Source organism: Seriola dumerili, unplaced genomic scaffold (assembly GCF_002260705.1).
Source record: "Seriola dumerili isolate Sdu_G_001 unplaced genomic scaffold, Sdu_1.0 BDQW01001344.1, whole genome shotgun sequence".
Classification (NCBI taxonomy): Eukaryota; Metazoa; Chordata; class Actinopteri; order Carangiformes; family Carangidae; genus Seriola; species Seriola dumerili.
Window position 1 is genome coordinate 513,132 of NW_019175599.1, and position 72,089 is coordinate 585,220.

General features: G+C 40.5%; 1 protein-coding gene across 2 annotated transcripts; it reads right to left on the reverse strand.

Moving 5' to 3' along the window:
- Nucleotides 1-11,115: 11,115 nt before the first annotated feature.
- On the reverse strand, nt 11,116-21,181 carry LOC111238463 (acetylcholinesterase-like). 2 transcript variants are annotated; one of them, XM_022767990.1, is made up of 10 exons: nt 21,103-21,181; nt 19,571-19,879; nt 17,351-17,585; nt 16,903-17,035; nt 16,633-16,784; nt 15,830-16,016; nt 15,062-15,372; nt 12,755-12,964; nt 12,502-12,659; nt 11,116-11,970 (listed from the first exon to the last, which is right to left on the reverse strand). In XM_022767990.1, exons 2-10 carry the CDS (start codon nt 19,869-19,871, stop codon nt 11,873-11,875), a joined length of 1,785 nt encoding a protein of 594 aa, XP_022623711.1. In that variant the 5' UTR covers nt 19,872-19,879; nt 21,103-21,181; the 3' UTR covers nt 11,116-11,872. The 2 variants fall into 2 exon arrangements, with proteins under 2 accessions (XP_022623711.1, XP_022623712.1); XM_022767991.1 differs by having other exon boundaries at nt 21,108-21,164.
- Between the last annotated feature and the right edge of the window lie 50,908 nt (nt 21,182-72,089).

A 72,089-nucleotide genomic window follows, 5' to 3' on the forward strand; every position in this document is an offset into this window, starting at 1 on the left:
TTACACACTTCTTATTCAGTCACACTCAAAGCAATTCACACAGATAGAGAAGAGCAATGCTCCCTCAGTCGCACACACTTTCAAAAATTAGACACTCAACGCAATTCAGTTGCTTTGACTCTGTGTGTTCTATTATTCCTCACTTCTTTCCCACTTTTCCGCGGCACTCTTTGGGAACCTTTGCTCAGGGAAACTAAATCTGTAATCAGCTTAGTCGTGTTGATGCATCAGACATTTTTAATCAGCGGTATTGAAAAGAGAGCAGCTCAACGCTAAGGCGCTTGGCAAAAGCAATGCACAGAGAGGAGAGGAGAGGAGAGGAGAGGAGAGGAGAGGAGAGGGGATGGAGGGATGAAGAGAGTGGGGCAGTTTTTTTTATTTTTTTTATCTATACATCCCTCCATCTATTGAGAGGATCAAATGAAAAACATCCTTTAGGAGGTTGGAACACTGCATCACTGCTCTTTGTAATGATTTAAGTAGACTATTTCTTTGACTGAGACCAGAGCAAAAAAAGGGCACAAATTAGTTTTCTGACAATGGCACTGTAATCAGCCAAGTTTACCTTGAATTAAAGCTGTTAATGGATGAATCCGATAGAGAACTTCCAAGCATGAACCTCCAGCTTTTCTGTATAGAGGTGTAAACACAAAAGCATTGAGACCTGGTTATAAACTACTCTGTGCTTCTGTATTTTGATGGTAGAAGTGAGCATGTGCTGGGTTGAGAAAATGCTATGGTTGCATTTTCGTCATCTTTTGTTTGATTTAAAGATGCACTGGGAAAGTGAAAAAGAAATATTCATATAATAATCATTACCAAGTCCTTAGCACTGATTTCAAATTTTATCACATATCCAAAAAAGCTCTCCTTTGAAGCAAGGAGAGTCAACAGCAAGTCAAGTATACGGCGCGTTGCATTGTAAATGCAGAAAGAGGTTAGGACCACCACAGCAAAACAGCTTCTCTCCAGCTTCAAACAGCATCTTAGGGATCCAATTTTACTGTAAGAGAAAATTATTCAGCACTAAAGATATACCATAAACTTTTGTTGACATTTCATACTTTAAACTTTTTTCTTTAAGTACACAGTATCATCTCTTTCTTCCAGGCACAAGCATTTGATGAGCTTTTACTTGAAAGAGTTGAACTACTAATTGATGTTTGCTTTTTCGCAGGAAAATCCGGCATGATAAACTGTGCATGCAAAATAATTATGTTTCCAATACAGACTATTGCATATTTTACACATCATATTATATTGGAGTAACACACTGATTGAATGGTAAGGACTATCACTTTCACACTAATGGTACTAGGTTCAATCCTGGCTAGCTGGAGCCTTTCTATGTGAAATGCACAGTCCCCTGATCTGCATATGAGTCTTTTTTTTTTTTTTCTGTTTTATTTAAAGTTCCTCTCCAGACATGTTTTAATCTATGTGAAAATACTGTGTTTTAATGTTTACCATGGTTTTCCCAAATAAAAAGTAAAAAAAAAAATGGAGAACTGGGGCTAGAACACATCTACGCTTACTTCCTCATTGAGAAATCAGGCCTTGTGCCCCACCCAGGTTGAGGTGAAAGAGCAGTGCGTATTAAGATGGTTAGGGGAGGAAACAGCAGAGAGACTAGGCCACAAACTCAGGAGTGAGGAGTTTGCTGTGCACCAAAATCGGTGACTTAGAAGATGTATCAAAATGGTAAGCGTAGTTATTTGTTTATGTTGTTTGTCAGCTTGTAACGGCAAGCAAGTGGCTCTGCTAATGCAAACTCTTGTTCTCTGTACTGACAAAGTTTCGGTGACCGGAGAAAGAGCAGTGCGTATCAAGATGGTTAGTCTTACAGAGACTCGGCCACATGTTTGAGCCACAGTCAGACCGGACTGGGATGGGGAGTCTGTTGTGCACCAAAATCGGCAATTAGTTGTCATATCAGAATGGCTCGCTCTCTGTACTGACGAGGTTTCGGGCTTATTTTGCCCACCACACGTCCCCGCAAGTTGACAGAATTGGTTGCTTAGGTTTGTGACATATGAAACCGTCTGGTTCGCTGCAGTTCCAAGGTGGAAATATTCAGTCATGGTGTTGACTGTGTATTTCACTCATCATATGTCTTTTATTATATAAAAAAAACACCATGTTATCATGAGGGGTGTCTTTAATAGTCTACATTGTAGACTGAAGACTAAGAAAGAACAATTCAAAAGAAAACAATTCATTTTGTATGTTCCATCATCAGGTTGGTACAGGAATAGAAAGCTACAGGTACTTTACACAGCACACTATCACTTACAGGTATAAACATCTTGCTAACATTTAGAGTATGCGAGCTGAGGGAGGCAGGGGAGGTGTACTGTACTTTATATTTTATCTACTATACTGGGGATTAACAGATTAAATATGACAGCATGACACACACACACACACACACACACTCACACTCACACACAAATCTAACTGCAATCTATCAGATATTGAAAGGGCAGTAACATTAATCAGACCATGCATTAACTTATCATGGCTTAAACCCTAAGCTCAGCTGGCAGGCACTAGAGGCTTCAGTGTCGATTACATCACAGAATATGACCCAATCAGCAACTATGGTAAACTTCCTCTTTAATTTAATCTGGAAGCTGCCCTGCATATGGGTAGTCTTCCACTGCTCGCAAATGATGAGCTGCAGTGCTATTGTAACTAGCTATAATAAGAAATAGAGAACATTGCTCAGTACATTTCTCTACCCAGATGTTCCCGAGCAGGGGAAACATATCCAACTAACATGTCATGTAGCCACAATGTAGCTCACTGATTATAGGTTTTAAGGGTGCAGAGTTGACTTCAAGCATCCATCACACTGCTTCGTTGTATTCACCACTTCATTGTGTATACTACGATTATTTCCTCCCTCCCCTTCACTTGTCATTCAGTGACAATATACAAGGACAGTCCATCCCTTTATCAATTTATTCATCTCTCCATACCTCTCAGCGACACACACACACACACTCTCATCCGTTCCCATTACGCCAGAGCTGTAAAGAAGAGAAGAGGAAGTCTACTTTCCTTCAATGTAGGGAAATGGCTAATTTCCACAAATAGAAATTACACAAAGCAAACCAATTTCAGATCTATAATATGACACATGACTCCTATTCCAGATATGAGTCACCTCATCGTACCATCTTGCAGCCTCCTCCTCCACCGAAAAGCAGTTTGTCTTTTTTTATTTTTACAATAACACCTTGCCTTGCAGGACACTGGAAGACAAAAAATGTAGTTTACCCTTGGTTCAACTCCCGTTAAAACCCCTGCGTAGTGATTAAAAGCAATCTACTAACAGAGCAATTTCTGTGTTACACATTAGCACACAGTTCACATGTGGCTGATTTACTCAGGCATTTGCACAGCAGACTGCAAGACTCCAACATGGTGGAGTCTCGTGTCACAGCAGTGTCACATTGTCTGACGTCATCTGGTTTGGCCTAAGTCCTCCATGTCTGTGTTGCAGTGCATTGGACCCACAGGATCTTCATACAGGAGACAAGTGTGAATGTGTGTGACGATCTTCTGTGTCTTGGAGGGCTGTAGTCGAGCCAGTGAGTGTGTAGAGACAATCCTGGTGCGTTTCTGACGGTTCTGACAGACGCAACTCAGTTAAAGTACGTTCTAGCACCAATGCTACTTATTTCCCGGGTGAGGTTCCACTAATAGATTTATCTCTAAATAACTCTTTGAACAAGCGAAAGAAATTACAAATGGTAGAAAACAGAGCAGTGCATACTGAACTCTAATTTGCCTACAGAACAAATGCTTTTTAAATGCATAATCCTCTAGCTTGGTTACATGTTGAAAATAGATTACTTTATTCAGTACTTGTATTTATCAGAAACATCTCTGTTATTTCACATAAGAATCTATCCTTCAGTTTAGATAAACATGACTATTCTTCACAGGGAAATTTTACATCACCTAAAGCAAGGACAAACGCAATCAAGCGTACTGTCATATACGGAACTATGCATGAATGGAATTTACTCCCTAGAGATATCACACAACAAGATAGTAAAACTCAATTTAAATTGTTATTAAGACGGTATCTTTTGACCAAAGAAGTTGAATAGATGTATGAACTAGTTTGCCGAGGTTTTGAATAAAATCTAAATGTGAATTTGATTGTTTTGATATATCGTGGCTGTGGAGGGTCCGTCTAGGAGGTGGAACTGGAATATTGGAGTGAAAGGGACCATGTTTTAATTTGAGATGTTTTGGGAAGACTGGAGTGAAATTGACTTTCATATATTTGATTATATTATTGAGCACTGGAGTGAAAGGAATTAGTTTAATGTATTATTGGACTGAATACTGAGTGAAAAGGACTGCAGTATGATTCGTAATGTGTTGGTACACTAACACAAAACTATTTAACTCTAATATTTTATAGTTTGATTGTTGAATTGTTAGGAGCTTGTCTGTCTGTGCGTGAGTTCTAGCCCTTGTCCTGTTTGTTCATCTTGTAATGTTATGTGTTGTGTTGTAATGGTTGCACTGTCACTATGTAAAGTCTTGTTTTCTGGACCCCAGGAAGAATAGCTGTTGCTATGCTGTAGCTAATGGGATCTTAATAAACTGAAGTAAACTTCAACAAAACTTATGTCTGTAAAGAGAGGAGGAGAAATCAGATTGAACTAACTTACTGCATATGGTCAAGTTTTCGATGTGAGTTACATAAGTGACTCAGCCACCTCGGCCATCATGCAGACTGTAGAAGCATACTCCACAAAACAAGCTTGATGGAACTATTATACTGTGCCAGTATGAAACCCATCTAAACAAAATTATTGCACCGTAATATCGTTCTGTATTTTGATATTTTGAATGTCTGTCATTGAGAGTGAACGAGAGTAGGAAGACTTCACTTAATTGTTGCCACAGGAGGAATCGAGGTGATGGAAAAGTTGAAGCCAGGCAAATGAGATGCTTGACGTCTGCTCTCAGACAAGGTTGTGTTTATTTTTGCTTCTCCACGCCTAAAAGTGATCCCCGTGCCCCATGATAAACCACACAGTGTGCATAAAAATGACTTCAAAAAAACATTTGCGGGACCTTTTTCAATTTCCATGGAATGATGCTATTATATTTCTCCGCTTCCACTCATCAGTAGCCTGATGAAAGCCGGCTGCCTCTCCTTGTATCATTCAGTGTCACCAAATCCGTTCTCATTTTGAAAGTCTTCAGTCTTTCATTACCCTCTCTGTGTGTCCCTTTATCATAGTTTTTTCTCTCTTTCTCTCTGTTCCCAGACTTTTGTGTTTATTTTTCTTGGTCTGCAGGAAAACCATTCATCCTCCCTCTTTTTATCAATTGCATTTTTTTTCTTTATCCTCACCAAGTACTTCCTTCACTACCTGAGTGAAGCAACCCTTCTGCATCTGAAGCCTCCCAAAACAGCTGCTGTATTTCTCTTCCATCATTTCATTTTTCTGCTCTCTCACATCACTGCAGCCTATGTCCATCTTTCCTCGTACCTCCCTCTTTCTTTCTCTGTTTCTCTTTAGCTGTCTGGATTTGTCCTTCCCCTAATCGCCTGTCTCATTTGAATGATGGGTGTCTCCGTCTCAACTGACAGCCAGGGTCAGACTCATTCTCACTTTGCCACGGTGTTAAATAGCATTTTCTGGTTAACTACAGGGGATGTCTGAAATGCATCTTACTATGGGATTAACCAGTTGAGCATGGCTTTTCATGGGCATGTCAATCATGGGTGTGGCTAAAATCCAAAAGAAACTCTTGAAGGTGATTCAGCTTTTTGGTGAAAGGTACAGGAGATGAGTCTCAATTGCTACTGAAAGAAATAGTAGGTTTCTATCAGTCCTGCAGAAGCTCTCTAGAAATTGTTTGAGGGAAAAGTGTTTAAAGTAAAAAGCTGTTAATGCTAATGTTGCTTACGGAGCCATGGAGCCGTTGGCTAGCAAAACTTACGAATAGCTCCTTTTAGTATTTATGTCCATGAGATAAAATAACTTGTTTCGCACATTTTTTGTTTTACATTTGTTGTTGAAAAAAGTGGGAAATTACCAAGCCCTTGCATCCACTATGCTTTCATTCGCTTTGCATTTGAGTTTCACAGTAAAGGATAACATTGTGTCATTTTGAACACAGTCCAGTGCATTAGTAACTGATTCTCTTCCTGTATCTATATCCCTCCCTCTGGTTTCATTATTTGCTTTTGTTGGACCAGAAATCAACTTATCTTCAGAGCAAGCGCATGTATCAGTGCAAACACCTCAACCACCCTGTGTCCGTCCGTCTCTGCTATCACTGTACATGCAGAAGGGAAGGAAGACAACATTAGTATTACAAGCTAAGTTTTCAGGAACAGCCTTGGGCATGTGGAATCTGGTAGAAGTAAGTGTAGAAGACTAAAGAGTTGGTCTAAAAAACATGAGTGATTGTTGTAGATTCCACAATGAAGTACTTTATAAAGGTACAGTATGGTTTCGGCGTAGTTCAACATACATCATAGAGCAGACACATACTGGACTTAAAGAAGCAAAGAGACTTGCTAAAGAGGCAAAAATACGGAACAAATGCTAAAAGGACAATAATAACGTACTGAAAAGGTCGTCGAAAAAACAAAATAGATGATATTAACGAGTTTTTCCAGAAGCAATACTGATTTTGCTGGTCTCCAGCTAAGGGGCATGAATAACAAATGCTCAGTGATCATTCATATAGAGTGCTGCAGGAATGACATGTTTGTAGGCCAACCCGGAAGTTAGTGTCACCCTGGTTCCCTTGGCAAAAAGCCAATGGGATTTTTACAGTGGCTTTTGGATCATTGCAGAAAATAAGGTCTGTGACAAACAAAAGCTTTTGATACTTACATGTTTTGTTCAGCACGATAATCTTAACAAATGAACAGCACCTTTATGATTTTTCAAGCCTAAATACAATCGCTAGATGTTAAAAGCTAATGTTAGGTTATAAATGAACTCAGTCACATGGCTTCATTGTCACCACCACCAAACTTCCAACCCATAGTTTGATTTGGTACACTTACCTCTTCTACAGAAGGCCTCTTACAAAACACAACAAGGCTGTCGAGGTGGACTGTTGAGTAGATTGGTTTTTGTGTTCGGCCTGACATCCCCAACTTCATTTAGTCCCTTGTTAGCTACTGGCCCTTCTGAAGCAATGGAAAGCTTAAAAAAATCACGACTGGGGTATTTATTGATGTATTTTATGTTGTAGAATAAAAGATAATACTGTCTTGAGTTTGTGTTAAGCACAGACCTTATTTCAGGCATCTTACCAAAAACCCTCAAAAAAGAAATAGTCTTTGGGACAAAGGAACTGGAAGTGCTAAAATGCTAAAGCTAATTTCCAGCAATACTTTATTGAGGCATATTTTAGGAAACACCTAAAGGCCCTTAGTGTATGCAAACCACAATCAGGGCTACAAAGTTTAAAAAAACAAAAAAAAAAACCCAAAAACTTCTGAATTCATAAATAAAATGAAGAGACAATATATGTGGAAATTAGTTCAATCCCTTCCTCATCATTCTATCTACACATATAGATATATAAATATAAAATAGTTATAAAGTTTCTAATTGAAAAATGACCAAATTACCTAAACAGCCTATTATGAAAATGTTGGCTGATGTTTTCAGCTTCATCAGCATTTCACCACTGTTGCAATAGTACCAGTACCTCAGAGTCAAGCGATTTCAGAGATGATGAGCTTTTTGCAGTGGAAAAGGCACCTGGCAAGGATGCCAGGTAGGTGCGTGCTTTTGGATGGTGAACTAGGAAGAGCTAATGAGATATGGGGGCTCACTGGAAGCAGGACATCTCTCATTCGGTCAGGATATACGTCTGGAAGGGAACTCAAGGAAGTCTGTCAGGAAGAAGGGACGTGGACTCCACTACTTGAACTTATGACCTGATAAGCAACAGAGATCTTGGAGGATGTACATTAATCAGTCCAACTGAATTGAATCAACCAGTCACATTGAGTCCTATAGTCATGGAAGATTTTCTGTTTTCATTTTATTGCAGTGTCAGCTGTCGATGATCAAAATTGGAATTCAAAGGGCATAATATTTAACCCACTTTATTAAAGGTTTGAATACATTATATGAAGCAATAAGGTTAAGAGATATTGGGAAACAGAAATGCTGTCAGTGGCATTCCATTGAGAATTTAAATTTCATGCAACGCTTCAGATGTCATTTCGAATGGCTACCTTTTTTTCAGGATCGCAATGTTTTTTGAAAACTCCCCACACGTTGCTGCCTCGTGAAACAAATGTTGTTAGTCTTTCACATCAAGCATTGCCATTCTTTTGACAACGTGTTCGGCCTTGACTACGCCTGGGGGTTGGTAATAGTAATTTCACATGACACACAGTGGGAGGTGTTGTTCTCTTAATTAATGAAGCTGTCACTGTCATGCGCATTAATCACAGCTCACCCCCTGACATCTGTCTCAAAGTGTCATGTCTGAGAACTAAACTGTGGCACTGACATGAGTCAAAACAACTAACCTCCTGTGAAGCAGCTGTTCATCAGTCACTGTCATAAGCTTAGAAAATATCGAATCACAACCCTGAACTCCTCAAACAACAAAGGATATAAGAACGACTTGACTCAAGAGGTAGAATGAACATGCAAGACGGCTTCACTTATAAATGTTCTCACCTCTGTCAATATCCACATTGTAGATACAGTTTGGAATGTTGCCATCATGTACTAACTCTCAGAATAAGACCTTTTAGCACCTAAATAATGTCAGTTTACTGTTTGTTTTTGTTTTCTAGCCATGCTAGCATTGTGTCAGTCGCTGCACCACTTCGGTCCAGTCCAGTCCTATTTTCTTTTTGTTTTCTGACCAAATATAAGCAAAACTTAACAAACCCCCTTTAGCATCAGCTGTACGTTGTGTTTAGTACTAGTTGGAAAGTCTAAGCATGCCAAAAGCCAAACCTGTCCTTTGTGTTGTCATTTTCATGACCTTCACCAGCATTTGTTTTTAGTATATTTGCTCTGAGCCTACATTGCTGCGACTTAACTGGATCTAATTATGTCTCACAGCAACTGTAAAATGTAACAACACAAATATCGAATATCTGTTGGACTCATGATTCACATGTCAGTGAATCACCACTCAGGATGTGTTTATTGCACTAATGTAAATAAAGTGCATTTACAGCATGTAGTACTTTTTCTACCTGAGCAGGGAACGGCACTTCTTATTCACACACATACAGTGATGGCGCAGGCTTACCTGTACTGTTTATTCAGTTTTTGTGGTTTTGGAAAGGTCTCGAAGACAAAAATTCTGCTGTGGCTTTAGGCTAGCTGGTGACACTCCCCCTACTCTACCTGTCTCACTGTGGCACATGCTGAGCCACTAAAATACAGAACAGATGCAATAACCCGTCTCTCCAGCTGTATCATTGCCATTTAAGAAGAAAATTGAGGAAAGATTAAAGAGTTGTCTAGTTTTTTTTTTTGTCATGACCTCACCTCTCTTGATCATGAAAAGAGAGGTGCATCTCCTAAACATAGAGAAGATGTTAAGCCAAGTCTGAAATAACTCCTGTGCCTCCAAAGACTTCCTTATGTTCATTTAAAGATCGCCCTTTGTCTTCTACTTTCTCTTTGTAGTTATCTTTCTTATTGTCCCTTTCTCATCCTCTCTTTCTTAATCTCCCTCACCCTCCCTCTTGCGCCACCTCACTGTCTTTATCTATATCCATTATGTATGAGTCACATTGAAAACTTTGTTTTTCTCCCTGGAAAATACCAAATGTTTTACAAAACAAGGGTGTGGTGATATCACTCCTAACGTTGTCAAGTCTCAACTGATGTTCTTTGCTAAACATGCTCCTTTGGCAACTTTCCTGCTCTCATTATCTTACTTTCTGTCTTTTCCTTTAACTGCGTCAGACACAGGCACACACACACACACCCCCATCATTTAAACAATGGTCAGCAACAGTCACTTTAAAAGGTCACGAAGAGAACAGCATTCTCAACTTTAAGTTTGTATAGGAGAGTGTGTGTGTGTGTGTGTGTGTGTGTGTGTGTGTGTGTGTGTGTGTGTGTGTGTGTGTGTGTATCCGTGGTGGTGGGGAAGGATAAAGATTCAAACAGATTATGACAAAAATAAATTGCTTGGCATTTAACGAGTTCATCTTAGCAGGAAAAAAAAAAAAACACATCAGTTGCTACAAACACCCGTAGATACAAAATAACATGATGGAGTCATATCACAGTTGTTTCTAACTTCATACAAATACTTAAAATACCCCCCACTTCCGAACACACACACACACACACACACACACACACACACACTTTGTACCAGATCCTCAAACAATGTAATTACTTTCGCACCCAAGGATTTTAAATAGCATTCAAGGTCATTCAACCAAAGCAGTTCATTTCTCTCTAACATCTCATTAGCTTTTTGTATCAACAGTCTGACCTTTGCTTGGTGACACTGTTTATTATCACATTACTGTCTTCAATGACAGAGCGAGGAGCAATAACACAGTATACTAAACTGTGAAACACTTCTGATGACAAGAATAAATATCATTCAGCAATGGACAGCTACTAGATTGTTTGCCTTTGACACGAAAAATAATTCGTGTTGATTGTGATGTGATGCGTTTTGGTGCTTCCTGTGCGTATGACAGGACTGACTAGTGCTCGTGCAGATTTTCGAACTTGACGTCTTTCTTACTGCATGAACACACTGACCGCTGCGCAGCTCAGAAAATGTCTCTGTTAATAGAAAGTGAAATGATGAAGAAAATTCCCAATGAGCTGCTGATTATGCAACTTCAGTTAATGAACAATGTTTCTGCCAACACCTGATTTCTCTTGGATTTGTTGGTTATTGATTATTTAAAGAAATCTGATTTAAAATTTAAATAAACATTGAAATAGCCTTTTTTTTATCTTTTGTTCATACAAACTACACATAATGACTCATAATGACCCCATGTCCAACATAGAAGAGTAAAAAATTGTGAGTGTCTATCACAAACATTAAATCATCCATCATAATACATAAAAATTAGATAGATTAAAAAAAACTTTATTGATTTAAATAACACCACAGTGTTAATCAACCTTATATCCACATATTTAATGATCAATACAAAGCCTTTAATAATGACTGCAATAATCCCTGATTGTTTTTGTGATAGTATGATGTCGTCTACTAGACATGAAAAACTAAATTCTTCTAAAGTGGAGGGAAGTTCCAAAATTGGATTGTTTAAAAATATAAATTTACACCAATTATGTATATGCCCAGTTTGAACAGAGATGAACAAGTGGGAAAAAATGGCACCTGTAGCTGGGTTAGCCACTGTCTGGTTGTTGTGCATTGTGTAGTGCCAGTACCTGCCTTCGCCAGTGTTGTATTTGGTTGACTTTAAATTCTGTAAATAAAAACTTTAAATACATACTTTACACTACACTAAAAGGCAGAGTGTAAAGTAGTGTAAGGTAGTGTTAGTTGCTTCTCAGATTAAGTTTTAACATGGAAAACATGTGATTAGTTTTTAAAATATGATGCATTGTTACAGATTAATATACCCGACATTATTACAAAGCTGTTAGAATTATCTACCCAGACCAACTTCAACATTAAAGTACTGCTTACATGTTAGTAATAAAGGTTCAATAATATTGATAAACATATTCCGCCGCTGATTCAATACGGCAAAAATCAGTTCATTTGACAAGAAATGCAGTAATCAGATATAAAGTTTACAATAGTAGTAGTTTTGTTAATTCTTTCTGCCCACTACTTATTTATGTAAACTGTATGAACGGTAGGTCTCTTCGCTCTAATAAAGCAGTAAACAGGTAACCAGTAAAACAAGGAGGAATTTGTAATTACAGTTGAGTATAATCCCACCTGCTTTATTACAGGACTGGAGCTCATCTGTGGGGAGAGAGAGAGAGAGAGAGAGAGATTTTTATTTCATTACCTTGCATGAGGATAGAAACAACTGTAGTGGACGTAAAGTTGCATGGTGTAATTTGGATAAGAGAGCAGTAGACATTGCTTTGCGTGTTTCCAAATCCTCTACATGTGCAAATGTGCAGATGTGTGGTGTGAGTGACTAATGAGCTCAGTGGAGAGGTGTATGAGTATTGTTCACCCTGTGTGTGATCAGTGTTCAGTGAAGTGATGACTGACCCTCCTCTCCTCCCACTCAGACCTCCAGCCCTGTGGTGAAGCGGAGGGGGAGCAAGCCTGGATACGAATCTCCTCCACAGGCTAAACAAGGCAAAACGCCTCCCTGGCAGAGCCTGACGCAATGCCTCCTACCACAGAAAACTATAGAGTGTGCGTGTTGACTTTTGTGTGTGTGTGTGTGTTTGTGTGTGTGTGTGTGTGTGTGTCTGTGTGAGAGAGACGGACATAGATAGAGAGATAGAGTGGTGGAGAGATTGTTGGTGCGTGTCTAACCTGAGACTCTCTGTACATTTGGTAATAATTTGTTCCAGAGACGACACTCTTGAGCTCTCATCATCGTCTTGTGTTCCGGAGGGTTGTAGTTCAGAGTAACATAGTCCTGCTTCTCAGGGGTGAAAACGGGCCAGTTAGCTCCATCAATCCCTGGATTCCTGACAAAAACAAAAGCCAATCAAGACATTTCAGCCGTGTCATGAGAGGTCCTCAGACTGTTTGAGAGACTGATTGACTGTGTGATTATGCGTACCCTGTTCGGGCAAAGTTGGCCAGGTGTTTCATGATCTTCTTAGTCATGTTCACTTCATTCTTCGTGTATCCTAGGGATGCATTTAGAGGCATCCCAAAGACAAATTCAATCTCATAGCCGTGCATAACACCCATCCATCCTGGCCATGGATTGACGGAGGACCGGTGGTCAAATAAATATAGGAATGTCTTACCCCCTCCTTGTGAGTACCTGGAAAAGAAATGGACAATATTGAGCTATTTTTGTACTTCTCTAGGTCGGGTGAATTAGAGAAAATAAAAGACAAACATGCTGCATGTGCTGGAACAATCACAAGAAATGAGCAAATCACTGACTGTGTGCCAAGCAGCACAAGTTGAACCAAGAAAAGCAGCCTCAACTTGTGCTGCAGCACAGCACAGTATATTAACCAGCAAGGCACTGCATTGACCTGTCGAATAACTGCAAGTGCAATTTTCCCCGTACATCACTGAGATTATTTTACTATTTAAGGTGAACTTCTTATTTCTACTGTTTACATTGAGCTCCTTATGACAAGCTATAAAATGACTGCCAGAGTGATAACTTTTCAGAGTTGTAACATTCTATTTCATCATAATATAAACCGCTGTGCAGAGTTGTTGGATGTGCGGTGAGTGTGAAAACTAAGCTTTATAGGAAATTATGAATAAAATGTCCCAATGAGCATTAATATGCAATGAGCAGGTTGGTACAAACTCTTCAGAGAGGTCAGAGTTCACCATCCTGATGGCATGAGGAAAGAAGCTTTTTCTTCTGTCTCTCTGTGTTGCACTTGCGGCAATAGAAGCATTTGATGGAATGCATCATTTGGATCACTTCAGCGCTGATTTCGTACATTCCTACATTTTGTGGCAACAGGTGCGAAGAGGCGAGATCAAGATATAGTTGCTAATGATGTACAATGTACTCAACAGTGTAGGTGTGAAGTAATCAGTAATGATCTCAGCGGCTATTCTCTTTCATGATTTACATTCATTTCGTGGCCTGTTCAAATGTGCGCAGTGAGATGGACATTTTTGGCTGGGACTAGATGAGACATGTGGATGAGGAAACGAGGAGAGCAGCAAGACGAAATGAAGTCAGCACTGCAGTCCCCAGACTTCATAAAGAAACTGTGACTCATTATTGCCCCTGCCCCGAGCGCTGCACCAGAGTTATTATTCTATTGTATTTTTCATTAGTTTTTATTTCTATTTCTATTTCGTTTTTAATTTTTGTTTAGTTTCAGTTCGTTTCCAGAGCGGGTTTGCTCGTTTCAGTTTAGTCTTTATTGTTTACTTTTACTTGTTGAATGTAAACTGGTATGTGTAGTGTTTCGTTTTTAATAGTAATTCTCAATTAACATATGCACCAATGCTGCATCATGCTTGTTGTGTTGTTGTTCTTTATTAGTGCCTGCTTACTATGACAGCCTAAACTTTTAATACTGCCCGCCTTTAATATGAGGCTTCTTGTTACTGGTGTGGAAACATGCATACCAGTCTGTCCTAATTTGTGCTGATGAACATAGGCGTTTACGTTTAAAAAATGTGTTCATGACAGCGTTACATTTATGTAGTGTTATTGGTGCAAATTTGCAATATTGGTCTTTGTTCGTGTCGGTTGTCTATTTGAATTGCCTCCTGGATCATTTCTGACTTTTAGTTTGTGGAAACAAGAAGAAATTGAGCAACTGAGACTTTAATTTCAGTCTTTATGCTAATGCTATAACTCCTCCTCGGAACAATTATCATTGTCTGTGATTAATGAAGCAAAATACTTGATATTCGTCATGATTCACATATTCACATAATAAGATCCATATCCATCCATCCATTTTCTAGCTGCTTATCCAGATTAGATTCATGATGGGGAAAAAGGGAAAGCAGAGCAGCCTAGATAACTTTTGCTGCTAGAATCCCCAGGTGCTCACATATCAGCTGGGAGAGTCACTCCAGCCTGTGCGCGTGTGTGTGTGTGTGTGTGTGTGTGTGTGTGTGTGTGTGTATATGTTGTATGCATGTTCCCCACCAATCAAGTTTTCTAATTAAACTGAAAATTCTGTCTCCTGTATACAAGCCAGAAACCCTCTGATGCAGCCCTTCGTAGTTCCTCTTTAACACAGGGTTGTTTTTAGTCTGAATACCACGTAACAACCAGATAAGAAAAAAAAATTATCTTTTCCCTGAATATTTTCTACTAGAGCACAAAACCTTCCTTCTCAATCCACTTCTGGAATTTTCTTTGGGGTCATTCCTTATAGCTACAAATCGGACCACATCATTAATATGCAGAATTTTCCTTTACCTTTGAGCGAACTCTATCACAGGACAAACGAAATGCTGGTCTCCAACCACACTACCCAGAAAATCGCGGTTTCTCATCTTGTTTTCCTCATCTGTCCAATCAGTGTACTGGAAAATGGCCGCCTCCCTTGTGATGTTACTTTTTTCTTCCATTATAAGGTCTACTCCTTTAAGGAACTGCTCTCTGGTAATGAGACTCTGACCACTGAGGTTATATCCAGGCACTCCATAAATTAGGAAGTAGGTCCCTTCGTCCTTGTTTAAGCCAAGCAGCACCTCTTTCTTTGGGAGCTTACCGCTACTCAGCAACACCTGGAGGGAAAAAAAAGATAATTTGGTGTTTATGATACAGGATGTTGTACAAGATTTAAATAAAGCTGATACTCCAATGTTAACATGGGACTGCAACATTTTTGTCTTGGGCTGCTGTAAGTACCCAGTGAGCAACTAGGCTACAGTTGGTTGAAGTTTAAGTTTGTTTGACTTCCTCTACTTCAGGTTACAAATATTATGTCATCTGAATTTCAGTGTATTTTTCCATGTGTGGCAGCTGGAAATATAGGGATTAAAATGCTGTTGTAACAGCGGGTGATCAAACTACATATAGACAGTTAAGAATTCATCTTTTGGACAATGTTAGTTTTATCTTTGATGCCTTCATGTTGTTTTGCCTTCACACCACTAAAACTGCACATCCCTCTAAACTGAGCAACTGGGTTTTGCTTCCTCAGAGATAAGATAGTGAAAATGTACAAACACATACACCTACTTCAGGTTTATCTGGTAGGAAGTCCCCATCAACAACAGGGACAAAGAGTACGCCTAAGATTGAAGGCTGTGCGGGAGCATTATATTGCTTTTGTGTGATTTCGTCAGGATCAGCCTTCTGCAGACAAGCTTCCAGTTGACCTGGAGGAGACGTGGGACACTTCAGTGATGATGCCAGCCTCAGGGCCCTGGATATTGACAAAGAAAGGGAGCAAGCCAATCAGTAAAAGAAGGGATAAAGAGGAATGTGAGAGAGGATAGGACAAGAGGGTACAAAAGAGAGGTGATTGTGGATGATATACTAAATTTCATGGCGATACATCCATTAGTTGGGAAGACATTTCACTTCAAATAAAACAAATGTCAGCCTCATAGTGGCTCTAGAGCAATCATTTCAGGGGATTGCCAAGATCATAAGGATACATTATTTGGGAACCATGATGTCTGCACAAAAAATATGTGCCAATCCACATAGTAGACGGAGAGATGCGTATATCTCAGGATAAGTGGAAACTTTGGCCTGCTGGTGGCAGTGAAGCAGAACTCTTCAGGATTCAAAGTCAGGGCACCTCAAATGTCTGTACATAATTTCTTTGCAATCCATCTAACAGTAGTTAAGACATTTCACTGAACTGAACTGGTGGTGCTACACACAAAGTCAAGGCATCATCAAAGTCATTCGGATTCACCCCTGGGGGCATCGAATGTTTCATGGCAAAATTTCATGGCGGTGAAGCGCCAGACTAACGTATATTACGTATAAGTAAAGACTCACAATGAAACATACATGTATATACACAGTACCTGTCCCAGGACTCAGTTTGGCTGAGTGTGCCCCAGGGTGCATTGGGAGAGCCACTCTCCATCACAGCCCTGTGAAAAAGACCATGGCTACCTGGAGACAGCAGGTGGAAGCCCACAGATCCTGAGCCAGCACTCTCCCCAAACAGAGTCACCTGGACACAACAGCAAATCAAAACCCCACAGCTTGTTTTATTCTTTGTTTAAACAATAAAAAAAATAATAATTTAGATAATGGAAATCCTGATTTTAGATAGGGAAAAAAAAAGTTACCTTGGAAGGATCACCTCCAAAAGCAGCAATATTATTGGCCACCCACTGGAGGGCTAAGCGCTGGTCCAGCAGACCCGCATTGCCTCGGATGTCCTTGTTGTCAGGAAGAGACAGGAAACCAAAAGCTCCAACTCTGTCATTGATAATCAGAAGAATGAGGAAACATGTTCAAAACATTTAACTGAGGATAAATGACACATTCTCTTACAATCATAGATTCAATGGTAATCTAAATAAGTACAAAGAAGGTTATTGAATACAGTATAGTAGTATAGGACTTTACTATTTACAAATGTCTTAGCAAAGCTTTCAAACCAACTGGCATTTTTTGTCGAGCAGGCGAGAATCCAGTGTCACACTTCAGGCTAGGCTGCGTTTCCATTTACCTACAGTAACTATAATGACTCATTGACAGTATTTCACATTTTCAGCTTACATCAGATCTTACCTGTAATTCATTGACACTACAACAACACCCTCAGATTTACTCAGGAAGCGGCCGTCATAAATGTCCAAAGAGGACGTTCCTGCAGTGAACGCCCCTCCGTAGATCCAGACGAGGACAGGAGCCAGTGGTGCGGGCTGAGGCTGGGTTTTATTGAAATGTGGGGACCAGACGTTCAGGTAGAGACAGTCCTCACTCAGAGGAGTGTTTGGGTTCCACATCTCTGCACCTTTGAACCCTGGCAAGAATAATCATATTAATCACTGTCAAGAGAGATTGATAGACTGCATTCACACAACAGATAAAAACTCTTATCTATGTTCCTCTATATCTTTTATTACACACAATATTTTGAGATTTGACATTAGCTAAAATAACAGTATGTAGCCACAGCTCTCAAACAGTTACAGAAACAGTAAATAGATCTACTAATTCCTGTTTTGTTTTGTTTTCTTTCTTTTTGATGTGTGCTGCTTTATCCCAAGCAGAAACAGACATCATTGCCTGCTTTCCATATCTATTTGTGTTGTCATATCTATTTTTAGAGTATGTTTTGGGCGTTTTTCTCTGTACACATGCCTGTCACTGGTCGTAGCTGGCCTTCCAGCTACCCCTGACAGGTGGCTGTGTCTGTAAATAGCTATGTATCCATGACCCAGCTCCAATTCAGTCTGTGCATGTCTGCTTATGAATGTGTTCAAGAAAGCACGTCTTTGTTTGCTTAACTGATAACTGATAAAATGGCTCCAAACACTTGGATTGTTTCCCAAGATTTATTACCATCTCAAGTACAATAATAAACCATTCACTCACACATCAGGTTTAGGGTGTGGCTGTGAGTATATGTGTGTTATGGTCTCATATAACTGCCAGCCCCCACAGAAATGCCTACTTGGAAGTAGTACAGTGGCCTTTTAAAGTCATCTTTCATTCAAGCATGTACTTGTACCCTTTTTACGCCAAAAATAGCCGGTATAAGCAGGTGTTTTGAACACGGGTCAACCCGCAAATAAAGGCGATTGACTCCTTTTACACTGCCAGCTGAGTTTGCCTGAGAGGACACACACAAGTGCAGGGACCAGTGTCATCACATGCAATTACAGAGCACACACACACACACACACACACACAGACACAGACGGTGGGGGAGAAAGAGTGAGCTGCTAGCTGTAGTGCAGACTGGTAAAACAGATCTGTAGCATCTCCCCAGGGTTGGTGCTCCTGTACGTGTCAGAGCCACCGTGTGACAAGCTTTGAACAGTGATTTTGTGTTTTTGAAACATTTTTTGGGGCTCCAGCTCACTCTTTCATCCCCGTACCATGTAGCAGCAGTGTTTCTGGCGTAACAGCACCGTGCTGGGCAGGTGTCAGGTCTGTTTGCAGTGTTTGTGCTCTGAAAGACGTAACAGCTCGGAAAAGGGGCGAAAATTAGCATGTTCACTCAGGTGTTGTGTTTGCATCAATTACGATCAGAGCCGGAGCCGATAAATACCCTTGTCTACTGCAGAGTCATTTGACCCGGGAGTGAATGCTGACTGTACCCTTTTCCATTGCAGACAAAAGCCTGATGTTTGCAAGTCTTAGCAGGTTTTTTTGGAAAAGTGGTGTCTGGTGTCTTCTCAGACTTTGGTTATCCAAGCAGACACACTACTAAACCAGATTCAACTCCATCTCATTCAGCAAAGTTTCAACTTAAATGATCCGTCCATTAAATCTGCACCTGAAGATCAGTTTACTAGTCATGTTTAGTAACGCTCAGCCAATGTTTTATGGGAAGTGTAAGATTTGGGAAATATAAGGTTTCAGAACTAGAAATATTCTAAAAGTTCAAGACTAAATCTTGACATTTGTTGCATCGACTCTGATAATTATTTATTGTCTATTGTGAACACCCCAATTTTAAGGCATTTCAAATTCTGACTGGAATGATTATCTTATCACATTCCATTAGCTCATTCTGAGAGTTCAACACATGTCCAATAAAATTCTGATGGCCTTCTGAATAGTTCAGTGTTCAAGCTGTCCTTTGGGTCTTGGGGCCTCTGTATAACCTTGGGTGTCGTCAAGTACTGGATTTTTCAAATATTGAGCCACCTTTTGGCACAAGACCCACTTGAATAATTGACAGTACACAGTATACGTGGGAGTGCATCTGTATGTATGTACACAGTGGTAAACATTACACGTATGCATTGTGTCCATCCATGTAAACATGTATCCTACCTGGAAAGGCCTTATCTGGCAACTGGAAGCAGGAATTTGGGAATCTGGTGGCGTCTCTCACCCCGTCCCATCTCTCTGCTGGCTCTGGAGCTCTGAATCTCAGTTTTCCCAGAGGTGGTTTTCCATAAGGAACTCCGAGAAATGCTCTAACATTACCGCCCAGCACTGAAACCAACTTCCCTTGAACTTTACCGTGCTTCGTAGTGATTACGAGGTCATCTTGAGTGACAGGTGATGCACTCAGGACATGAAGCAACAGAAGGAGAATGGTGAAGTGTGTAGATGGAGAGACTGTCGCCATGGAAAATCCTGGGTAGAGAAAGCATGCGCACACAAACACTTTATTATTATTATTATTTACGTGTTTAAATGAAGCTTGTTAGATTGAAACATTTTATTAGATAATTACCAGTAATGTAACTGATTATCCAGCACAGCACACATGGTCTTACACATGGAAAACACTGGCTTTGTGTTTTCAAGCTTTTACAATACAGCACTGTGGATGCTGACACCTTCAATTTCCTTCAATTACAAAGAACTTATTGGCTTATACTTTTACGTTTCGTTGTATTTCTATGCTGTACTTTCTATGTATGCCTTTTGGTGTATCTTTTATTTCAGTAAAGGATTTCATTGCTTTCATAACCACTAACATAACCCAGGTCAGTATAGGGTGGTATCTAAAAAAAAAAAAAAAAAAATTTATGTTGTCTTCTTCTTCTGCCACCACTCTGTCCACCATTTCTATCTAACTATAAGTAATATGCTTTATTTAATATGTATCACCCCAAATACGGATTACATGAACATCACAGTTTCCTTCAACATTTACTACAAATATATGACAGTGTACATGTCCTGTGTTTAGGGTTCATGGAACTGGGTTCAAGGATCAGGGACCAGGATTAAATGGTTGGATTAATTATGCCTTGTGCAGTAAAAATAACTTTTACTGTACAAGACATAATTAGACTCAGGACCATTCAGGCATTCACTTGTGGAAAACTTACTGTACTTTACTTGCGCGATGCAATGAATAATTTGGCAGGTTGATTTACTACATTCAACCCACACCTTTAGCAAAGCAAATTGTGTATCAAATTTACATACTACTACAGCAGAGTGGCACGTGTGTGTGTGTGTGTGTGTGTGTGTGTGTGTGTGTGTGTGTGTGTGTGTGAGTGTGAGAGAAAGAAAGAGTGAGGAGTGGGGGGTCATTCCCACTGCAAGTGTGTCGCGTTTTATTATAATCCTTAAATATTTGGAAACTTTAAGGCCGTTACCAATTCGACGTTGACTCGTGAAGCCGGTTTACTTTCAAAAAGACACAGACTAAACAAACAGCAGAGCTTCCAGAGTAAAAGCCGCGCACAGCTGGATCTTAAGGAGACGCACGCACCTACAGATTCATACCAGCGACTTAAAAAAAAAAAACAAAAAAAACAAAAAAAAAAACAGTTATTGATGGTGAAATTTCCAGGATAACTTTATAAAAAATAAAATAAAATAAAGGTTTATTGACGTCTTACCTTACCAGTTGTGCCGTTTGTGTCTGTCTGGGGTGAGCGCGGACGCAGCAGTGATTGGGTGAAGAAGGCGTGGACTCGGAATCCCTCTGTCCTGGGCTAGCCCTGTCCGCCACCCACAGTTTCTGTTGCTACCACTGCAATGTGATATCAGCACTGTATTAATAAGTTATAGGCTAATCAAGAGAAAACACTATAGACAGGTAATTTGACCGGCAATGTTTTTCTTTTAATAAAGAAGAGTACCAGTGCAGCAAAATGTAGTTAAAGTAAAAGTCCTGGAGAAAATACCCCTTGGACCTGTAATATTATTGTAGTTGCATTACTTTTTTAGATTATTAGTACAGATCAGTTGCAACAGTATTGTACTGTAGCATAGGTTGAGGTGGAACTAGTTAAGTAGTTAAATTTAAGGGGTCATGATATGATTAATGGGGGAGGACACAAATTTGTGTTCATTTTTCAGACCTGTTTTTAGTCTTTGCTTCTTTTTTTTCCTTCTACTCTCTTCGGGCCCCAAACAGTTATTTAAATGTCACCACTGGAGCAGTTGTTATTGAGAGCTTTTTTAGTCTTTTTAACATAATTATGCACACATTTACCAAGGGAAACAAAAAAGACAACACTTTATTACAAAACAAGAGCAACAGCCACAAAAAAGGATAAAGTACAAGATTGTTTTTTTTTTTTTTTCCAGCAAGTCCATGTATTCCTCCAGTCATGCATCCTTAGAAAAGTCAGGCCAGTATCCAGAGTCGGTCAGCAGTTACTCCAACACAGTTGTTCTGTCCTTTTGTCCAGCAAGCATGATATGGGTCATACAGGAAATTTAACATAAAAAATTGAATTTGAACTTTGATTGCCACAATTGTTCCAGCATAAATCTTGGTTTTTGTTTTCTGTGGCGGAAATTTGTATAATTTCCTGCTGAGAAATAAACGTATTAGACTTCGCCAAGCTTTAAGTATTTTATTACAGAAAAATTATGAACAGATTACATAAAAATTACACAAGCCAATGAACAGAGTCAGAGAGGGACAGAATTCTTTCACCAAAGCGGGTTCAAGAAGTCTGACAATTCCTCTGATGTTGAGCACAGCTTTTATACATCAGTTTCATATGGGCTGATGGTCGATAGTCACATAGGCATCAATCTATTGTTTGCAAAGAGCCAAACCTTGTCCCTCCTGGTTCCGAGGCCGTAGGGGTCCACGTTTGACTAGCCAGTTCGCTTAGGGACATCAGCTCATTCTAGACGAATAACATGTTTATAGAGCAAAGAACAGTAATGGCACAGAGAAATGATTAGTTCAGATTATTAAGTTCAAATTTCTTTTACATTTTGGTGTGCAGGTGTAATATATGCTCTGCTTAGGATCTTGTATTGCGTAATTCCGAAACTCAAACATTTAGAAGAGCTCCAAGCCGACCTCCAGCTTGTGCTCCACTGAGAAGCAGACAAGGTCCCAAGCCAGCCAGACAAATAAGTATGCATTCTGTCGTCTTTCGTATCATAACGATAATCTAAGCTTTGGAGCTCCAGTATTTGGCTCAAGTAACTCTGAAAAATAAGATGCGGTATCCAGCTACAACATATATTACAATGTGTCAGATATGTATTTAAACAATACTTGGTAAATACATTACTAGGGGACCAGACTATCCCAGTTTTTAGGGTACTCTGATCAGAATCAGGGCCAAACACCTGGATTGCGACTTCCCCACTTCGGACAATAGCCGATGCCACAGTCAGTACTGCTCACATGCAATATTTTATATTATAAACATACTTGGACTGAAAACAATGTGTGGAAATATTATGAGTGGGCTGACCCCGAGCAACCTCTATGGAAATCCAGGCTTAGTGATCGTCATATACTATTTTCTTTGGTGACTTCTATGGAAGCAGAAGATGATTTGGCACGATAACACAGTCTAGTGTAGTCATTGTACCGCTTCCTGTTTTTACTCCTTGCTTATTTCTTACACATCTGTGTGCTTATTCTATCTGTGGCTTTTTATTTTTTTATTTTTTTTCTTTCCTTTTCTTTCCTTTACCACTTATCCGGAGGCCAAAGCTTGAGAGAAAATTAAACTTTTCTTTGGAATTTTTTGGGCTGTGTGAGTAGGGCTCTCTCGCTCTCTCTCTCTCTCTCGCTCTCTCTCCCTCTCCCTCTCTCTCTGTGTGTTTGGGGGTAAGTGTCTATCTGTAGCTATGTGTGTTCGTTTACGTGTGTGAGAAATTTGCTGTTTGAGTGCATGTGCATGTATGTGTGTGTTTGTGTGCATGTATTCATGTTATTTATAGTATGGTAATGTGCAATTGGATTAACTATAAACAAAGTCTTCCTGGGACTCTGATGCGGTGCCTTGGCACAACACAGAGACTGAGGCACACAGGCTTAAGTCTGCCTGATTAATATTATGTTCTCTATCATGGGTGTATGCTGCACATAGGCATAGACCATAAATGATTGCCTATAGCATTGAGGTCCAGGAATTAGCTTTACCCATATTTCACATACATTTTAACAAGAAAAATAACTGCAGTAATGCAAGATTTTAGCATGTGTGTGCTTTGGTGTGTGTTTGCACATGTTTGTATGTGTGCGTGCTGATGACAACTATATCTAATGAAACAAAGCCAGCCATAGCAATCTACTGAAGTGCAAACTTGGAATGCATTTGTTGTAGTAATAAAGCTGAACCAAATTTTCATACTGATGCTTCTCTATTTACTTTTCAGGCATCAGTGGTAGCTTACAGGTAAACTATGTTGTTGTATTAAATATTGCTGGAATACAGCAGAAATTCAACAGGTATGAAGATGGCACTGATATTACAGCAAAACATCATGGAACTATAGCTCTTGTATCTCAAACAAAACAAGAAAAAACAGTGCTACTTAATGTCTTCATGTGATGGATTCTCCTTCCATGACTTACTTCAGTTCAGCCCTATAAATACATGTTGCTATAAAATGCTTATTAAAACTGTAGGAGGGAATGCTATATTTATGATATAGTTAAAACTGTGATATTGTAAAATTTATCCTGAAAAGTAGTGTAGTTTCAAAAGGAATTTTACTATTGTGATTTTTTTTATTAATTATTGGTTCAGTTTTGCTCTAAAATCAAACTATACTTGGAATGAAATCTCCATTCCCAGGCAACAGTGACACAGAGTAACACATTTCCCTAAATGATTAACTTAAAAAAAAAACAGGAAAAGATTCAACCCCATTCCCTATGCAAGAACCTGTTTTCCTTTGTTGTCTCACTTCCTGTCGTTCTTCATCTTTCTTCTCCGTCTCTCCATCTTGCAACACGGCAGCCAGCTGTAACAGTGGCCATCAACCCAAGAGAGAGGAAGCCGTGGGTGGGCTGACTCTTTATAGACGTGTACAGCTCAGCAGGAGGGTTGGACAGATGCACAGACAGAGGTGGGAAGAGAGGAAGAGAGACTGAGAGAGAGAGAGAGAGAGAAGAGAAGCAAACAGGTTGTTTGAGGAGCGAGACAGCACAGTCTTTGCTGTAACCACACACCATCAGGGATTAGGCGGTTAAAGGGAGAAATGACAGGGATTTGATAGGAACCTTTGAGAGAATGTTTTCTCTCTCTCATTCCAAAATAGGCTTGGGACTGGAATGCAACCCCCCAAACACACAAACACAGACACTCAGACAAGTTAATTCCACCCATGCCCTTTTAATGTCAATCTGCTGTTATGAAGGCAGGGATAAGCAGTAAAAAAAAAAAAAAGAAAAAAAAAAAGAAAAAAAAACATTTAATTCATTTCTTGTCCAGGAGCTTGGAGCAATGAGATAGTAAATATCCAATCATGGTGTCACAGAGAAGGATATTGGTTTATGTCATGCTCTGTCTGTCTCTATTTTATTTGAACGTGCGTTTGTGTGTGGAGTGAGTATCCATATGTGTATGCAATTATTTGCAGTTAGAACTTTTAAAAAGGTACTTAAATCTTGTATTTGAGTGTCAAAGAGTTATCTATACACACACACACACACACACACAGATACATAATATTGATACACTGTAAATTTCATAAAGTGCCATTCAGTTTAGTTTAAAAACTATGAGCAAATCACACCAAACCTTGAGTAGCTGTGAAACCAAGGAAATGTAAATTTCTTTTCTTTTTTTTTTTTTTTGGTATTTATCAAGACAGACGTCTTGATTAGCAGTGATACTAACAATAGTGGGAAACAGCAAATCTACTCTTTAAAGAATGGCTAAACTGGACTTCTGTGACTTCCTTAATCAGCACCACATCCTCTCTCTGATTTCAGACACAAAAATAGTCAGTTACAGCGCAGTGCATATCAGACATGACGCATGTACAGCTACATGTGAATGCACACGCACACACGCATCAGATTAACCAGTGAAGCGTCTGGCTTCCGTTAACCTTCACAGGTAATAGAGCGCCCAGCTTTCACTGACATGAGCTTCCCTAATTGGTAGAACAGAAATAGACGGAGAACAGAGACAGAGCTGGTGAGCCTGGGTCGGGGGATGTTACTTAAAAGCTGGTGAACTGAGAAAAAGAACGAGGAGGGTAATCGATGTGAGACAGCTGGTTAACAGGTTGCAGAACATACCACTCAGACTAGATAACTCAGTAAATGAAGTGTGGAATGGAGACTGACAAGGTCGAATGAGACAGAGTGAGACTAACAGTGAATCCACATTTCCACCTACCTTTTTGCAGTCCCCTCTGTTTGACCTACAAGTACAGTTGGAAGGGACGTCAGATGCAGTGCAGTGGCTGGGCCCAGCATATGAGTAAGAAAGGTTCTAGACATGATCCTGTCTAGGGACAGTTAGGCAAGGTGCGAACTTGAGTTTGTCCATCTGACCTAAGCTGTGATCTCTACTTGGAGTCTTGAACAAGTTCCTAGCCGTGGAAATCTTCTTGACCGTGACTAGCTTGACCTTTTCCTGCATTTTTTTTTTTCCAGGAAGTGTAAACAGAACACATTAGTATAGGTTAGGAAATGTTTAGGATTTGATTATTATTTAGTCTTGTATTACTGTATTTTAAAATTTCCATTTATTTACAGATAGACAACATCTACAAATACAGTTTGTGGCGTAAGTGCGCTGATGCATAAGTGGTTGACAAACTAGTGATAAAGGAAAGGGCTGTTTGATGACAAGATAAAGCATTGAAAATATTCACAATATAGCATACACTTCAACTGATTTTGGCTTTTTTGGGTGTGCATTTTTCTTTATGTGGCTAAAATGCAATTTTGTGGCTGGCCCTGTCCACAGCAGTAGCCTACATCACTAAGCCTCTGTCCCGGTACTCCTGGCTGCCTCTACAAACTGTGAGGGCACCAATCCGTATCTAGTGCAGGTAATACAGTGACTATGTATAAATACCTCACACAACTCCCTGTCAAATAACCCAAACTAAACTGAAGAGGACCAGGCTTACAGACAGCTGGATGGACCGGCAGGCAGGCAGGTTCCAACAACATGTAACTTCACACAGGAAGCAGGAACAGAAGTCAACATTAAGAGCAGTACAACCCAAAGCACACAGAGACATTAGCAACGGAACTGGAAAAAGGGGCTGGTATAAATACTGAGGGACAGATGAGGGAAATAAGGAACAGGTGTGTAGATAGGCGGGGAAAGTGACTGAAAAAATAGCAGGTGGACATGGAGTCAGGAAGAAAGTCTGGGGACATCTTGTGGGTGGGTGGAGTATGACAGGTGACTGACATGAGGCACTGGCAGGTCCGGAGATGAATCGTGAAAGTGTACCTGACCTAAACACGTCAAATTTGTACTTTTAAATCATTGAGGTAAAAGCAGAGGACCCCTTTAATGTGAACCATTTATTTTAGATAAGAATCCTAATGGGCTTAAATAGGTTTTAACTGCTTTATTAAATTGGCTTGGGTATAGGTATGTGGTCACCCTGATATTTCCCCTTAATAAGAGCAACCGAGTGCTGTGTCCTCAGAAAGCTGCATTCGTCGATGATGGTTGAACTTTCTGCACTTTTTAAAACCCCTACCAGCCACTTAGAACAGGATATTTAGGTCAAATGAATGTCCACTTTACTGATATCACTCTATGTAATTTCTGGGTAATTAAGTCTTTAAGACTCTTAAAAACCCAAAAAAGGCAGCACAGTCATCTCCCACAGCCACTCGAGGATACCGTGTCCTTTCTGCCAACTAAAAGACTCTTCTTTTTTGTCTGTATGCAATCACGCATGACATCATGTTACTAAATAATGGGTCACGTTCTTGGCTAATGCCCACAACCATATTTGGGTCACTCTTCGGAGTAAGTCAACATGTTCCTCATGCATGTCACAGACAGATTACCAGGGATTTAGCCTGTTTATGCTACATTATGCCGGTGGCTGAAAGGTTAGAGTAGTGTGAGTGCAGCATGACTGCAGGGTAGCAAGTGGACAAGAGTTTTCTCTGTGTGTGTGTGTGTGTGTGTGTGTGTGTGTGTGTGTGTGTGTGTGTGTGTTTGTATGTGTTTGTATGTGTGTGGGCATGTGCGTGAGAGGGAGAGAAAGAGATAAAAAACAGGATGATAGATTATACAACCATTTCAATGGTATAAAATTTCATCCGAAATCCTACTTTCAATTCAATCTTGATAAAACACTCAAGTGTCTTGCGACCCATTTAGTGTCCCATTGCTCCCATACCTACCCCAAACTCACTCCGTCTTTCTCACTTGTGCAGACACACACACGCTCGCTCATGTGCACGCATGCACACACAAGAGGGTGTTATCAAGCTGCTGTGTGTCTGAAGTGTTGTTTTTATATTGCAGCCATATTTCATTTTGGCCTACTTTCTTTAAATTGCCTATGGGGTTTTGAATGGGGAGAGGAACCATCACATTTATATATGAGATTGAAGGAAAAGAAAGAGAGGTGGGAGACTTGTTTATGTTCTTATTCATTTTCTTTCCCTCCTTCTAACTCTGTATGCTGTCATTTTTCCCTATTGTGTTTCATTCCCTCTACTCCCTCTCTCTTCCTCTCTTTCATGTGTCCTTAACACATCTCTCTCTCTCTCTCTCTTCTTCTCTCCCCAAGCATGTGCTGCTATGCAAAGTAGGTTTAATTGCTGTTAGAACTCACAGGTGATGTGGGGAATGATGCATAGCAACACAGGAGCAAAAGGGAGGAAAAAGGAAGAAAGGGAAGATGGGATACACTCCCTGGATGCTAGCATGAAGGTGTTTTTAAAGTGGAGGGCCAAGTTAAATTTGAAAGTACAAGTCTTTAAGTTTTTCCTCTTAAGTAAACATGATGTGGTAGATGACTGTTGACATGGTGGATAGTATCCCCTTCAGTCTATTTCAACATGTATATTTCATTAAATGTAAATTCTTTCACTGCTGTTCATCACGTTATTTGAGTTGAGTTGCGCACAGAGTATGGAATTGCTCCCTCCCCAACAATTTATTTGCTTTCCTGCTGTTGCATCACAAATTTCAAACTGTTTAATGTGACTTTTGTGCTGTAACAAATGGCAACTCGCTGGATTTATGGATCGTGTCCACCAGAGAGCGTGTGTGAAAGAGAGATTGGAAAGGCAGATTATAATCATTTTGATTCATTTGAAGTTGTCACATTGACTTTTGATTGATTTGACTATAGAGTAAAAAAAAAAAAAAAAAAAAATGCTCAAATATTCATGAACATAATGCATCTTGCTGGTGACTTTCAATTTGTTGCATAAAAAAAAAATTAAATTACTTTGGCCTTTGACACAGTAGATGTTTATTTGCATACAGACTATATGTCTCTGTGGGGTATGAGAGCGTCTGTTTGTGTGTGTGTGTGTGTGTGTGTGTGTGTGTGTGTGTGTGCGCGCGTGCGTGTGTGTGTGTATATGTGTATGTGTGTGCGTGTGTGTGTGTGTGTGTGTAATGCAGTCTTTCCCTTGCACATTTATTCAAATCATGAAGCCAAATTAAAACAACATACATCCCCAGTTCAAGCTAGACATCAGTGAGGACTCAGCAGGTGAATGCAAATCAAAGTACAGTTGTATGGTTGTGAAATTGAAATGAAGCTATACTCATATGCAATCTTATCAACTCCTGATGGGAACCACTGGAGCCACAAATTGTCACATGCTGCTGACATACCAAGCATAGTTAGTTCTGTGTGTGTGTGTGTGTGTGTGTGTGTGTGCATGTGTGCATGCATGCATGGGTATTCAAGTGTGTTTGTGCAAGCCGGGCAATTTTTGTTCCTATTAGCTGTTAGATGTTTTAATAAGATTTGTGCTTAGCTGCTTCGCAACTCACCAGTGAAAACAAGTCCAACTAAAGCGGCCCTAATGACTGTGATTATATAGACATTACATTGCATCATTACTGCAGATGTTTTGACAAATCTTGAACCCTTCAGCTTCATGCTGTAGAATGATGATGAATGATGAATAGATAAATTAAATAGGATATGAGAACTGTTTATAAAGACCATTTTGAATTGATGACCTTTTAGAAGAATGCTATAAAAGCGTGAGGTCTTTTTGGGCTCTTAGAGAACCCTGCGTTAAGACGTGGCTGAGAAAATGTGCTTGTTTGGCCTACAGTCAACTGTTTCAACCATCACTTTGCCATCACACTGTCATTATCTCATTGATTGTTTGCAAAATGTCAAGAAGGCAGGTCTTGAGTGGTGTGAGCCTGTCCGAGGGCAGAAAGATGAGAAGAGAGCAGGCTGCTGCTGATAGCACTCAATTTTTTGTGGGGACCGTGGTGGACGATGGGTGATGACCCTTTATCCCTGAGGTATTTTGGTTTAGTTTCTCTCTGTGTCTGTTTGTTGACCTGGATGGACTGAAGCCAATGCCAAGCTCTGTCCACAGATGGCAACAGGGGAGGAGGGCTGGTCCGCCCCCCACCACGCTGTGAGTGTGAGTGGTGCAGCAGGAGATGAGTGAAGCGACTGTCGGGGTGGGGGCGAGTTGGATTCTCCGTGGTTCAGGCAGGCACAGATCTTTTGTTGTTGCTGGCAACCTAGGCAGGATATGTTGTGGCCTCTGGCCCAAATAGCCAATTGACCAACCGTAAAGACATTAGCTATAAGCTACCTAGTGACTGACACACAGAGCATGTGTATGGGAGTGTATCTGTGTGTGTGGCAGCTTAGCTTCTGACTGAGCACGGAACTCGTTATGAATTCCAGTTATTTCTCTTTTTCCCCTCTTGTCTCTGAACATTTATGAAGCAGACTCATAAAGCCCCTGGATCAGTACAAATCTTTTGCTCAAGTTGAAACATTTTTAACTTGTAGACGCATCCTGACATCAGGTTGCTCCGCCCCAGGCAAATTCATGCCCAGTTGGATCTTTCCATTGACTTTGTACTCAAAACGTCATCTTGTCTGTTTGAACGCACGCTTAGTGATTGTTCATTCCCCTGGACTTAATAGGCCATTATTTTACCAGTACTACCTGGGCCTTAACACTGTCCAGCTACAATGTCGACCCATGTCACCCGATTTCCAACTTTGTTAGTTTTATAATTACTGTGACCAATCTACGAGGGCTTTGAGCTTAAATGTGCCATTTTGGCATATGTGCTGAAAAGTATTAAGCCCTTTTTACACTCAAAAAACCTGCTAAGGCCCACAAACACGGGCTTTTGTCTACAATGGGAAAGGGTACAATCAATCAAAACACTCAATCACAGATCGAAGCATCTCACAAGAAGGCTGCACCACTTTTACAGGAGCACCAACCTGGGAATGAAATACGATGGATCCATTTTATCAGTTTGCGTGGCGGCTAGCAGCAAACTCTTTCTCCCTTGCATCTGTGTCTGTGTTCTCTCTGAACAGAAAGGCAAACTCGGCTAGCAATATAAAAAGGGAGTTTTCCTGCGTCTAAAAACACTGCTTATATCTGCTAATTTAGGTATAAACCCCCCCCCCCAAAAAAAAGCTATTATTGTGTCTAACTTGTCTGCTAGAGGCAGCCTATCACAGAAATAGTTTTTTGTGGGAAGACAGTCTCAAATGGCCATTGTGAAATGCATGGTGAAAAGCTAGCTGTCCTAGAAATGATCAAGAAACAATAATCATTTAAACATGAGGATAATGGCAAACAGTATCAGACACTCTCACCCTGGAAAGAGCATACACTTCTATGTACAAACAAAAAGTGACAGAAGTAGCGGTTTGTTCTTCACACCTCCACACACCTGATTGTTTGTTGCCTTCACAAAAACATAGAGAAATGGTGAGAATTTTGGATTTCAACATTTGGCGCCATTATTCGTTGCAGGGAATACATTGCACTGATTCCACTGAATGGACAGCATTGTATACAGACAGTGTGTGTCACCAAACACAATTAAGAGGCATTTTACTCAGAGTAACGTGCAATTGTTTAAGAAGTGCAAACAATCAAAGGAAATATCCAACTTAATTTAAAACAACAAAGATCTTCTTCGTTCAATGAATGAATTATTTCTGAAGAGTGAATGTCTTCATACCTTGCTTTAATCTGCCCCTGTCCTCTTAGTCAATTCATTTCTTCCAGCCGTTTATGTTGAACTCGTCTTATGCCTTAATCACTACGATGTGGTACCAATCTACTGATGCTAATGACTTAACAGCTTTGTAGTGGAGATAGCAGATAATATTTTGTAGACATAGTGGGAGAAATTTGCTTGTGTGAGCAGATACGTGTATGTTTATTCAGCATCTATGTGTGTGTGTGTGTGTGTGTGTGTGTGTGTGTGTGTGTGTGTGTGTGTGTGTGTGTGTGTGTGTGTGTTCTCCCTTTAACAGGACTGGCAAAGTAGTGGGGCTGGTTAAATGTGGTCACTCAGCAGGACTCTATTAATTAGACACCGGAGTAGGATCAAGGCTCACCAGCAGCAGCTAAAGCTGTTGGGAGGCAAATAAGTAGGAAAAAGGCAGAAATACAGGGGAGAGAAGGAATTAGAAAAAAAAAAAATTAAAGGGAGAGAGAGAGAGAGGAGATGGAAAGTTAAGAGAGGCAAAGAGTTTAGAAGGGGTTGAGGTCAAGCATGAGAGCGTGGGAGATATATTACAGAAATGGAAAGAGTCTTCTGACAGAGAGATACAAAATGGAAAATGGACCTGTGGTAGCGAAGGGCAGATAGTTACAACAACTCAACAGATACATGAAAATAAGGCAACAGCAGAGCAGCGTACTGTAACCTGCATACCTGCGTGCATAATACTTAAAGAATTGATTAAAGTGATGCTGCCTGAGGTAAAATGATTCAAAAATATATAACCAGTTGGATCACTTGAGGACTTGGCAAAACATGTATAAATGATGGGGTAGATGCTCAAAGAGATTTATAAAACATATTTCTTTTTTTAAGATTCAATTTGCAAAACAACAAACTGAGAAATATAACACTGGCTAATGAAAGGTTTGTAAAATATAAAGTAGTCATCTGAGTCATACATTAAAACATAACTGTGTTAAAGCAGGCAGACTTTCATCTGTAAAAGTCAATGTCACAGTGGTAGCAGCGAAGGCAGTGGACCCAAATGCAGACACACGAAGGCAGGCTGATGCATTGACAATTAATGAAATATGGTAGGTTTACAGGCAGATGGGTGGATAAGCAAGCAGGTGAGTCGACAGGAAGGCAGGAACGAACAGCAGAAGTCTTCACATGGGGAACGCAAGGGAACATAACCAGGAACAGAAGCAGGTTGTCCAACAAAGACTGGGGAACAAATGGCTTATCATAAATAGCGAAAAGCTGATTGTGGAACGAGGAGCAGGTGGGGAGAGACCAGGTGATTGCAGGGGCTGACGAGAAGTGGGAACAGGTGTGTCGATGGGTGGGGCAGACAGGTGAATGGGACACAGGAAAACTGGCTAACTGAGTAGAGGAAGGTAGTGATATCTGTCTGTTCTGGCGTAGTCAATAAAAAGAACTTATCAGAGCATTATGGGAAAATACACCCTTAGATATTTAACCACTGTTGCAAATAAAACTGACAGTAGTATTGGACAACATAGTGTGTTCTGGTCTGTTGGTTTGAAATCAGTTTTGGTGGGAGTAAAAGACTTATCGGAGTATAAAAGCAACAACAAGCATTTTGCAAGTTTGTAAGTTTGTGAAGTTCAGGCAACAGTATCTCAACTGCAATGGTTCGAACAAGATTGTAGTGATGGGTGAATTAACGGCAACATCACCCTCAGGGTTTAAGGACCCAATTGCCAATGTTAGGAGACAGAATGTGACGCCCAATGATCCATCCAAACCACCTCCCTAAAAGGGTCTTCCAACCCTACTTCCAGATAAGAACGCTGGAAGATTCTGTGAAACTGGATTATGCTTCATCACTTTGGTCCAGACTAAATTATTTCAGCAACATTTATAGTCCCCAAAAGGACACTTCCATGATGTTAACATGCGTACCCTTTTATCCAAATGGCTTTTTATATAACCTCTCATTCACCCAATCACACATACACCAATGTTGAGCTGCCATATAAGGCACCTGCCAGACCATTGGGAGGAACTTGGGATTCAGTGTCTCTCAAAAAACACAATATGTGGATAGTAGGATGTGAGGATTGAATTACTAGTTGGGTTCCCATTGCAGTTTTGCGCAAAATAGAAGCGTTCTGTTTTTTGTTTCGTTTTTGGAAAAGTGACAAAACACAAATGGAAGTCTGTTTTTCCATTGAGTTATGTTAAGCAAATAAATCTGGGTTTTCTCGTCTCGCGATATCATTCCAATTACAGTAAACGTGATGATGGATTTCCAGCAGTAATCCTCTGGGTTGGAACTGGTTCCCTCGGGCACAATGGCAGGTGCCATGACTTGTGAAAATGTTTCCATTTCAATTTTTGCTAAATATTGCTTATAGTCTGAAAAAACACCTCATGCGAGTATACATTTTTTGGGGGCAATTTGAGAGTTTATTTTGAAATTCAAATGCGTCCATTACTCCTTCTGAAGTTGGCAATTTCACATTTCACATTAAACAGGTTAATGGAAACTATATACGACTATACTAGACCAAGTCCAGCAGTGGTTATAACATTATCACACTAACACTTTTTCTACTCAGAAAGCATCATATTTTCATTGCCAAAAGGGTCACTTGTCAGGAGAATGTAAATGAAAAAAAACAACAACAAAAAAAAACAACCAATGCTGTCATTTTACTGGTGAGGACAGTTTATAAAAGTGGGAAGGTGAAATTGAGGGGCATGCTGTGCCACAGACAGAGGAAATGCATTTTACACACAAGATAAGATATTTAGAAAAGATTATTACAAATATATATATATATTTTTTTTTTTCTGAGTACACATTGCCGCAGGTTGAATGTGCAGATATACACACACACGCACACGCACGCACGCACGCATGCACACACACACACACACACACACACACACACACACACATACACTCACTGCCACCATCTCCAAACATTTTCTTTGAGTGTGTATTTGCAAAGTCATTTGTAACTCCCCCAGTAATAGCGAGGACATGTGGAGTGAGAATCACAGGGGGAAAGCCTGTCTTGCAGTGACAGCACTTTTCAACACAATAAAAGCTCTGTGCAAGATGCCAAAATACATGGCTACATAATGTGTCTTCATTTTAAAGTCCGGAAAGAAATGTATATGAAGAATGTAAATAGGGGAGGAGAACGTCTTTCTGGTGCAAATGAGGATTTAATTTTTTTCCTTCGTTTGGAAGAAGGACTGCTCCGTGCAGTCCTTCTCAAACTTGGTGCTAATTAAATTCACTGGCTGGCTATTTCCTCTTATTACATCTCTTATTTTCTAACCTTGAAATTATTGCTTTCCGTCGCCTTCCTGTGACACAAATAGGCACCACATAGACACACACAAATCACAAAGGTCGTACATAGATGACCCAAGAACCGATTCTATATTCTGCAGTTGAATGCATGTGTTTCCTTGTAATGTGTCCATTACTAGTATTAAAAACATCAGCACACATACATATAAGTACACCCTTGATTAATTCATTTTGAATTCATGATTGATTTAGTTTAGGATGAAACTTTATTCTCAAATTGCTTCAGCAAACTCTGAAAGTCATCTCACATTTTAGACCAATATTGAATTGACTCCATTGTTATAATTATGTTGGATTTTTATGAAGGCTTGCCTTGTTGCAAACAAAATTTATCAATATGGTAACCTTGCTGTGCTCACTCACTCCAAATATGAACTCTGCTCAAATCAATGGGAATCTTCGAAAAAGTGTTCCTTTTGATAATAAGCAGCATTGAAGGAGGAAGAGACAGAGAACGAGCTGATCGCTTGCATTCAAATTACTTTACATTGTCTCTAAGTGTTTTTGCCTCTCTGCGAATCATCACTTTTTTTGTGGCGGCAAGGTTCGTACGTGATTGTGACCCCCAGGGGTTGTTGTCAGGGAACTGTTCAATCAGAGGAGTCTTAAAATGGAACTTGGCAAAGCAAGAGGCCAGACATATAGCAATTCAGAGACCCTCATGAAGAGGCTTCACTGGGAAATAATGACCTCAAAACTAAAACTAAAGGCCATTCTTTGAGCCTGGCCTGGGAGTTGAGCGGGTTGGCTGGGTCTGTCCTCATGGGGCCCAGTCAGGCTCACCTAAAAGAAAGAACATGAGGCCATTATTGTGTGAGCTCACCAATTGAAAAGACAGGTGTAAGGGTCCAGGCGAAGACTGTAGCCTTGGCAGAATGACCTCTGGATTTGTAAGCTGGCTGTTGGGACATTGGAATGTCACATCATCGGAAGAGAAAGAATTAAAGCCAATGTAGGGGGTTGAGATGTTGGGATATTCACAAACCCCTTGGTGAGTGCCACCGTCTCATTATTTTAGGGAATGAGAAGTGAGAGTTGCCTGGTAGTTGATGTGGTGTCGTCGTTATCATGTTGATTTACCTCTCAATATGTTCCAACATTTCCTCTGGTGATGGGTTCTTGGTGAAGATTGAAACAATGAGAACAAGTGGCCAAAATGTTCCTTATCAGATTGTCTGGGTTTATCATTAGGAACTCAGAAGAGCTCAGATAAATTTAGAGTAGAACAGCCGCTTATTTGTGTTGAGGATGAGGTATTCCAGGCACGTCCAACTGAGACGAGACCCTAGAGCAGATCCAGCACATGCTGTAGGGATTGCTCGTCCCATATGGGCAGGGAGTGCCTTGGAAACCCCAGGGCACAGTCTTGCACAGGTCCAATTTCACAATCTCTAAATCCATTTATCCATACATTAATAAGTCCCATAACCCAACCCACAGCGTAACATAGCATGAGCTGCTATACTCCCAAAGATTTGCTATGTTATGCTAACTCCACTTCACAGCAAAGTCATGATCAAACTCACCGCTTGTCTGACCTCAGGCGGCCTCTCTGCAGTTTCAAATGTTATAAAGGAAGTTGATACTCCTGTGTTTACTCTGCATCTACAGCCATCCACTTTGTTACATAATGTATACTTTGGCTCAAGACTGATAAATTATGTGACAGATAGAACAGTTATTCACATGCTAAAACACAAGAGTTACAACACAAGTTACCATTCAAGCTCTTAACTCTTTCCATATTCTAAAGGACCTGGTCCAATTCACCTCAGACACTCTATGCATCAACAGTATTAAACAATATGTGCTGTATTCAACTCTTCAGTTCATTTCTTTTATTAGAGTACTGTATGTGTGCTGCTGTGGAAATGTGTGCCCGTCTGCTTGTAGGTGTGTGCAAGGGCTCGTGTGAGATGTGTGTATGTGTGTTAAGGTGTGTGTATATAGGTCCCATTGGCAGCATTGGTACCCTGACTATGAGCTAATAGACCTATCAAGCCGTCCCCCTAGGTCATACAAGGCTGTGTAATTGAACCACTGAGGATTTTCCACTAACCTGTAACTACCATTACTCTCTCTCTCTCTCTCTCTCTCTCTCTCTCTCTCTCTCTATCTCTCACACACACACACACACTAACGCATTCCCAGCCCCGTGGCCCCACACACACACACACAGCCACTCCAGCTGCTTTGTGGGTACGGGCTTTTCTTTGCACACCCTATCATTCCAATTGCCAATTCTCTATCCATCCACAAGCCCATGTTCCATATTCCTTTAAACCCCTTAACTTGTCTATTCCTTTCTCCTGACCTCCAATTGTGCCAACATCATTTTGATCTATGTTCACATCGTCTTAATATACCCAGACTTCTCTCACTGTTCCATGGACATATTTTGTAAAAAATAATATATATATATATATATATATCTTGTTATCCTTACAGTCAAACACTCCCTTAGAATATGTTTTTTTTCTTTTTATCTTCTAGGCTAGCACAGGTTGCCGTGTGGATGACAGCAGTGAACTGGTACAATGAGAACAATGTTGCTCTGTATCTCTGCAATAATAATTTCATTGACAACAGCCCATCCTGCATCATGGTGTGGATAGGCCTACAGAACAGGCAGGTGATATAATTGCAGGATAGGCAGGCTCTGAAATGATTTCAAATTGGTATACAGTATATCGTATCATTTAATACATTTAAGGAGGCTCGTAGACTTTAAAATATTTTTATTAATCTGTCAATATCAATTATGCCTTAGTCTAAGACTTATCATTTGAAAGGCAGTAATGAACCCGTCCACTGCATCTTCATGACACAACTGAACAGGTTGTCCGAACAGCCCTCAGCCTCTCAGTGCTATGCAACATTACCATCATCCTCCATTCAAAATAAGTGTAAAATAAGAACAGGTTCTGACCTAAAACTCTGTGTGCACACAAAGACAGAAATGTGAAAGCTTTCTTTCTGTTGGATGTATACTACACCTTGACATCCATACCCCCTTAATCACTTGTTTGCAAAAGCATATACTTTTTTCTGCTCCATTCAGTTTGTCCATACAGAGATTGCTGAAGAAGTAGCACAGTTTCAGTGTGTATTGTGTGTGCATTTGTGTTATTTTGCAGTAGCCCAGAGCTGATGTCATTGCATGACATAATCAGAGAGTATCAATTGATTTTACTCTCAAAGTTGTTTGTCCGGTTTTATGCTATCCTAACCAGTTCCAACCACACTGTGCCGTTGCTCTGACCAACCAGTAAGAGTTGCGACTGGAGCAAAGAGTTTGAGACTCTATCTTCCATCCCCATCAGCATATAGGAAATTGTCGACCACTCACACACAGAGTTTTCTATTTGAAGAAATTTTTAAACAGATAGGATGCAAGATTAAAGACGAAAGGTCAGTGCATGTTTAAGTGTTTTGTATTGACTGTAATTACCCTACACCCTCACTTCGATTATATTTCAAACCATGATTAAAAAAAAAAAAAATATTGTCTTGTTCAGCTAATCGCTGACCTCTCAAAATAAGCTCATAAGTAATGAACAGCAGCCATTACAGCTCCTGTTGTGCATGTGGCTGTTTGTATTTGTGTGTGAATGTGTAAGAAGAAGACACACTTTTAGTGAACCAGACAGCACGCACACATACTGACAGACAAAGGGACACAGCCACAGGAGTGTTTTGCATATCATTGATATTCCACTTAGCTGCAGAGACAGCAGCTTCCTTTGCCCACGATGGTAAATACACAACAAAGCAATTAATATACCAATAACTTCCAAAATATTGTCAGTGAGGAGGATATGAGCCCTCTGGACTTAAGTCACAGTTGTATAATAAGAGTGCAATGATTTGGGAAATAAAATAAAACTTCTTCATTTTACCACTGAAGTTTCTTAATATGAACTACTACAAATTTCTACAAATCAAGTACTGAGTGAAATATAGTTTTAGACATCAATAGGGTGAATTCTGTTTATGTTGTAATAGATTTTTGGCTTACAGAGTGTCACAAATTGTCCTTTGTCAGCCAAGACGTTTGAACAAGGTAGTATTTTTTTTTTTTGTTTTTTTTTTTTGTTTGAGCCTTTGCTTGTAGAAGTAAAGTTGCAATGCATTTGGTTTCTCATGGAACATTGTCAAAGGATCCGTGCTGCTTTGGCATCAACAATGCCACTGGAACATCTCACTCCCCCTTTTTTTTTTTTTTTGGTGAAGCAGAACTCCACTGCTGAGACCACTGGTGTTGAGCTTACACCTCCTGGCCCTCACCACCAGAACTGTCTGTAAGAGGGTGCCTACAGGCTTCGAGCCAGTTTTCACCGCCTGAAACTTAACAAGCTCTGGGAGTGTGTGGTGGCAGAGTGGCAAGAGCCCCTCTGTGTCACAGCCCATATCTGGGGTTTGCAAACTTCACTAGAGTGAAGGGGAACACCATTGTCCAATGCCAGGGCACTGATTGACTCAATAGTGTGCTGACTGCCTGGTACCTGCTTCTGTTAAGTGGTTGGGGAATGGGGGACCGACTCCATGTGAAGGACAAGGAGTTGGTGTAATGTTAGATACTATACTGTACCGTACATCGTGGTGGATGCTGATGGCCAATAGTTCTGTGCTGCTGGGTGTCGCTCCATCAATAGCAGTGATATATGAGACCTCCTTGTCAGCTAAAGAGTTTCTCTGAGTGTCCCACTTATTCACACAGTTAACATCCTTAAAATGCGTCTGGCGTCTTCTGCTATTCATCACAACCTTCTAGAGAAAGGACAAGGACCATCTTATGGTTTTGCCACTGATGATGAGACTAGTTCATTTAATGACTCCTCCTGCATTAGTTTTCAAACCTTTAAACCCTAAATATTATATTTAAGTAATGATGGAGTGTGGCATATAAATGTTTCTACCACCAGATGTCAGGTTGACAGAAGAAACGGCTTGTTTACCTGTCATGTGATACTTGAAGTCTCACTGTATCAAGCCTCACATCTGTGGGGGTTGTCCCGAGACCTGTCCCCTTTAATCCCCATTTCAGAAGGTACAGCTTCTGTTTGATTTGGACATGACCTTTGATTTCAGACTGACATCGAGACATGTCTCAAATTTACATCAACTGAACCTGGCTTTTCAATGCTCCTCCCAAACTGAGTGGAAAATGAGTCAGATGTTGGGTGAATAGGCATTTATTATAGGGATACAAAATTGGTTTAATGGTGTTTATATATTTAAGAGTTTAGCATTATTGTATGAAAGGGCTACATTTCTACTTCTATTAAATGAGGTCTCTAATACCCAAAAGGGCAGCCCACATGGGGTTGAGTATGCTCCCTGGCTGAGTACTTAAATGCACAATTTAGTGGTGGATGACTACATCCTATAGATTAGAGCAGTCTCCCTGTGGTTATAGAACAAGAGTTATTACGTGTATTTGGCCATGAAATAGCGTGTTTATGTAGTAAATATCTAAATATGTAAAACATTTATATAATTGAAATGATGAATTTTCATTTAGTTCTGTTCTAACATGTGGACAGACACACTAGTCCCTGAACTGTGAACTTTATCCACCCAAAATGAGTTAGCATCCTTCTTCCCGTTTTTCGTTTCCTCTTTCTCTATTTGTCCTGAGACTCACCCGTGATGTCAAAGTCCCTACTGCGTCTTCACCTTTCTCTGCCCTTTGACATTTAGTTCGTTCCTCAATTCATTATGACCCCATGACATGACCCAGGCACAGTCACCAACAGCATGCAGCTCACTTCATTACTAAGGGATGTAATCCAAAAATAAAAACTCATTTGGAGAGTCTAATTCTTCTTCTGAGTGCTCTGTGCCACTATTGTTTTATGGGGTCAGCTAATCTGGCATATTAAGAGATGAGCAATTATCCCATGCGCAGCCTGTGTCTAACTTGGAGGAGAGAGAGAATAAAGAGAGGGTCACAAAAGGCCAAGTTATTTCTTGTGAGGTCATCGGGTCACTTGTTGACATTAAGTGTGGATCAGGCATATATCTGATGTGTGAGGTGCACTCAGCTCACAATGAATGTGTGACTATGGCACAGTCTCTGTTTCTGCATGTAGGTCTTTGTCTGTACTTGTCTGTGAGTGTTCCAATTACAGCTTTTTTTTTCTTTCTTATAATGTGTAAGATATGCACACACATAGTAAATGTCGCCTTCCTCACACAAATACTCCCATGACCCAGTGAAGGAGAGAACTGTGTGTGTCGTGTCAAGCTTTGTGTGGGAGACGGACAGGCCAATTACCCTACAGTGGCACTCTAAGCCTGATCCCACAGCAGATGGGTCAATGGGTGGTGGGCTGACCCAGGCTTGGTTCACACCAAGGGGGACACAGAGGTGCTCTTTGCTCTCTTGTTCTGTCACTGAAGCCCAGTCTGGAACAACAAGGTCAGACACCCTCTCCTCTTAATCTGCTTTAGAGGTAGCCAAGGGCATGTCAACACACTTTAACAACACACACACACACACACACACACACACACACACACACGTGCATACATGGACTTGAATAACACTTATATTCAGGAATAAACATGGGTAAAGTTTCCCAAACAAATAGGTAGATGTTTGTGCTCATGTACATAAAAAATATAAACACAGATAAGACTGTTACCACTCTTAGATGCGTAAGAGAAAAACTAAATACAGGGACACACACACACACACAGAACCAGATAAAATAAATAAATTCACATTCCAACACACATAAACAACACATAAACAAATCAAACCCATGGTAGCATGTATGTAGTGTTTGTCTATCTGTTTCTTGCTCTCTCTCTCTCTCTCTCTCTCTCTCTCTCTCCCCCTCTCTATCTAACACACACACACACACGCACACACACACGGCCCCTTTGTGAGCAGCATACTAAATTAGTCTTTTAACTTTACCATTGCCTTACGTCCTTCAGCAATGTCCTCACCAATCCCCTCTCCTCCACTCTTCCCCTCTTCCCTTTCCCTCCTTCACCTCTCTCCTCCCTCCCACCCTTTCCCTTTTGCCACTCCTTCCCACATCATCCTCATGTGCATTTTGTCTTCCTCTTTCTCCATTTTTTCCCCCCCCCTTCTTCGCTGTCTTTCATCACTCTTTTCTCTAGAAACATGAGTAAGACTGAAGAGGGACAAATGGGAGAAGGGAAATGATGGAGGGAGGGGAGCATACAGTCTTTGGGATTTGAGTGTATGCCAGCCTGCTTATCCCTCGGTTTGTGCTGTGCTGTGTGAGTGTTCTTAGTTCTCAATCTGTCTGTGGGTGTGTTTGCTTTTGTTTGTTGCCGCCTGCCTTTACTGTTCTACGTCACTTTTGGCAGACCAGCGGGCCTAAAGCAGCAGCCTGCTGAGGCCTAGAGGCACTTTGAGCCAAACATAGAAACATGTAGAGCAACAAGGCAATCGCACCCCATTTGTCCCTTACTTCCCAACAAGGTTAGAGCTATTATGAAAAGAAAAATAAAATAAATAAAGACAAAGATCGCTTCCGGCCCTGTGCCCACACAAACAGAAATGTTTTTTTTATATTTTGTCCTTTTTTTTTTTTTTTTTTTTATTGAAAACAAGTGTGTTTCCTTGCCAAGCATTTTCTTCCGGGCAAACCCAGTGTACCAGATTGTAATTGACTATGTTGCCCTCCACTCTCCCTCGTATACAGGGGCAGTAACTACCTCACCCCATAAGTGCCACTTTACTTTTTTGGTCTTTTCTTTGAAGGTGAATAGGGAGTTGCTGATAGAGTTTACGGCTGTGGCATACCAAGAATGCCCCCTTTGGTGGTTACAATAGACTTCCCGCTAGCTTTGCCTGCTGACAGCGTGATGGCCACCTCATCAGCAGCTTCACCCCTCATTTAATCACCGGTTTACATCACGACAACACAACGGAAATATGTGATTGTGTATATTCCCACAATATAACATCTCAGGCAATGCATGAAACAAAAGCACATTAATACATGTGCATTAGTATCTATATTTTATCTATCAGTACCCTACACCTTTAATTCCTTGTTCTCCATATTGTTTTGCCATTGGTTAAGATTACACATTCTGCATTAATCAGTGGTTAATATTAGTATTCATCCACCGATCCATTGTCCATATATCCTCGTCTTATGCAGAACACATGCTAGGCCAGAGGCAGGCTAGGAGCTGCACAGGTCGTTATTCTGTCACATGAATAACACATACACGGTCAACCCTTCACTCGCACAGGTGGGGATACAAACGGAGCGACCAGAGTAACACATGGACGACATGCAAACTCAACACAGAAAAGCCGCAGTCAGCTGGGAGATTCAAACCCAAAGATCAGCGGTGATGTGACAGCGCCAACCAGTGAGCCTCCATGCTACTATATTATTACTCGGATTATCTATATATAAAAACCTGGAGAAGAACGTGGCCTCTAATTCTGATGACTTAGGAGTGAAGGACATACTGTATGCATGACTTATATGCATAAGCTTCATACTGTATGCATCACTACTTCATAAATCAGGCATCGTATATTAGATCAAAAAAAAAAAAAAAAAAAAAAAAAAGGCCAAAGAAAAGTCACTCCATCTCTAAATCAGCACATTCAACCAAAGAGCTGTCAAAGTGGTGGCAATGTGCACATACACGCCAAAAACACTGCAATCAGCGAACACACCAAGCGTTCCTGCCTGTCGTTTAAATAAAGAGAGTCTGTCTCGGTGTATGTGCCACATTGAGCTGATACTATAATTAGCTGCCTAATCATAATCATTGTTACATTTCTCTCGTTCACTTCCTGTGCAGGGGGAAATCTCAGTCCAATTTACATCATTAAAGTAATTGCCCAACACTTGCTAATGCACCAGTTAATGCCAACTTATGCCAATCTAGCCTCCCTGCTAGCTCTCATTTGCCATGATTAGCCACTGATGCTAACTGAGCAAAGCGGTGGGAGACACATCAAGATTTGCATTCTGGCTCATGCACGAAAAATATGCTCTAATACACAAGCACATGTGAAACCCTCAGGGGTTTTGTTGTGAGAGCCATCTTAAAGCTCATTTACACTCTCTCTCACACACACACACACACACACACACTCAAGAAGAAAAAGATTAAATTGGCACGGGTCCTGTTTCAGTCATCACTGATAGTATGTACACATTTCTTCTTTTGCATGATATGGTACTGTGCATTTGCATGCATTCTTCGTCCTTGTCAAAACCTGGAGCCTACATTACCCACAATGCAACTTGACCACAGACAGTTAAGGTCAGACATTTTGGATGTGATATGCGAGTAGCGACTGATGTTTCCCCAATGAGAGATGAGGAGTGGGGTGCAGTGGTCTGGCGAGCTCACTTCTTTCTGACTTTGGATTTTTCTTTTCATTTTCAGACTTGTAGTCTTCAGCCCCGGTTCATCAGATTTCATACAGCTCCCTCTGGAGCCATAAAAGGCTTTAAACAACTTTATATAACTTTTCTTTTCACGGCATGCATGCTTATCTTAAGAAATTAACATATTTATACTGCTCGTATTGTACTTTCTGCCATTATGCATTTTTGTTGTATCGTTATACAAGGATATGTGTATGGGTTCCGTCTGTTTTACTTGTATATGTTATCACTATTTATTTGTGTTCAGGTGGTAATCTGTCACTGGCAATCATGTCACTTTCAAGGTTATAGCTTATACTATGGGACATTTTTCTAAAGAACTTTCTATAGACTCATTCCTCTCAATCATCACTCATGAGCCCCTAGATTGTGGCAGTGTATATTTTCTGCAGAGACCCTGCCCTCTGCCTGTAGTTTCTTATTTCCTTCTTGTTTTGTAGTGTTCAGGACTTTTGTGGGCTGCAGCCTTTGGGCAGTGGGTGTGTAGTCCCCAGCCAATAACAGCATATAGTGTGTGTGGTTTTTGGGTGTTTTATGTGGTAGTGTAGCAGCCAGGTTATATTGCTGCTCTCTGTCTCTCTCCTCAGCTCTCCGTCTGTGTCATGGATGTATAAACGCTGCAGGGACATAGGATGTGCATTGAGTGGCCAAAATTCAATGTCAGGACAACATCTAATGCCAACGTACTGACGACAGCTGACGTTGATATTTTGTTGGTTTTAAGTTCCAGAGTACCAAAAGTACCAAAATGTATTTTTAGAATTCAATATCTGTCCAGTAGTTGTTAGAATCCAACGTCTTTCTGACGTTATATTGATGTCTGTTGCCTGCTGGCAGGAGCTGCAGGTCTGTGTGTCTGGTTGACCATGGGTGGAGCTGAGCTAAACAAATGCACCGACAGAGCAGAGAAGGTTGTGCAGAAGTACGGGCGTATTTATTTGTGCAGAGAAATGATAAGAAAGTAATGTTTAATTTCTCTGATTTACTGCTTTGTTCTTGCTAATGCTGGTCTCTCTCACTCTCTCTCACTCTCTCTCTTTCTCTCTCTCTCTCTCTCTCTCTCTCGCTCTTTCTCTCACTCTCCAACTTTCATTCCTTTCCAACTTTGAATGGTGTGTTTCTAATCAGCATTCGACAATGCATAGTGTACCTTTAACAAGACAAATGGAAAAAACAGTGGCAGAAGCTAAGCAATAACTGCTTTTTGTTTTTGTTATCTGGCTGCACATGCCGTTAATCACAGGGTGACACAGGGAAAAATGAAAGTTACAATTTGTTTGCCATTTGTTCATAATTTGTAAAAGTGAAATGTCACACCTCATATCATGGATCTCACCCCAGTTTACCACTGACATTTACACTTTGTTTGAGGGCAACTTCAAAGGTGATAAACTATAGCGGTAAACTTTTAAACTTTAAACATTTTTTTTTTTTTAACTCTATAAGTTGACAAGGTGAACCTGAGTGCATGAATACTTCTGGTCTCTTTGAGGCTACGCAGTCTCATTTGGGGAGGAGCGCGGACTCAGCCCAGCCTTCAGGTCCTCTGAAGGACCCACGTGGACTGCATGTTTTGGAAGACCCTGCCGCTGAACTGGAGCACAACATCTGACTGCTGATTCCTGAAAGAGAAAACAAACACGGAGACGAGGGAGGGAGAGAGAGAGAGAGACAGCTGTAGCAACAAAGGGATGAGATATCAAAATTCTGAACAAAAGCAACAACTGCATATTAATACAATCTGAAGGTAACCAACTATCCGAGGATTGAAAATAACTTAATGTTGTGAGCACTTGTAAACAGTTGGTGGACAGCGTACGTTGTTTTATAAAAATGTACCTGAGTTTCTCTGGGCTAGTTATTGCTGCTAATTACTGAGTCGTGCAATCTTTATGGCACTGTAAAGCTGTAGAGGTAAACTTATTTATGTCACTTTGATTTATTAAGGGTAGAATTAATTGCATATCTATATGTTCATAAAAATACCCACGGGTATCACACCTAGTGCACACAGCCACACATATTTTTACTGTGGCAGACATAAAGCAACTGCAGAGGGTGAAACCATAACTTCTCTAGAAACTTATATTCATTTGAAAATGAACAGAGATTGGATATGAAATTTGGATTTCTCTTTCAGGCTTAACAGAGGCTTGTTTCAGGATAACAACTTCAAGTTAACAACTGTAATAATTAGTAACCTAATGTATATAGACATAAAATGCTAAATACAATTTTTTTTTAATTCAGGCTGTACGAATTTCCTCTGTAATTATAACTGTCCGTGCCTTAAACTGAAAACCATCCCAGACAACGGATACCACTCGTTCAAGATTCAAGACTCAAAAGAGTTCAGACTAAACGAATTAAGAGTGCAAAATATATAAATAAAATATAAAATATATTTGCAGTAACCTATAGAACTATAAGATATATAAAAAAAACAATATGATACGGCAAGGTCAGCAGCTAAGATATTACACTTGAGGATGTTGCACATTTGCTGAGTTTCAGTGGTCCTATGTACAAGTTGTGTAGTAAGGAAAGCTGCAGTTGGAATGTAGACATCTGTGCAGTGTTAGGTAAATGTTACTGTAAGTCATGTCACACAGATAGTCACACTGGTCCCAAACAGTCAGTGTCAGTGTTTGGCATAGTTCAGTTCTCTTATGGCTCTGGGTTAGAATCTGTTCTTAAGTCTGTCTTTCCGTGTATTGATGGACCTGAAGCATCTGCCAGAAGGCAGCAGGTCAAACAGATGATGCCCATGGTGAAATAGGTCTTTCAGTATGTTGGCTGCTCTGCTGAGGCAGCGAGAGCTGAATAAATCCTCCAAAGAAGGCAGTGAACAGCCGATGGTCTTCTGGTCATTATTGATGACCCTCTGAAGAATTCTACTGTCTGCTGCTGAGCAGCTGTCATACCATGGAGAGATGCAGTATGTCAGCACACTCTCAGTGGAGCAGTGGTAGTCAGACACCAGCAGCTTCTCCTGCAGGTTGTTTTTTCCTGAGGATCCTCGGGAAGAAGGGTTACTGCTGTGCCTGCTTGAACACTGCTGTGGTGTTGGTGGTCCAGGAGAGATCTTTGGTCATGTGCATACCCAGGAAACTGGCAACGGGGACACTTCCCACACAGTCTGTGTTGATGAATAATGGATAGGGGGCTGCACATTCTTCCAGAAATCTGTCACGCGTTACTTTGTTTTTGAGGAGTTCGGGATGAGTGAATTCTCTGAACACCACGCTGCCAGTCTTTGGACTTCATTCAGCTGTCCTGTCTCCTCCTGAGATGATTCCAACCGCAGTCTTGTCATCCATGATCTTGATCTTGAGAAGTGGGCTCAGCACACAGCCTTTTGGGACACCACTGCTGATTGTAAGGGTGGAGGAGAGACGTGGGGGCCTGGTCTAACAGTCTGGGTCCGTTTAGTCAAAAAGTTCTTGATCCAGTGGCAGCTGCTTTCCCCAGCAGATACTGCAAACAACTGAATGTATCAAGTAAATCCGCTACAGATAGACGCAGTGTTGGGTTAACAAGAGATCATGGAGGTTCTCTGGGGTGGTGTCTGTCTCTCTGTTTGGAAAAAGCCAGATAAGGGAGAGAGATAGAACGGCAGAGAGAGCTGATAATGCTACCGTAGGTCAGGGGAGAGAGTGGGAGGGAGACCCTAACCCTGAATGTCTATTTGGAGGAACAAGTGCTCTGCTTGCGGTCAATTAACCCTGAGGGCTATTACTTTGTGTGGTCAGTTCAAGCACACGCAGACACACAGACAGAGAGAGAGGACCCCTGGAAGTAGAAAGAAAGTAATTTACTGAAGACAGACCTAACCCCTTCGCCCTCGTGCTGTCATTCTGTTTAACAGCAGCTGACAGGGAAACACAGATGTACAAACAGGCACACACTCGACCATTCCGGTTTTTCTTCCCTCTGTCTTTGTCTTTTATCTTTCAATGACACACGCAAACGGAACTCTTGGCTTTCGCTTTCATGAATTTGATTTGACCATAACTCTCCCTTGCTAAGATATTACAATGACATGCAGCATTTCAAAGTAAAAGACAACAAACTTAGAGCTAGACTACCACTACCGCATCTAAAGCTCCCCGACAGAATACACACTTAGACATATCCCTATTCTTAGATCCTTATGACGCATTTATGCCACGTTTCCATGAATGTGAAAAAGCATACAAATGATCACGCATTAATCCAAGATTAGCTCTTTTCTCTGTGTAAAAACTGGGTGGACTATGGTGAGTAGTTTTTGACATGTTGTCATAGTGATGTTTTAGAAAAGGATGTCTTTGGCACTCAATGAAAAATCTACCCTTGCTGGGATATTTCACAGTGTTGGACAGAGTGACACACTCAAATCACCTGCTATCATGACTAAGAGTTAGCTTCAGCGATTAAATATAGACAAAGCTCTGTTTCAGTAAGTTGTCTTTTATTGAGCAATTCAAAGCTATTAAAGGAAATCAAAAGGACTATCTCCTGAACCATGCATAGATTCTCTTTCCTCGTATCTTCCCCTCCCTCTGTGCATCCGCCGTTTCCCTTTGTTACTCATTTGGACTTAGTCCTCTTTATTCAGCTGCAGAGATAAAGGTGAGTTTTGTGACTTTACAGAAGTGATATAGGAGGCGAGAGCATGAGACAGTGGTAGAGGCATAAATGTAAAGATAGCTCTAGAGAGAGACATACAGTATTCATTTTTCTGTCGTAACCCATTGTCTCCCCGCGCTGACCTCTGGATCAGTGGCTTCCATAAAGGCTGCATATATTTACACTATGTGCGCAGGGCTTTTTAAAAGCCTGCACTGCCTCCTTGATTTATGAGTTGGGGTTTTAACCCTCACGTGCGTGTGGATGCACAGGGGCTTATTCGAGAACATGTGTGTAATACTGTGCTCGCGTTCGTACTGAATGGCCAGCATATCCCCGTTAAGTGCGCATGGCCTGTTTTCACCTTCGCCATAATCTACAGCGCTCTGTGTGGCCGGACACAGAGGATTGGGCAGAGAATAGTGTGTGCGTGTGTGTGTGTGTGTTTGTGTGTGGGCAGACTGTGGGAATAAAAAGCGTATTTATCAGATTTATCGTGTCATACTCACTGTGTAGAGGCAAGAACTCTCATACCACCGCCATAATAAAATTGTAGACATCATAAACCAGTATCTGCAGTGTTCTATAAAAGAGCATAAATATAGCATAGAGCAGTCAAAATATGAACACACCTCCACAAGTGATGTTAGCGCATCAGACGCCAACTCTCACGAGATAGCATGACAAACCAAAGTGTCAGGTATCGATGTGATCTTGTGTTGCCATGGTTTGTCAAAGTGTGTACAGGTAGCAGATGCTGTCTCGGTAAAGATCCAAGTCGTAGCTCTAATGAGCAGCGCACCCTAATTGATTACAATCAGCACCAATGAGACAAATCAACCCACCACAACCTCACCTCCAACCCCCTTTTCCTGCCTCTGGCTGCTTTGAATCCCTTCCGAGTAAACAAAAGTAGAAGAGGGAGGTAGGAGCAGCGAGCAGGTGGAGACAAAGGAGAGACAGAGAAAGGTGCGCAGATGGAAAGAGAATGAGGGGAAAAAGCTAATGAGAAAAGGATCATCACTGGGGAAACACACATGGTAGAATAAAGAGCGATGGGGACAATATTTCAAGCTTGGATTACGTCGGTTTCATTTTGGCAACCACCTCCACAAAGTATGCACAGACTGAAAGAGAAAGGCAGATGACAGGCTTAGACAACAGACGAGTTCAAAAGAGGGAGCGGAGACAGATGGAGTGATCCAGACTGACAATAATGCAAATAAAGACAAAAAGTGTTTCAGAAATATAGAGGTATGGTGTAAAGAGAAAGAAAAAATGTGTTAAAGTGTAAAAGAGGGTAAAGAGACTATAACAAGACCTAGCTGTTCAACTATTGTCCCACAACATTAAAGTCTGATATGGCCGCAGTGAAAAATACCACTGAAGCTAACCTCTTCACCCTCCTCCTCCTCCTCCTCTTCCTCTCTCTCTCCTTCCATCTTGATCACCTCCTCCTCTGCCTCCCTTTGATTCATTCTATTTCTGTAACTTTCCATGGACGTGCACTGCATGTGCTGACACATGGTTCTTTAGAAGACACTCTTCCCAGCATCCTAGAGTAAACATATGATGAATGTGTGTGTGTGTGTGTGTGTGTGTGTGTGTGTATGTGTGTGTGTGTGTGTGTGTGTGTGTGTGTGTATGTGTGTGTGTGTGTGTGTGTGTGTGTGTGTGTATGTGTGTGTGTGTGTGTGTGTGTGTGTGTGTGTGCGTGTGTATGTGTGTATATGTGTGTGATCATTCTACCCCTTGCAGTGTAAAATGCATGGCTGCGTAAATGAAGACAATGACACCAGACACACGCATGCACATGGCACACACACACACACACACACACACACAAACACACATATATTATATGAGTTGTAGCATTCATTAAAGCCAGCATTGTTGGCACAGCATTTTATAAGCTGACTTACTCATCATGTTTGTGTCAATCTCAGTCTTTTTTTTTTACATCCAAACCTTTTCTCTGGCAGGCCTGTAGAGACTCTCAGTAGCTGTGTAGGAAACGTTCATTTCCCTGAGGCGAGGAAGTGGTGTGAGATCCTGTGATCACAAAAGAACTTAACCTCACATATTATTTCTACTAATTTGAATCATTCAGCTTTTTATTTTCTTAAGCCTCATTAAGTCTGACTAAGCTAATCACATCCATGTATGTTAACTTTGCTAAATGTGGCTTGTCGTGCAAATATTTTGCTTGTACCACGCCTGTAAATCCAGTTTTTCCTCTCGAAAAAGGCACTTCTTGCCACAGATGTCATCATATGATGGTTTGCTTGTTTTCCAAATTTTGCCAGCCACTGCTTTCATTCAGCGTTCGCTGTGTTGTTCTAAGTGTGGCTGCACCTGGTTCCTCAGAGAGAATCTGGGAAGAAATTTGAAAATGAAATAAGAAAACTGTGGGGCATGTTTGTTGATATTATTCAGCTGTGCCACTACTGTTGATTAATGGACAGGACGCCGCCAACCTTTGCATTTAACGTTCATAAAGTTCAAGCTGCGAGTGGAGAAAATGATCTATGTCTAATCCCCTCTTGATAGAGCTCACTTTTTCAGATGACTCCCTATCTCCTCTAATCATCACTTTCTCTCCTTTATGACATTCCCTCTTCTCCCCAGGTCTTTATCTGCCTGGATTTTCTAAGTCTCTCAAATAACAAATCTGATTTGTGACAGTCTTGCACTCTTTGCTCGCTCTCTTTCCTCTCCCGAGCTTGCTTTGTCATGTTTTCTCTCCCCCCTCTCCTTGTATTAACAGGAGATGAGGAAACGATGTACTGATAGCAGACTAAATCACATGTGTTTAATTTACACGGTATGGATTTCACAAGCAACCAAATCATTCAAAAGCATGTCCAGAACTGTGATGATTCTGCCCTCACTTATTTTGAAATATAAATCTTTTTTTTAACACTGGCAGAACACAACATGATATACTGTCTCTTTTTTTTTGAAACACATCCAATAAGGAACATCTGTGGAGGATAAAATAAGCAGCTGAAATGAAACATTGTTGAGTCATGTGGCAAAGTAACAAGAAAATGAGCATGGGAGGGAAAGTGGAGATATGATTTTGCTGTCTGTTTACACACAAGCAATTATGGGTGCTGTTTTTTTTTTATATATATCTGTGGGCAACTTTCACATTGTTGTTACATTTTCTATTGAATCTATTTCTGCACTAAAGCATTTTGGATAAAAGCAGACAGCAGTGACAGACGCAGAGACACGGAGACCGTGGCTTCACAGTTGACTTTGTTGTGTTTGTGTCGTTATGCTACAGACCAGATGTATTCCAAATGAACTTATGACAAACTTGGTATCATACCAGAGAGCTTTGGAGAGGAAGAGATCACTGGCCTCCTTGGTATGGGTAGAGGTACAAATGATAGCTGTTTTGTAAAGTGAGGGAGGAGGAGTGGGCAACTGGGTTCAGCAAAGTCTACGTATGGATAGAAGCAGGAGTAAACACCAGACTGTTAAACCCGTACTTGCTCTCTCATAGATATAAGTTAAATGGGGCATAGAATAGAGGCAAATCATTATCCTAATCACTAAAAGCTCTGGGGTCATAGTTGTACAAGAGAAGCATGCTCCAAAACGTCCCTAACTAATTCAAAGGCAATGAAGGCATGCTTTCAAGCAACTCAAGCAAACACACACACACACACACACACACATACACACACACACACACAGAGACACACACAGCTGCTTGGGTTAAGCTGTTCAGCTAGATGCCATAAGTACAATAAACAGTCTAACACTGAGCAGAAACCGCTTATCATCTTAGAGTAACCCAAAGAACATGAGAAGAAACACGACTACCAATTAGCTCTTTATCTCTCTTGTCTTTTGCTCTTCTCTCTTTCTCATGGTTTTCATTTGCTATTTTTTATTTTTTTTCATCTTCCTTTCTGATCATAATAAGATGTTCCATAACGCAAGAATAACTGCTCAGCCCCAGCTATCTTACAAAGCTGCTAATTTGTGTTCTCAAATGAAAACAATACCTCTGACATGGACAGCAAATTACTGACAACAGCTGTTCAGTCTGCACAACAGCTATATGGAGTATATGTTGCACTACTGAGATCTGGAAGTCTTTTCACATTTTAGGCCATATATTTTAAATCTGTGGTTTTTCCTACAATAGGATAGGAATTCTACTAATATATAAAATATAAAATATTAATATAGTCACCCAAATACACTTCAATTGGCAGATGGTGATTATTTTTAAGTTATCTTATTTTCCATGCATCATGACATGTCCTGACAGTTCTGTAGAAGAGAATTATTCATACAATGTGCAGTGATGAAGTGACCAAGCTTTAATTCCTAAGACCTTTGTGGACGTAGCATTAATCAGTGTAGGTGTAGGTAGAAAGATGATTTCCAACTTCCTGGAAGGAATACCACTCTGGTGCTCCCCCTCCAGGTGAAGCCTTGTTGCTCCACTTTATCCCCGTGCTGCTTGTTGGTCAGGGTGCAGACCCTTGTTGCCAAGTAGCGACCAAGCTGCTTTGACCATCACCAAACTGACTTTGCTCAGTGTCCTTATCGGTGCTCTCTATAGGCCTGCCTGTCAGCTGCTCATGTTCCTCATGCTTACAGCCGAGTTGTATTGCCCATCATATTGCCAAAAGCATGTCTACGCTGGGCTGGTGTGTGGGCGCATTGTTTCAGGTGCCGGTGATAAGATGAAATACGATACTGGACGGCCAGTCAGATGAGTTTGAAGGCTTATCACATACAGAAACACTGCAACGTGCTTTATTATACTGTAATACAATATACAACTCTCATAAAAGACCCCGCTGTCAATGTGACGGTATTCTTGTCACAGAGAAATCTACCAGGAATGAGCACTTGCACGTAATTGATCAGCGTCTTGCCAGATCATGTTACATTGCTTTGCTGCAAAAGTTTTTCAGCCTGCATTTTTTTTTTTTTTTTTTCAAACTGCAGGCCTCTGTATCCGTACCCCTGCTGTGCCAACACAGTAGCCTCATTGAAACAAATGAGGGAGATGCTTGAGTTTAAGTTTCCTTAACTCAGCCAGACCTTAGCCATGGAGCCAGATTTGTCATTAAGATATAAGAAGCTGTTTCTTCTGTATCCATGTTAATGTTTTGTATCAAATACAAAATAACATTGTCATTAAAGTGATAAGTGGCCAAACAGGCAGAGCACATAGTTTGAATGTTCATCACAGCTCTCACTATACATCAGGCCGCAGCACCCATAGTTTCATACTAATGCGGTGCTAATCACCATAACAATTCATCTAATATTCTATACATTCAGCTGCTGAATGAGCCAAGTGACAATATGTGAATGTCGATTTGGGTTGAAATGTCTCTTCTATCCAAAGCTGGGCTAAAGAGAGACTGATGATTAGTGAAACACAGTAACAGTTCAGTTTATGTAGATGAATTCATTAACAGAGTCAATTGAGAGTTAATATAAAGTAGAAAAATGTATTCTTACAAGCACTTCTGTCCTTTTTGTCATTCCTTGCTCCTTTTTTCCTTGATCCTCCATCTCCTCTTCAGATTTTATATTACATTTTTCTGAGACGGGATTCAACATGTCATATGTCTTACATCGAGTGCTCATGAGCGAAGTGCACGCCTGCGTTCATCTCTCTTTTTCTCCGCCTGTCAGTGTGTATGTACACAGCCACGCGCACGCGTGTGTGTGTGTGTGTGTGTGTGTGTGTGTGTGTGCGCGCGCATGTTTGTGCGTTCACGTCTGGAGAGGCGTCTGAGAGCTCTTCACCCTCAAACACTCTCCACGTGTCAGAATCAAGGATGTGAGCTGTTTCCCCGCGATGTCCCTGGTGAGTTCAGCTCTATCATGAGGCTATCACACTGGAGAGCTTTGTGAAGAGGGGTCATTAGCGCTGGCCAGTAAACATACGCATACGCCTCCTCTCACACATTCAGTGCCATCAAATTTACATGCCATAATGAGATTCTTCATAATATGACATAGCAAGATTATTTTCTTGATGTATGAGAGAGCATGGCTGGGCTTTAGTTTCAAGGACTTTGTTTTCATTACCAGTTTTTTGTTATGGGTGGTTGATTTCAGCCACTTTGATGGAGATATTGTATCTCTGCAGCGCAGGGATGTGAATCTGTGCTACTATGTGTTGATGCACTATTATGTACTGTGTGCTACTAATGGACATACTCATTAGTTTGAATGATGAATCACCTGAAAAAGTATTCGTATACATTTATATATATGATTCCAATGTCAAACCTTTCTTTCTTTTATCTCTGAACTTCTCGGCACTCACTGTAGATCTTTTTACACAACTTTTTTTTTCAAAATATATTTCTCATATATTGAATTTTGAATGAATGCCACCAGCAGGCAATTACTGTCTTGATCTTTCCTTTTAGTGTCCACAAATGCACGAGTGCTGAAAGGATGTTTGCAAGTCGACAACACTGATGGGGATGAAAAAAATTCAGAGTAAAATAAATAAAAGATCGTCAGGCAGCACGGCTGACCTCATAGAATATTCCAGCTTTCAATTTAATTCAAATCAAATCATTCTTTATTTACCCAGATTTCTGCGCACCGTAAAAAGTCCAGATAATCAATTTAGTGCAACAGAAACCTTGTCTGACAAGTTTAATTTCTTTTGTACACAGATCAAAGGGATTTAAACCAAAAATATGACTGAAGCCGGCAGGTGAGAGGTAAAAAGAGCTAGAAGGAAGAGAAAACAAATGAGACAAGAAATGGGATTATAAAAAGGAAGTGTAAAAAAAAAAAAAAAACACTATCATTATGACTTTGACAGTGTACATCCTTCCATTCTTTCCTGTCATTAATAGAGGTGTTGCAGTCCCAATAGATGTGTTAGACCAGATATTCTGTGCCAATCATGGGACACACACACACACACACACAGATGCACATGCACTAACACACCCGCCCTCCCCACCTTCCCCCTGTATACACACACACTGATGAAATTACCCATTCCTTACACCTGGCAGCACTTTGATTCTTTACCTGCTCAGTGGGTACAAAGGTTTTCTTTTTAATATGTGCATCTTTCAGTTCTGACAATACATCCCTCAAACTGGTCATAGTAAACCCCCCCCTCCACACACACACACACACACACACACACTTGCCCAAAATCCTCCCTAGCTTCACGAGCACCTATCACTACAGCTGAGCGACACCAGCAGGCAATTACTGCCAGGTGAGAATGTGACACTTTTCAAAAATCACTTAGCTGAGAGATTGCTTTTCTATATCCAGCCTGAGATTGTGTCTGTTGAAAAAAAAAAAAAAAAAAAAAAGAACGAAAAAAACCACCACTGCACGAACACACAAAACAAAAGCTCCAACTTGTGCACACTTTGTTTTTTGAAATTAAAAATGTGTCCGTATACACCGTTCATACCTACGCAGGGATACTGATCAAGGTATACAGTCAAAAACACATGCAGCGCAGCAAGGCCTACTAGCTTTTAATGTATTTTCACTGCATAGGCACGTGCCGTTCTTATTGTAGGCATAAGCAGCAGTCCCTGTGTTTTTGCTTATATGAAGTTTAGAGGAAAGTTTGCTTCATGGGCTGCATGTATGTCAGGGTAGCAGTTTTTTTTTTTTTATCCAGAAGAAGTGATTTCATTTTAATTCAAAATACACCACCAGTTTTGGATACTGTTCATTTGCCACCTCATATTATGCACCAAAGACATGCCAAAAATGTTACTCAGCGCTGTGTCATTTCTTTATTTTCTTTGAGAAAAATAGCTAAGTGTCGTTGTAAGGTTGAAGGTTGAAGTCTCGTTCGAACACAGCAGATACCTCAGGGCATCCTTTTGATCTTTTCAGAAAAACTTGGCTTTAAAATGGTCGGGTCCTCCAGCCAGCCTCGGGCAGCCCTGATTAAACTGCCACAGATGCCCAACGAAAGATTCACTGTTTGGTATGACTCAGCAAACCACAAGTCAAAACCTTGAAGTTTTGTTTGAGTATAGAAAAATGAAGTGATTAAAGGCAATGGTTAAATATAAAACTGAAATTAAGATTGCAAATTTGTGCAAATAAAACATGAAGAATCCAACTGAAAAGACAAAAAAAATCAGTGTCTCTCATTTCACAGCCCAACAACCTGGTACAACCGTGGTACAACCTGGTTCATTGTCTTAATTTAACTCTGACTCGAACAGTGCAAGTACTTTGCTGCCAGTCTTCACTTTCTCTTACACATATTGCTTAATGATCTCATTCACTTTCTCCTCCCACTCTCTCTTGTATTTTTTATTCAAATCACACTAACAGCAGACACAACCAACAATTTAGAAAGTGGTGGCTTTCTTTCTTTCTTTTTTTTCATTCTTCCTGTGATATGTGTTTTTGTTTTTTATTCTTTCATCTCCAGCACCTATCACCCTCTCCTCAGCCGCAACCCACCCCACCACCCCACCACCCCACCCACTCATGTCTCTCATCTGAGGGCTGTTTTCATCCCCACCCCTCCACGTCCAGCCCAACATCCCCCGAGGGCCCTTTGCTGAATTCTGGTAGAGATTGAAAGCAGGAGCTATGGGGAACTGACGTTCCCTTTCAATATTTAATATTTTAACATTTAATCCAAAGCACTGCCATGTGCTCCCTCTTTCTCTGTTTCTCTTTCTGTCTGTTCAAGCTTAGAAGAGAATCTAGCCACTCAAGATAGCATGTGCTTGCTGAGTCTCTGTTTTGCCAAATGACAGGACGATGTTCCCTTTCTTTCTCGCTCTTACATATCAATATCATATGGCTTCTATATGATTATCTATTAAATTAGCACAAAGGGCATCTATAGAAAAAGGAAATGATTTTCTTGGGCAGTTCCCTGAAACTGTCATCCCCCAACTTTACATGCTAAGATATACTCTTGAGTATATCTTATCTTGATGTTGTTCAAGACTGGATGTTGTTTAAGACTCTTTATTATTTAAGTGTGTATATTGTTTCAGTATGTTTTATTTTTTTTCCACTCTATTGAACTGTCAGTGTCGAGGCCAGTCTGGTCAAGTTTGTGTTTGTGCTTTACCACTTGGAGCATCAGACATTTCAACCATCGCTTTTAATTAACTGTATTTATATTTCGCTATCGAGATTTTGGTCTTGGGTTCAATATGATATATATATATAACATATGATTGTATCTATATATCCAAAATGTCCAAAAAGTCTGAAACCACTTTCCCATTCAAGTGAGGAGAGGCTGACAGGTTGAGGAGAGGGTGAAGAGAGGTTGATGGGTGCTCGAGATGAAAAGAATAAAAAACAAAAACAAAAACACATTTCACAGGAAGAATGAAAAAAATGAAGGACACCACTTGCTAAAAGTGAGAGCAGGTGGAGAAAGTGAATGAGATTATTAAGCAATATGTGTAAGAGAAAGCGTAGAATGGCAGCAAATTACGTCTTTATTTGAGTCACAGTTAAAGTAAGACAATGGAACCAGGTAGTACCATTTGTTGGGCTGTTACAGATAGATATAGATATATAGATATATACAGTGGGATCCAAAAGTATGAGACCGCTTCCCCAGTGAAAGATTGGGAGAGAGGGATTACAGTTCATTACCAATACCACCCACTCTCTACCACACTCGCTGCTATTTAATAAAGGAAGTCCCAGAGACAGAGAAGACAATTCAAATAAGTGGTGAGAAGAATTATGTGAGGGAGGAAAAGAAGAGACGGTTGAAAGGAGAGGACGTGAAGACATCCTTGATTTGAAGTTGAGAGCAGAGCGCCACCCTGAGATTCGTTCGCACCCATCACTTTGAGTTCTGGCACTTGATTAAATTCAGTTGATGCTAAAAAAAGTGGCACAAGTGAAAGAAACAAATTTGCATGGTTTCTTCCTCAGGGCCAAACAGTTCTAGTTAAGGTTTTCTCATTATTCACAGCATTCAAGCTCACAACCGGGTAAAAAAAAAAAAAAAAAAAAAAAAAAAAGGAAAAAAAGTGATTCTTGTCATGAGTCTCGTTTGAATCATTACAGTCTTAGAAGTGAGAGAGAATTGGAGGTCTACATAGTAAGGAAGCTAATTTTCTGCTCCGTAGTATTGTCATCCATGTACAGTGCCTAATCTGCGTAAGGGGAGCTAAAGGGAAGGATGAAAATGAAAGGCTTAGCGGGTGCATGTTGCTTTTCTGTTCTGATTTAAACTTCATCCTGTTTGGTGCCGACTATAAAAACAACTCAGAAAGGAGAGGGTTTAAACAGCTCTGTGCTTTTCATAGGTGATTGTCGATCTCCTCAATATACGATGGGTATTCAGTCCACTGCTGAACTTCCAGAAAACCATGTGACAATAGGGCAAAAAATGCAAACTCCACACAAACACAGCTGGAACTGTGTGGAACTGTGCAAACCACCGCTTGCTATTACTCTGCAAAAAATGCAATAATGAAAACAAAACACATCATTAAAAGAACTTGTTGCAATTACATGTGAAGACAAGTAATTATTTTTAGAGACAATAATATCTGCTATTTGCCAGTAAACGTAAGAAATGCAGCTGCTACACTGATCAAAAAGTAAGAGTCTCAACGGTATGAAAGACTTAGTTCATCATATGATATTTTAATTGTAATTATGTTTTGACAGTAAATGATATCATCATCTGGAGCTGCTGAGGGGTGGTTATAGCAGCACTAATGGAAAACTTTTATTACACTACATTTGTTTAGTAATGTTATGAAAAGTACTAGCACCAAATAACTCAACTACACAATTCAGTGTGGTTGTACATGTGGTAAGATTTCGTAGAAAACTTGCTATATCTTGGTTGACAGTCAAATGATGTCCTCTACTAACGGCTAAAGAATAACAATTTTGTTTTAGCAATCTGATAACGTGGGGACTATTTTCAGTATGAATGTCTTTTCTCCCTGAAAGTTACCGACAAGGGGCCGTGCAGGGTCACACATTGAATAGCTCAGATGAAATCTAATCAGCTGTGGCATGTGTATATGAAAAGATGAATACAGTATGTACCATAGAGTTGTTCCTGTGTGATCTTTGTCATATTCTCTCCTCCTCTTCCTGAGTGTTTCAGCACTAATCCCTCATGTAAAGAGAACTGACTGTGACACATTGGTCGCACACCATCAGTGTTACAGTTTAATGGTTGTGTGTGTGTGTGTGTGTGTTTGTGTGTGCACATGGTACTCCTGTTTCCTGCCTCTTTCTGGTTAGGAAACCCAGGGCTACTGGTAGAGTGGTTGCCATGGAGTTTTGACATCATTTCATAAATGAGAATAGATGAGTCTGGGAAGTCAATATGGGCTGGAGCTGCTGAAGGGTGTTATGGGAAAAAATGAACACCGCTAAATCGAAATAACCTCCACTTCCCGCTGAGTCTCTCTCACACACACACACACACGCACGCACGCACACACACAGATGCTCACATGACTTTTATCAGCAATTTATCAGCATTGTGTTGGCATGTGTGCCACCACAAGAGGCTTGTTGAGGTAGTTATATAAGTAAATAACATTTAAAGCAGTGTACAGGTGAGGTGCTAGAAGTTTACTATGCATTTCATTGTCTGTTTTAGTGTTGCCATTTATTCAGTCGGCCTGCAGTGAAGTTGAAAGTCTCAAGTGATTACTGCAGAAAAAAAACAAAAAAACAAACTAAACTGACAAATCAGGTTTTCGGTGATGAAGGTTCCTGGAGAAGCCTTTCTGTTTGTGGCTCCAGCAGCAACTTGTTAATGTGGCGATTAAAAGGTATCCTAACTGACTGTGTCAGTCCCAGCCACATACAGAGATGCATTAGGATCTCAGGCACACAGTTAACTGTCAGCATACTGGGAGATTAGTGGACGAACGCACATGAACAGCAGGAGTGTGTGTGTGTGTGTGTGTGTGTGTGTGTGTGTGTGTGTGTGTGTGTGTGTCCCTGGCTAAAGGAGCAAGAGGATAGAGATGTGGAAGATGCCAGAGGGTGGCAGTGACCTTGGGCAGAGTTTTTATTTGAAAATTTATGCAAGACATGAGCATGTTGTTGTGTTGCAGAGGCAATGGTTGTGTTAATTTGTTAGACCGTTAAAGGTGTGGATTTATAATGGGAAGTAGAGGTGATGTCAGAGTTCAATCAGTTACTTTTAGCTGACCTACTCCCGTAATGATGCAGAGATGGATATTACATTTAGAGAAGCAACAGCAACATGAGACACTGACGGAACTGCAGCAAGTGCACAAGCAGACTGTTAGCTATCTTCAAAACTGGATCTGTATTATAACGTTTGTATTTACAGGAGGAAAAGCCAAGGGTTCATTTCAACACCCTACCTGCTCACGTTTATTTTGAGCCCACTATTCTCCCAGTGTGTGTGTATGTGTGTGTGTGTCAACGAAGTCAACACATAACACAATTAACTAAGTTAAAACTGGAAAACATCTGAGCGAATTCCTCCCTGATAGCACAACTATTTATTTTCTCTCCATATCTTACAGCCTTTGAAGGCTTGTAAATATTCCCCATTACATTCCTGTTGTAATTAATGAAACATCGCAATTAAGGGGTGTAAACACCAAGACATGGTTTGATATGGAAACAAGGAAATCATATTTGCATTTATGTGCAGTTATTTTTCCACTTTCACTATGGTTTCGTCTTCATATCACAGCCCAGTGTTTTGTGTCTGTGTGTGTGTGTTTGTTTTTTCATCTCTGAGAAAATATGAAAAATATGATGTGGAGGAAAAAAAATTAATATGTTAAAAACCTTATTACAGTAATCAGCAAGGCGGAGTTGGGGACAATTTCCCCAACGAATGATTTGCATAATTCAATTTCTAGTACACTATCAAAACCCAGTATGCGTTTAATGCCTTAGCAAAAATAGTAATATATTTAAGTTACTGAAATAAAATTATATTTTAGCCCTTTTTGCCCTTTCTGCTGTTACCACAGTGTTTGTTCGGGAAGCATTTTCTACTGTGCTGCTACTGATAATTCCCAGTTAAAGTGGACTCATTTCAACTAAGCTAATTAACTTTTTTTTTTTCTCACTTCTGCCAAAGTTATTAATTGTCCCTCTTGAAAAATTGCTGTCATTAAGTAGTAATCCACTCTCTGTCTCCCAGTCCACTGTCAAAACAAGGGCAAGTAATGCTTAATATCCAAGCTTCATCCCACAGCGTGGTCAAGATTAAATCATTATGTACCTGGAAGGCTTCATAATTTAGTTGGGCAAGCATTCCTTATCTTTGTTTTCCTTTATTTTATTTTTCGTTCAGACAACAAACATTACGGAAAGAAAGCATAGACTGATTTTTACTGTCATTTGGGCGTCAGAGTTTTTGACAGGTAATCATTTACTTTCAAGAGCAATTTTTGGTTGGAAACCTTCAGTGGTATGATATATGGGGAAAGTCAAAACACTGCACTCTCTCCTCACATAGGCCTATGTCTTTGTTATATTGCAGTTTGGAAATTGTACGAAACTGGATCAACTAGCAAATTAACCCGTTCCTGGATCTCTGGATTAGTGATAAAATATTTCCTACCAATATCTGCCAATACTTGTCAAGAATAGCCAAAATGCATTAAGTGTTGCCATATTTTGTTGTCTACGATACGCAGGCTCCACTGTATGTTTTACTGTAGGCTTCCATTTGCAACAGTACATTTGGTCACTTTGGCATGATGCACAATTATTATTATCATTATTCTTATTTACTTTGTACCATAGATTGTGGTCTATGGTGTGGTACACTGACTTGTGGACTATTGATCTCTGAGGAGGTTGGTCAGCCTCGTATATCTTACACCCATACCTCTACAAGATTAAACCAAAAATAGCATAAACAAAACTGTACTGCTTCCATTTGTTTTAATTTTCTGATTAAATGCTGACCCAAAATACAGTCAATGTCAATTCGTCTTACTTAAGATGTTCAGTTGTCAAGGTGCAAGATGTTGAAATAGTACTCAGGGCACAACTAGTGCGTTTATTTTCTTTATATTGGTATTGATTTGGAATAATGTTAATGTTTGTTTTTCATTGCATGATATGTAATTAGTGGATTTTTTTTTTCATTTTTTTTCGTCCAGAAAAATGAAATGTAATATACACAGGGCTGAGTTTGGCCCATCTGCAAAGTTTGGGTTAAAAGGCTAAAGTCCTGTCAGGATCTGTGGTCATCTTAGGGCAATCTTAAATGGACACTACACGCTTTTTACATTAGTCTGTATCCTCCTTTGCTTTGTCACAAATTATTCATCACCCTCCTGTGTTTCTAAACACACCATGTGGCATTCACATAAAACCGCAAGTAGAAGTTATTATGTTTTCTTGCTTTCCCCAGCTCATTCCATGTGCAGATGTGTTTACTTGCTCTCATTCATTTCTGAAGCTCTTCTGGAGCAAAGCACTCAGGAACAGTTGTTGAGGATTACTGACCAAGTGAAAGTCAGTAAAAAATTACACAACTTCCTGCTTACTGGTCATCATCTAAACTCAAAGACAGTGAACAGGATTTTCACTCTGCACTCATTGTTTTTGCTTCTACACCCAGTGTAAATAAATTCCGTACTAACTAAAGCAGAGCTCACTTCCTGCACACACTGCCCATCGTGCTCACATCCCCCTGTACTGTCTAGACGGCAACATTCTCTATCATTTTTACAGTTTTTCTTCTTTCTATTTTTTACCCTTTCATCTCTGTTGATCAGCCCCTGTATTGAAAGCTCCGAAGCTGATGACCCGGTGGCAGTTGCAAGGATTAGACTCCTACTAGTGAGCTGTGTGTGTCTGTGCACATTTGTGTATGCATTCCATTTATAAAAGTGTGTGTGTGTGTGTGTGTGTGAGCATGAGTAGTGTAAGCCATTGGGGGATTAGACTGTTATAGACTAGACTGTTATTGATCCAAGACGGACACAGTATTTACTGGGATAACATGCAAAGCCCCATCATCATAACTGTCTGAGACAGCCGTCCAACTTAATGAAAGCACTTCCCAAATGTCAAGTGGTTAACACTGGGCTTTAAGGCAGCAATAACAAAACACACACACACACACACACACACACACACACACACACACACACACACACACACATATACACACGCACATACACACACAGCGTTATTAGAGTAATTGTAACTCCCTGACAGGTAGTCGCTTTATCTTAAGTCATCAACCCATAGACTTATGCACCCACACACACACACACTCACACACACTTGAAAGATTTGATTTTAGAGGATCATTTGGATTTTGAGCAAAATCTTAACATCTGGAGCGATGCATGCATTCGTTTTTTTTTTATTAATCAAATGAGGGTTAAACACACATACAAAAAAATCAGGCTGGTTACAGGTGATAAACAATTAGCTAACAAAGGAAAACACAAAAACATATGTGTAATCCTCCATACAAGTGCAGCTTCTTTTTGGAGAAGGGGTGTGCATAATGACAAAGTAGGTTTATATTTTACACAACCAGTGCAAGTCTACCTTAGTCTTTTCTTTATTGTTTTGGGAGAACAGTCTTTTCATCAGGTGCTGACAGCAGCTTTATATTTTCAAAAACAAGTCAAAGGGTGCACGGAAAAAAAAAAAGAGCAGAAAACACGTTTCCTCTTTCTTTTATGGTTCACATATTTAATTCCATGCCATACTTTGACCCCTGCATACTCACCCGTCTAAAATGTTACCAAGGCAGTACTCTGTTGTTCTCACAATTCATTATTTTACTCAGTTTCAAAGAGAATTGAAAATTAACTTCAGAGCTCCATTCAAAGAACATCAAACACTTACTCTACAGCGCGATTACAAATTATCTACTTTCAATTCTCTACCTTACACCAGCGCATTTATCTTTTTAATATATTACATTCTCCATACTATAAACATTACGCGCCTCTGTACTCAGGTGTCATGTTGGATAAGAGGACTTACATTTGGGCAATCAAAGAGGCCCAATCATTTCCTGAGAAACTCATTTGCTGTGATCAGTCTTCCATTGCTGCCTCCTCTTTGCTTCCACATGTGTTTACACAATTTGGTGGAGCACTTTCCATGGCCCATCACAATTAGGAGAGGAAAGGAAAATCCTGCACTGACCCCCCCAGAGATGGTGTGTGCAGAAAGAGGGAATGAAAAGCAAATTGAAATGATTTCAATGCTTATTATTATTGTTCTGATTGTAGTGTTTGCCATATTATAATGCCACTGTCGTTTTTTTTATTTTAGTCTTTCTTTTTGCTGTGAAAGCACCTGTTCTTTTGCCTTGGCATCACTCAGGCAGAGCCTTGCCAATAAAGCACCTTGAAATTGAAAAGTGAATTGGAACTGAATGGAGGGAGGAGATTCTCTCTCTCTTTCTCTCTCTCTCTCTGTTTCTTTTTTTTTTCCGCAGCTGGTAAGGCAGGATTAGGCTTGGCACAGAAAGAGACAAAAGGGAGCATGCATGCGTGTGAGTGCGACTGTGTGTGTTTGGATGTGTGTATGTGTCTGTGTAGGTGTAGGTGTGTGTGTTTGTGAGCCAGCACAGTCCTGGAGTCAGGGTAGCAAGGTTTTTAGGGGACTCAATTAGTTCAGCCCAAACACAAATCCGGAATCTTCCGCATTCCAGGTCTATCTGGGATGTGGCGGGAAAAAACACTAAAGCTCTGCCCACAACTCAGAAAACCACAAAGTCCCTCTCCTGTTCTGCTTATCCCTGAGAATCCCTGCACACAGGGGGACTATGGGGGAGCTGATCACAGCTGGAATCCCACGATCAGCCACTGCTCTGGGTCTTCTGATGTCGCTCTGGTTTGTTCCGGGTGAAAGGCGATTTGGCCCAGTGTCTGCTGGTGCTGGGTTTATTTGAATTGTGTTTGCAGAAATAAAAGCGCCATGATTTCAGTGTTCGTATTACACACATGGTGAGTAGAGAGTTAGCAGAGAGGTCATTGCTTTTTGTAAATAATTATGAATGCAGTGCAAGTCATTATGCTAGTATTTCTGGCTAGCGACAGTTGAGTCTGCAGCTTTGGACAGGTTTTTTTTTTTTTTTTTTACTGGCAGTAATTTAAAGATACTTTTGCCCAACTACTATCCACTGTCAAAGGCAGGTTTGAGTATCTCTATAGCTACAGCTGGTGTACAGAGGAAGGGGCAGAGACGGTGAGGAGGAAAGCAATCTGTCTGACAGACTCACCGCGGGAGGACAGGAAGTGTGATCCAGATCTATACTAACTAGCCAGCCGATAAAATCAGACCATACAGTGTCTGAATTAGACGTGTTGCTCCTGAAATACGACGTTAGGTGCTGTGTAAAATTGGGTCGAAACGATCGTGTTCTGCCACCTTAAGTTGACAAATGTACGAATGCGACCGAGTCCATTTTTTTTTTTTTGTATGCTGCAGTGTTGCCTTCCTTCCCGTGTTTACTCACTCAACAAATCAGAAAATAATGACACCGCAGTGCCCTATCCTGTCTGTATACATTGTATTTTCTCATTAAAAACAACACACACACACACACACAAACCTTGCTACAGTTGAATGTCTGCAGCTGCATGACATGAAATACATACAGAAAGAGCACAACCATGTTTGGCTAACTGTAAATTGGTAAGTTTACCTGAATGCAGGGTTGTAAACACACATCGGCCAGTATCTTGATCGTACCAGCACGGTAGTAGCTGATTTTGGCTAGTTCCTGATCCTTTTGACGTTCTTAGCAATTAACATTATTTACACAAAGCTGATACTACTGAGTTGAAACTGTAGGGTAATGGACTGTGGTTATTGTTGTTGCTTCCAGTTGTCAATATGGATCCAAGAGATGATGATGATGATGTGTCGTTTCACTTGCCAAGCTCCACTTTCACTCTATGCTTAGGGGCTGGAAAGCATTTGATCTGCACTCTGATTAGTGCAGTTCTTCAAACACTTGCCAACATACTCTAGGATTCAGTTGGCTTCATCTTCAGTGGCTTCGGTGAAAAAAGGAGCCAGGCGAGCAGTACGGCACAGAACGAGCAGCAGGCCGCACCCAGACTCACGACATGAACCAGTTTGACAATTATTTCAGTGCAACACTTTTACCCCTGCTGGAACACAAACCAAGAGATCTTAGAACTCCCCTGCTTTTTCAAATTCCTAACCGAACGGCTTGACAACAGTACAGTGGTAAATTAAAAAAATATATATATAATTGCTCTCAAGTGCATTTTGACATTTAACGACACAGTAGACAAACAATCCTCAAGTAGGTCTCATGATCCATTTAAAAGGTCAGTTTGCCTTCACAGAAATACGCATTTTCCTCACTTCCCCCGCCCTCGTCATGCAGATGGATTTGGTTTTATGTGCTCAAGTTTTGAGACTTTGGGACTTCTGTTGCCACCAGCATAATGCAGAGGAGTGGAGTTCTGTCTGTGTGGGTCAAAACACTAAAAAATACATTTGAAAAACTCAACAGTGTTCTGTTCTTCCAAACACAATGCCCTTATTACTCAGGATTATTAGACCTCGGTGTCAACTGTTTTCAATGGGACTATTTTTCCCACATGAACTGAATTACAACTGCACTAGAACTACATGTATGTTAAGGAGGGGACTTCATTTAAAAGTATATTTTGCATTTATTGTAATTTCTTTTATAGTTTCATAGCAAGGCAAGCAAAATTCATTTCATATAGCTGATATAAATTTAGGGAATTTTAGTCTGTATACAAGTTGAGACAAAGTTGCAGATTTAGTGCCAGACACTGTGTGTTGTTACATTGTTAGAATACGTTTCTAGAAACCAGAGTCAAGTATGAAGTATACACACTCCATTAAACACACAGCAAATGCAGTAAACATGACATGACTTCCAGAAACACACTGTCAATTGAAGTCAAAAAAAAAAAAAAAAAGTTTTGTTGTGTGAATCTATGAGTTTCACTGAGTGAGTTTTCTTAAGAAGAATACAGAGAAAAGGAGGGTTGGTGTGTGTGCATCGGTTTGTCTGTGTTTTGGGGCTCAAGAGTGGAGTATAGACAGATAGAAAGAGCTAGTCATGGCTCCAGGTCTTACCTTAATCCTTTCCACACATTTTTCAAAGTGCTTCTCCAAGACGCCCAAAGAAGCAGAGGGGCATCCTTTTGTCAAAGGCAGATTAACCTTATATAAACAGGTTTCAGAATGGAGGAGAAAGGGCTGAACCAGAGGGGGGAAAAGTAATGTTTTCAAATAACTTTGAAAACGGACTACAGTGAAACGAAAGAAGAGAGAAATGAAAGAAAAATGAAATGAAAGATAGAGTCACAAAGCTGGATGGAGAGGAACGATTGAAAGACGGGACAGTTTTGATTTGGGGTTAGAGAGGGAGAGAGACAGAGAGAGAGAGAGAGAGGGAGAGAGAGAGAGCTTTGGTTTGGTTGGGATTGCAGCCAGCAGAGCAGCTCAGAGGAGTAAGCTGCTTCCAGATGAGTGAAAGGAGTCACACAAGCACACACACATACACACACACACGGGCAGAGGCAATGAAAGGGAGTGTGTGAGAGGACACAATAGCAGCCATATTTTAGTCACACAGCAATTCAAAGGGGCCAGCAGATCACCACGACCACTGAACTCTCCCGGACTTGAGAGAGAGTCCGGGATAGAAAGAAATAACCTTAGATACCGGCAGCTGTGTTTGATGATCGGGAGTTCTGAGGCGAAGGTATTAGCGCTGTGAAATCAAACATGCGAGGCTGTTGATAATCAGTCTGGGCAATTCACCTTTCTTCTACGTGACACAGGGGAGCTTCACTGGTAACCGGTGACGACCCCAGTTAGTCTAAGCTGTCTCTTCTGGAGTGCCCATTCAAGCCAAAGGCACTGCTGGTGCCGGCTGTCTGCTGGGTTGAGTGAGTCTTCTACGTCTATGTTATCTAATATGATCTAATATTGTGTTGCTATTGTCATAAATACTTCAAAATGCTATTACCTGTAAGGTTAGGCAGACAGGACAAAATGTTATTTGCATTTTCAGACTCCACTTCAACACTCCAGACATTCACAGGAATGAGTTTCAGATGTGTGGATATGATAAACCTAAACCTACATAATGTATTGTCAACAGTGTTGAGCAAGTTACTTGAAAAATGTAATCAATTACACTTTACAAAGAACTTAATGAAAAAAAAAAATATATATATATATATATATATACATTACTTTACTCGTTACTCAACAGCCCAAGTAGCTAGTCACATTACCTCTGACAGAAAAACAAGTCTGTGGTTTAAAAAACAGTCAGGTTATGTTCTGACCTTCAACAGCTCACTTAACATTGGCCGTGATGACTGCTAAGAAATCCCATCCTCACATTAAAGCTGTCAGTTTCACGCACTCTCCACCTCTGAACAAAATCAGATGATTTCTGGATGCAGGTTTACCAGTGGTAAACACAAAACATGCCCATAGGTCGTCTATGCAAGCAACTCATTCATTATGACCCATAGTTATGTTTTATTGTTAGGCGAGCTCTAGTTGTTGTACTAATTTTGATGGGGGCAAAGTAGGAAGCTAGTTGATGTAGTATACAAAACACAGGACTTTCACACAGGAGACTGTCCCTCACCTTTAGGAAATACTTTAACCCACACACAATCTTTTCTTACACTTAAGTAGTTTTTGAGCCTAGCCTAACTAAACAGTGACTATTCCATAAGCTTAACTGTCTTTTCCATTGTTACCATGATGATGAAGGTTCGACAAGCCTGCAGCTCATACGCTCCTACATTATTGTTTTCGTAGCACAGCATGTGAAAACCTAACCTATTGTGGTAGAGGCTAACCACCATCCTCCAGCTCTATCCTCTGCTCCGAGCTAACATTCTCCATCATCCTCCAGGAGAAACTCCCCAGGACTGGGGCGTTTCTGTGATCAGTAGCCCAACTGTAATGTAATTACTGCATTTCGAATTGTGCTCCTTTACACTGCTCGTTTCTGAAAAAAAGGAGCTACTTTGTTAAACAGAATTCATTTCTTTTTTCTTTTTTTTTTTCTTTTTTTTACTTAAACGGCCATTGTACTATGGAGGGATGTAGAGAACAGTTGTGTGGCAATTATTGAACGTAGTTGTGCTGGCAAGCGAGCAATGCTTTAGGACAAGGGCTGCAACTCTCAGGAATAGCAGTGAGCATTATTTCCAACCTGAAGTGGGCTCTGTCCATAGAGTGTTAGTTTTAAATGACTGTGTCAGCTGGGGTCCTGCCCTCAGGACACAATAACTCCAAATGTGAAACTCACTGAACTGGATGAAGGAAGTTGATGCCATTCCCTAATGCGCACAGGTTCACAAAAATGCACACAGAGGCAGGCATGGGCATACACACACACACACACACACACACACACACACACACACACACACACACAGACACACACGCATAAACACACACACACACAAACATACACATACAGTAAATGTCTACATGTGAGACGAATACTCGTGGTGAACTATATGGATGGAGTTCATCCCACAGGCAGCGATGAAGTGAAATGAATAGGAAAGATAATTCCCAGGAAAAGGTCATCGGCTCTCGGATTTCAGGAAAATAAGACAGATGTGAGATTATCGAACCCGCGCACGCACATACACATACACACACACACACACATACAGAGAGAGAGACAGGAAAGACTGTTGTGAGGACTTTGTCACGCTTCTGTGCAGCAGCGTTCTATAATTGATTTAAACACACAGAGGCAATTACTTTAATTCCATCCATCATGTGCTATGGGAGCTCCAATAGCCCATTAGTGCTGTCATATATTTACTCTTTAATGGTGTGTTCATAAAAACACAGACGTAAATTCATTTTGCTCTGACACAACCCTTTTTTTTTTTTTTTTTCATTCTCACACACTCTCTGACTCTCTTTGATGTTCACTTTTCCCTTTGTTTTATTCATTCACTCATTCCCCACTTCTTTCCATTTCTCATTTTCCTCCTGTTTTTTTTTTTTTTTTCCTTTTATATCTGTCAGCACTGGCGTACAATTTCATTTCTCTTTCACTTTCCTTGTCTCCCCGTATCACTCTCACTCTCTCTTTATTCATCTCCGTCCGTCTGTCTAATAACCAGCGAGCATAGATGAGTTCATTCATATCAAATCACGCTCTTGCCCACCTGCAGTGCCTCACTCAAGAGTGACAGCCCCCTGTTGATTCAACTCAAACTAAAGTAAAAAAGCCTCTTCGTATTGTTATTATTAGAGTAAAGAATGTGCGCTTGTTACTGTTTAAGATTCAATACACAAGCAAATTGCTGCTTGTTATATTAAGCTTTTTTGAGATTTCCCTTTATCCATCCCACGCACAACAGGCTGATCCAAACATGTTGGTTAACTGCCAAATCAACTGTGTCTGTGTATTGCATATACGAGTGTTTTTGTGCGTGAAAATTGTGCAAATGTTTTTATATATGTACGTGTTTGTTCTGCCTGCGCGTATCCTCGCATTCATTAAATATGTTAGAACTCACATTAGAGCTGTGCTAATTAACAAACATAAATACCGCTTTCTTTCTTCATCTTGTCTTTTATTTCCCTCTGTCTCGCACTGTCATTGTGCAACGCAGCGGGGAGGGTGAGAGTTTGACAGCCCGGCAGAATGTGCAACCAGAGACGGCGTTCGAAAAAAGCAAGAGAAGCACGCAGAAAGGCTGGAGCGAGAGTGATGAGAAAAGCAGACAGAAGTCATGAACGTAAATTCCTAGGGTGAGAAACAAAAAGCGCAACAGCATGTCCTATTCATTGTTGTAAAGATGGATGGAAGAAGGGAGGGAGGAAGGGAGGAACAGAGGAGGATGAATGATGGGAAAGGTCTGTGGCTTGTTGAAGTATTCATGAGAGGTGCAGGGAGCGGAAAGTGGTGGGGAGTGAGAGACAGGTATTGTTTTTTCTTTTTCCGTTGGAGAAAGAATCATTTTCACTCTGCAAATGGGCATCAATTAAAATTCCAAGCTGGAAAAAAAAAAGAAAAGAAAAGAAAAGAAAAGAAAGAAGATGGGAATATCATGGGGATGATGCATGACAGTAAACAAGAGTGAATG

What these genes read in the sequence shown, in the direction of transcription:
- LOC111238463 (XM_022767990.1), bottom strand. Translation starts at nt 19,871, where the DNA reads ATGGCGACAGTCTCTCCATCTACACACTTCACCATTCTCCTTCTGTTG. An exon ending in GTAGTGTCAATGAATTACAG is followed by an intron (nt 17,036 to 17,350) that starts GTAAGATCTGAT and finishes TATCAATGACAG; the next exon opens with AGTTGGAGCTTTTGGTTTCC. An exon ending in TCCTACCAGATAAACCTGAA is followed by an intron (nt 15,373 to 15,829) that starts GTAGGTGTATGT and finishes TTTTCCCTCCAG; the next exon opens with GTGTTGCTGAGTAGCGGTAA.